Source organism: Helianthus annuus, chromosome 15, assembly GCF_002127325.2.
Source record: "Helianthus annuus cultivar XRQ/B chromosome 15, HanXRQr2.0-SUNRISE, whole genome shotgun sequence".
NCBI classification, from domain to species: Eukaryota; Viridiplantae; Streptophyta; class Magnoliopsida; order Asterales; family Asteraceae; genus Helianthus; species Helianthus annuus.
Window position 1 is genome coordinate 125,716,843 of NC_035447.2, and position 72,089 is coordinate 125,788,931.

At 37.2% G+C, this 72,089-nt stretch overlaps 3 protein-coding genes and 2 long non-coding RNA genes across 13 annotated transcripts; 2 read left to right on the forward strand and 3 right to left on the reverse strand.

The window, feature by feature from the left end:
- The first annotated feature begins 26,974 nt into the window (after window positions 1-26,974).
- On the forward strand, window positions 26,975-39,149 carry LOC110912460 (protein furry homolog-like). The gene is made up of 17 exons (XM_022157169.2): window positions 26,975-27,165; window positions 27,280-27,464; window positions 28,037-28,155; window positions 28,611-28,656; window positions 28,840-28,912; window positions 28,987-29,044; window positions 29,238-29,333; window positions 29,999-30,116; window positions 30,197-30,463; window positions 30,561-31,020; window positions 31,540-31,653; window positions 31,721-32,343; window positions 32,423-32,619; window positions 32,711-32,930; window positions 33,968-34,087; window positions 34,255-35,028; window positions 36,009-39,149. The coding sequence occupies exons 2-17, from the start codon at window positions 27,369-27,371 to the stop codon at window positions 39,060-39,062; spliced, it is 6,435 nt and encodes a 2,144-aa protein (XP_022012861.1). The 5' UTR covers window positions 26,975-27,165; window positions 27,280-27,368; the 3' UTR covers window positions 39,063-39,149.
- On the reverse strand, window positions 39,100-42,800 carry LOC110912461 (amino acid transporter AVT6A). 9 transcript variants are annotated; one of them, XM_035984000.1, is made up of 7 exons: window positions 42,651-42,800; window positions 42,055-42,168; window positions 41,389-41,815; window positions 40,571-40,723; window positions 40,284-40,487; window positions 39,464-39,929; window positions 39,100-39,382 (listed from the first exon to the last, which is right to left on the reverse strand). In XM_035984000.1, exons 3-7 carry the CDS (start codon window positions 41,813-41,815, stop codon window positions 39,244-39,246), a joined length of 1,389 nt encoding a protein of 462 aa, XP_035839893.1. In that variant the 5' UTR covers window positions 42,055-42,168; window positions 42,651-42,800; the 3' UTR covers window positions 39,100-39,243. The 9 variants fall into 9 exon arrangements, with proteins under 9 accessions (XP_035839893.1, XP_035839890.1, XP_035839891.1 ...); XM_035983997.1 differs by having other exon boundaries at window positions 41,389-41,878; XM_035983998.1 differs by having other exon boundaries at window positions 41,389-41,818; window positions 42,651-42,799.
- A 2,025-nt stretch (window positions 42,801-44,825) lies between these two features.
- Window positions 44,826-45,844, reverse strand: LOC118487296 (sporozoite surface protein 2-like). The gene is made up of 2 exons (XM_035984001.1): window positions 45,352-45,844; window positions 44,826-45,027 (listed from the first exon to the last, which is right to left on the reverse strand). Exons 1-2 carry the CDS (start codon window positions 45,839-45,841, stop codon window positions 44,993-44,995), a joined length of 525 nt encoding a protein of 174 aa, XP_035839894.1. The 5' UTR covers window positions 45,842-45,844; the 3' UTR covers window positions 44,826-44,992.
- A 9,138-nt stretch (window positions 45,845-54,982) lies between these two features.
- On the forward strand, window positions 54,983-56,991 carry LOC110910334. The gene is made up of 3 exons (XR_002576026.1): window positions 54,983-55,114; window positions 55,620-55,688; window positions 56,594-56,991. It is a non-coding gene; the product is annotated as an uncharacterized LOC110910334 (long non-coding RNA).
- Window positions 56,992-61,410: 4,419 nt separating this feature from the next.
- Window positions 61,411-63,144, reverse strand: LOC110912462. Its single transcript, XR_002577941.2, has 2 exons — window positions 62,605-63,144; window positions 61,411-62,236 (listed from the first exon to the last, which is right to left on the reverse strand). It is a non-coding gene; the product is annotated as an uncharacterized LOC110912462 (long non-coding RNA).
- Window positions 63,145-72,089: the final 8,945 nt, after the last annotated feature.

Consider the following 72,089-nt stretch of genomic DNA (forward strand, 5'->3'; position numbering starts at 1 on the left):
GACAATATAATTTAGATTCAATTTCATAAATGCTAAAATGTCATACAATGTTCAAATAAACACAACAAGATTCCAACATAGTTTATTCCTAGGTGTGTTTCTAATCCACCCTAACTTGATTCTTGAATTCTTCATCTATCAACCTGCAACATGTATTAAAATAACATCAACAAAAGCATGTTGGCGAGTATACAAGTTTAATACATAGCATAAAGTAGAATAAAAGTTAAATACTCATATCCAACACGAATAACATGATCCACTTTGCCTTTCCCAATAGACTAGCGGGAAGTTAACACGTTCAACTTGTTCAATACGTTCAACTTGTTCAGTACGTTCAACTTGTTCCATACGTTCAACTTATTCAATACGTTCAACTTGTTCAATACGTTCAACTTGTTCAACACGTTCAACTTGTTCAATACGTTCAACTTGTTCAATACGTTCAACTTGTTCAATACGTTCAACTTGCATAGCATATGAGATTAACAAGCAGTGAAATGTTTCGTGTTTAAATGTGGATAGAGTGTAAATATAACAAGTTTCGAGTGTTGTGTAATTTGAATATGGAATACATGTTGCACCCAAAGTGTTTAAAACGAAAATGGGATCGAGTATACTCACCTTGGAGTGCGTTGCGTATTTCTTGGAAAGAGAATATGAGGATTGTTCCAAGTGTCGTTGCACAAGAGAATTACCCTATTAATTTTGAGTATTTTGTTAAATATTGGGAATTTAGGGTTTATTTAAATAACAAGGCATGAAATACTATCAACATTCTTAAAATAATCATATGTTTCATATTGTTATATTTAAAAAATATATGACAAATAAATAATATTACTGATTTTATCAAAATGGTATAAATGTTATTACTAAATTGTTGGACTAAATAAATAGTAATTATGATATATATATATATATATATAAGTAAATAAGATAGTGATTAATAATTGAAATAATAAATCTGAATAATATTGCTAATCTGAATAAAATAGTAAATCTATTTATTATAATAATTCTGATTTTGTAATTCTGAAATAATTCTGATTTAATATCATATATCAGATTATAATAAATAAATCTGTTTTATTAACTATATAAATAAAACTGTTTTATATAATCCATATAATTCTGTTTTTAATAATAGTATTAATAATCTGTTTTGATAATAATAGTTAACAATGATAATAAATAAATCTGATTTAGAATATAATAATATTAATAATAATAATAATAATACTAGTAATAATATAATAATAATAATAATAATAATAATAATAATAATAATAATAATAACAACAACAATTGATATTAATATTAATACAGTAATAAAAGAATCGAACGGTAATAAAAAAAGAAATCGGAGGGCTTTTACCGGTCGTCTTCTCCGGCTAGCTTCGGCGATCGGCGGTGGTTGACGGCGGCGAGGGTGGCGGACGGTGGTTCTCCGGCTCCGGCGACGAAAGGAAATTGCAGCGGGTTGTTAATGAGGAACCGAGGTATGTTCGGAGGTGGTGAGTGTGGTCGAAATGGTTGAGCGAGGAATCGTATTTATAGTTGGTTCGGGTCTTGCGGATTATGGAAAGGCTCACGTAAAAATGGTAACCGAGGTGATTGAGTGAAATTGATGAACGTAAATCGGGAATACAGTTGGCCGGATTTTATGAAGAAGGAAAAGGAAGGTTTGACCGGTAACGCGTTATGTTATGGCGGTTGATTTGAATTTGGTTCGAACGGAATTAGCGCTTAAGTATAATTTGTTTCCTAAAATGAATGGATGTGGCATACCCGGCCGAGTGGTTAGTGAGTCGTTTGTTGAGTGAGAGGTCACCAGTTCGATCCCTGGCACGCGCATAAGATCCCATTTTTTTTATAACAGCTTAAGTCTAACTGGGTTAGCCTCTAACTGAGTTTTCTAACTCAGTTAGTGCTGCCCCTTAATAAAACTAACCTGGTTAGGCTTATTTAACCGGGTTTTCGCTAACGGGGTTAGATTAACTAACAAAAATGCTTAAAAATCAATAAAAATTCAGTTTTTAATATATATTTATTTAATTTTAATTATTAATTTATTTATTTAAAATACTAATAAAATAGTATAAAATCATTTTAACCCAAATTTTGATATTTTTACCGAGTTAACGTACGAATTCCCAATTTTCGTACGGTTTAGGGTAATCTCTTGGCAACGATGAATTTAAGAGCTGAGATTTAGATGGAATTTCACTGTTTTTACGTGCTTAACATAGTTTCAACGTGTTTTAACGTGTAATAACATAACATAGCATATAAACACAAATATGAATAAAATCATGCATTTCCATTATGATTTCAAGTCTCGAGTACAATTTGGGAATAGAATCCAATACGACAAAGGTACAACTTACAAAAATAGAAAGTACAAGCAGATTTGCCAAAAATAGAAAGATTGAAAATACGAGATGTTACAGTCTCCCCTACTTTAGGAGATTTCGTCCTCGAAATCTAAGAGGAAACTTTTGAAAAGATTGTATCTAAAGGTTTATAAAATGAGACTTTGATCATAAGGTTTTTATTGGTTTCATGAATGCATCACATAGCACATTGTCTTTCACATGAATGCCAAATAGTTTTACATAGGATAGCATGATGATACACATAGAGTAACATGTAAAATGAAAGCGTAATAAAGTTAGTTTGTTCACGAGAGAGTATCATTAATTGTTTTAGGTTACGACAATAGTGCGAAATGTGTCTCCTAGCTAGAAATGAACGTAACGCTCAAACGTAAAACACATAGTGATTGAGATAAAAGAGATTTAACGTAAAATATGGATTGTCACGGAACGTAACATACGACACTTCCAAAGTGAATCGAAGACCTTCTCGAATTAAGGAAACGTGCTTTGGCCTAATAGGTATTAGTACTCTCATCGATGGTCCCCAGGTAGGCAACAGGTCCTTAATGGATTTATACGAATGCCAAACCTAGACAGGACGTCCCGACTACCGGTACCTAACCCTTCCAGTTACTACACGTCCTTAATCGATTGGGAAATCGAAACTTTGGCGAGAGCGAAAATCGAGGAGTGGGACTAGTTAAACAAGATGCGAGTATCACCTCTAACTTGATAACATCGTACCCTAACGTGGTTGGTACTTATCAAAAGATAAGGGTCCACCAGAGTATGAAATGGAAAACTCCCATCAAGGTTTGGATATCACTCCTAACTTGAGGGTAGATTTCATGCAAAATCAAAGTATAGCTGAGTGAAATTCATCACCAAGTGTGGGAATCACCCCTATCTTGATGAATCATTTCGATTGTATTGTAAGAGTGTCTTCAAAGCCTCCAAGAGTGTATTGTGTTAGCCTTAGGAAAGGCATGTATATTAAGAGTCCAAAGGAAAGTAGAGGGAAGCAAAGAAGATAGAAGAGAAGTTGTTTTAAGCAACACATAGTGAGAAAGCTCCTAAACTATAGACTAGGCAAGGCATTCCTAATTCCCTATAGTTATGGCTCTGATACCAATCTGGTATCAGAGTACTCCTACAATAGACTAGGGAAAACTAAGGCAATCCTACCTAATTCCCTATAGTTATGGCTCTGATACCAATCTGTCACACCCCAACCGATGGCGGAAACATCGGGATGAGACGAACAAATTGCTCAAAACAACATAACACTAAATGTGACAATATAATTTAGATTCAATTTCATAAATGCTAAAATGTCATACAATGTTCAAATAAACACAACAAGATTCCAACATAGTTTATTCCTAGGTGTGTTTCTAATCCACCCTAACTTGATTCTTGAATTCTTCATCTATCAACCTGCAACATGTATTAAAATAACATCAACAAAAGCATGTTGGCGAGTATACAAGTTTAATACATAGCATAAAGTAGAATAAAAGTTAAATACTCATATCCAACACGAATAACATGATCCACTTTGCCTTTCCCAATAGACTAGCGGGAAGTTAACACGTTCAACTTGTTCAATACGTTCAACTTGTTCAGTACGTTCAACTTGTTCCATACGTTCAACTTATTCAATACGTTCAACTTGTTCAATACGTTCAACTTGTTCAACACGTTCAACTTGTTCAATACGTTCAACTTGTTCAATACGTTCAACTTGTTCAATACGTTCAACTTGCATAGCATATGAGATTAACAAGCAGTGAAATGTTTCGTGTTTAAATGTGGATAGAGTGTAAATATAACAAGTTTCGAGTGTTGTGTAATTTGAATATGGAATACATGTTGCACCCAAAGTGTTTAAAACGAAAATGGGATCGAGTATACTCACCTTGGAGTGCGTTGCGTATTTCTTGGAAAGAGAATATGAGGATTGTTCCAAGTGTCGTTGCACAAGAGAATTACCCTATTAATTTTGAGTATTTTGTTAAATATTGGGAATTTAGGGTTTATTTAAATAACAAGGCATGAAATACTATCAACATTCTTAAAATAATCATATGTTTCATATTGTTATATTTAAAAAATATATGACAAATAAATAATATTACTGATTTTATCAAAATGGTATAAATGTTATTACTAAATTGTTGGACTAAATAAATAGTAATTATGATATATATATATATATATATATATATATATATATATATATATATATATATATAAGTAAATAAGATAGTGATTAATAATTGAAATAATAAATCTGAATAATATTGCTAATCTGAATAAAATAGTAAATCTATTTATTATAATAATTCTGATTTTGTAATTCTGAAATAATTCTGATTTAATATCATATATCAGATTATAATAAATAAATTTGTTTTATTAACTATATAAATAAAACTGTTTTATATAATCCATATAATTCTGTTTTTAATAATAGTATTAATAATCTGTTTTGATAATAATAGTTAACAATGATAATAAATAAATCTGATTTAGAATATAATAATATTAATAATAATAATAATAATACTAGTAATAATAATATAATAATAATAATAATAATAATAATAATAATAATAATAAAAACAATTGATATTAATATTAATACAGTAATAAAAGAATCGAACGGTAATAAAAAAAGAAATCGGAGGGCTTTTACCGGTCGTCTTCTCCGGCTAGCTTCGGCGATCGGCGGTGGTTGACGGCGGCGAGGGTGGCGGACGGTGGTTCTCCGGCTCCGGCGACGAAAGGAAATTGCAGCGGGTTGTTAATGAGGAACCGAGGTATGTTCGAAGGTGGTGAGTGTGGTCGAAATGGTTGAGCGAGGAATCGTATTTATAGTTGGTTCGGGTCTTGCGGATTATGGAAAGGCTCACGTAAAAATGGTAACCGAGGTGATTGAGTGAAATTGATGAACGTAAATCGGGAATACAGTTGGCCGGATTTTATGAAGAAGGAAAAGGAAGGTTTGACCGGTAACGCGTTATGTTATGGCGGTTGATTTGAATTTGGTTCGAACGGAATTAGCGCTTAAGTATAATTTGTTTCCTAAAATGAATGGATGTGGCATACCCGGCCGAGTGGTTAGTGAGTCGTTTGTTGAGTGAGAGGTCACCAGTTCGATCCTTGGCACGCGCATAAGATCCCATTTTTTTTATAACAGCTTTAGTCTAACTGGGTTAGCCTCTAACTGAGTTTTCTAACTCAGTTAGTGTTGCCCCTTAATAAAACTAACCTGGTTAGGCTTATTTAACCGGGTTTTCGCTAACGGGGTTAGATTAACTAACAAAAATGCTTAAAAATCAATAAAAATTCAGTTTTTAATATATATTTATTTAATTTTAATTATTAATTTATTTATTTAAAATACTAATAAAATAGTATAAAATCATTTTAACCCAAATTTTGATATTTTTACCGAGTTAACGTACGAATTCCCAATTTTCGTACGGTTTAGGGTAATCTCTTGGCAACGATGAATTTAAGAGCTGAGATTTAGATGGAATTTCACTGTTTTTACGTGCTTAACATAGTTTCAACGTGTTTTAACGTGTAATAACATAACATAGCATATAAACACAAATATGAATAAAATCATGCATTTCCATTATGATTTCAAGTCTCGAGTACAATTTGGGAATAGAATCCAATACGACAAAGGTACAACTTACAAAAATAGAAAGTACAAGCAGATTTGCCAAAAATAGAAAGATTGAAAATACGAGATGTTACAGTCTCCCCTACTTTAGGAGATTTCGTCCTCGAAATCTAAGAGGAAACTTTTGAAAAGATTGTATCTAAAGGTTTATAAAATGAGACTTTGATCATAAGGTTTTTATTGGTTTTATGAATGCATCACATAGCACATTGTCTTTCACATGAATTGCCAAATAGTTTTACATAGGATAGCATGATGATACACATAGAGTAACATGTAAAATGAAAGCGTAATAAAGTTAGTTTGTTCACGAGAGAGTATCATTAATTGTTTTAGGTTACGACAATAGTGCGAAATGTGTCTCCTAGCTAGAAATGAACGTAACGCTCAAACGTAAAACACATAGTGATTGAGATAAAAGAGATTTAACGTAAAATATGGATTGTCACGGAACGTAACATACGAAACTTCCAAAGTGAATCGAAGACCTTCTCGAATTAAGGAAACGTGCTTTGGCCTAATAGGTATTAGTACTCTCATCGATGGTCCCCAGGTAGGCAACAGGTCCTTAATGGATTTATACGAATGCCAAACCTAGACAGGACGTCCCGACTACCGGTACCTAACCCTTCCAGTTACTACACGTCCTTAATCGATTGGGAAATCGAAACTTTGGCGAGAGCGAAAATCGAGGAGTGGGACTAGTTAAACAAGATGCGAGTATCACCTCTAACTTGATAACATCGTACCCTAACGTGGTTGGTACTTATCAAAAGATAAGGGTCCACCAGAGTATGAAATGGAAAACTCCCATCAAGGTTTGGATATCACTCCTAACTTGAGGGTAGATTTCATGCAAAATCAAAGTATAGCTGAGTGAAATTCATCACCAAGTGTGGGAATCACCCCTATCTTGATGAATCATTTCGATTGTATTGTAAGAGTGTCTTCAAAGCCTCCAAGAATGTATTGTGTTAGCCTTAGGAAAGGCATGTATATTAAGAGTCCAAAGGAAAGTAGAGGGAAGCAAAGAAGATAGAAGAGAAGTTGTTTTAAGCAACACATAGTGAGAAAGCTCCTAAACTATAGACTAGGCAAGGCATTCCTAATTCCCTATAGTTATGGCTCTGATACCAATCTGGTATCAGAGTACTCCTACAATAGACTAGGGAAAACTAAGGCAATCCTACCTAATTCCCTATAGTTATGGCTCTGATACCAATCTGTCACACCCCAACCGATGGCGGAAACATCGGGATGAGACGAACAAATTGCTCAAAACAACATAACACTAAATGTGACAATATAATTTAGATTCAATTTCATAAATGCTAAAATGTCATACAATGTTCAAATAAACACAACAAGATTCCAACATAGTTTATTCCTAGGTGTGTTTCTAATCCACCCTAACTTGATTCTTGAATTCTTCATCTATCAACCTGCAACATGTATTAAAATAACATCAACAAAAGCATGTTGGCGAGTATACAAGTTTAATACATAGCATAAAGTAGAATAAAAGTTAAATACTCATATCCAACACGAATAACATGATCCACTTTGCCTTTCCCAATAGACTAGCGGGAAGTTAACACGTTCAACTTGTTCAATACGTTCAACTTGTTCAGTACGTTCAACTTGTTCCATACGTTCAACTTATTCAATACGTTCAACTTGTTCAATACGTTCAACTTGTTCAACACGTTCAACTTGTTCAATACGTTCAACTTGTTCAATACGTTCAACTTGTTCAATACGTTCAACTTGCATAGCATATGAGATTAACAAGCAGTGAAATGTTTCGTGTTTAAATGTGGATAGAGTGTAAATATAACAAGTTTCGAGTGTTGTGTAATTTGAATATGGAATACATGTTGCACCCAAAGTGTTTAAAACGAAAATGGGATCGAGTATACTCACCTTGGAGTGCGTTGCGTATTTCTTGGAAAGAGAATATGAGGATTGTTCCAAGTGTCGTTGCACAAGAGAATTACCCTATTAATTTTGAGTATTTTGTTAAATATTGGGAATTTAGGGTTTATTTAAATAACAAGGCATGAAATACTATCAACATTCTTAAAATAATCATATGTTTCATATTGTTATATTTAAAAAATATATGACAAATAAATAATATTACTGATTTTATCAAAATGGTATAAATGTTATTACTAAATTGTTGGACTAAATAAATAGTAATTATGATATATATATATATATATATATATATATATATATATATAAGTAAATAAGATAGTGATTAATAATTGAAATAATAAATCTGAATAATATTGCTAATCTGAATAAAATAGTAAATCTATTTATTATAATAATTCTGATTTTGTAATTCTGAAATAATTCTGATTTAATATCATATATCAGATTATAATAAATAAATATGTTTTATTAACTATATAAATAAAACTGTTTTATATAATCCATATAATTCTGTTTTTAATAATAGTATTAATAATCTGTTTTGATAATAATAGTTAACAATGATAATAAATAAATCTGATTTAGAATATAATAATATTAATAATAATAATAATAATACTAGTAATAATATAATAATAATAATAATAATAATAATAATAAAAACAATTGATATTAATATTAATACAGTAATAAAAGAATCGAACGGTAATAAAAAAAGAAATCGGAGGGCTTTTACCGGTCGTCTTCTCCGGCTAGCTTCGGCGATCGGCGGTGGTTGACGGCGGCGAGGGTGGCGGACGGTGGTTCTCCGGCTCCGGCGACGAAAGGAAATTGCAGCGGGTTGTTAATGAGGAACCGAGGTATGTTCGGAGGTGGTGAGTGTGGTCGAAATGGTTGAGCGAGGAATCGTATTTATAGTTGGTTCGGGTCTTGCGGATTATGGAAAGGCTCACGTAAAAATGGTAACCGAGGTGATTGAGTGAAATTGATGAACGTAAATCGGGAATACAGTTGGCCGGATTTTATGAAGAAGGAAAAGGAAGGTTTGACCGGTAACGCGTTATGTTATGGCGGTTGATTTGAATTTGGTTCGAACGGAATTAGCGCTTAAGTATAATTTGTTTCCTAAAATGAATGGATGTGGCATACCCGGCCGAGTGGTTAGTGAGTCGTTTGTTGAGTGAGAGGTCACCAGTTCGATCCCTGGCACGCGCATAAGATCCCATTTTTTTTATAACAGCTTTAGTCTAACTGGGTTAGCCTCTAACTGAGTTTTCTAACTCAGTTAGTGCTGCCCCTTAATAAAACTAACCTGGTTAGGCTTATTTAACCGGGTTTTCGCTAACGGGGTTAGCCTCTAACTGAGTTTATATACTTATTATCATGTTTTATGAGTGGGTTACATATCATCTACATTATAGATTATGCAAGAATCGCAAAATGACATTTCTGTTGACTTTTTCTAAGCACGTTTGACTCGATTTTTGATCTAGTTAGAGTGGGAATCAGAGGGTGCCCTTTTAGGGGTTTAATGCCCACATGATTACCATCATATAACTATCTTTGATTCGATAAACCACCTGACCATTCGTGATTTATCGCAAAGTCAATCGTTAATTACGACGGATTGACTTTTAGGCTAAAACTATGGAAAAATGAAACCATAAAGGGTTAGGCAACTTACAGAAGCTTGGTACACGACTAAGAATGATAGAGGAATGCTTGAGAGCTCCAAGAATGATCAGAAGGCAGGTTTTGAGGTGTGATTCATTTGTGCACAATGCATTGGCTTTTATAGTGAATTTCCAAGCACAAGATCATTACAACTCAACCTACAAGGGAGCATGGATGATCAGCAGGTGGCCCTGGGTGCTAGGGGGCATGTAGAGGGCGCCCATGCTTCAATTAATGCAGCAATGATCGTTCACAAGCTCAAACAATGCATCTGTCCAAAGTTTCTGCATCTGGGTGGTTCACGCGGCCCGCATGAGAGATCAGGCAACTTGTACGCGGGCTGCCTGAATCCTTAAGTCAGAACGCGTAACTGCAGGTGGCTCGCGGCCCGCATCAACTCATGCATAACCTTTACCCGGCCCGCATTAGACTAAATTTTCAAGATTTCTAAATCTTTTGTAATCATTAACCAAATCTTTAGTAATTAATAACCTAAACTTTCGGTTTTGAAGGGGTAACTTTGCGATTTGGCCCTCGATTATTTACCGTTAAGGGCCTCGTGACCTTTACTCGCATTATTAAGTCCCCGGATAGTTTAATTACTATCCGAAAAGCCTTAGCTTTCATTGTTGACACTTTTAACCCCTCTCGTACGAATTTGATCATAACTTTCTCGTTTTAAAACGGAACTTCGCGAAACTTATATAGTATATTCTAGTGAGTATATTTTACTGTTACAAAGCCTCGGGTTCGTCAAAGGGTCACTCAGAGGTATAATTAAACATGTTGACACAGTTAACCCCTGTAGCTTGTAATCTCTCACTTTCTTCCGCGTTTTGCTCCGTACGATCCATGATTTATTCGTTTGAAGGTACGAGCATCGTTTAGGGTTACTATACAGTATATTTACCCTTTGTTGACATTTATAACCCTCGAATTTACATACTTTCAAGGTTTTTCAACTTTAGTCCTTTATTTAATATTTAATGCCACGTGTAAACTCAGGACACGTGTTAACACATTACTGGACACAAAATTTCGAGGTGTTACACTTTCCTAGCAAATAAGCATCCTAAATACCTGTCACATACATTAAAATAAAGTCAATACATTAAAATAAAGTCAATACATAAAATGTAACGTCGTTAAGGCAGGTAGACAGCATTCCACGTGTAAACACAATCAACAAGCATTCATTAAGTCACGTAATACATGCATATTGGTTAGCGTTCAAATAGTTTGAGTAGTGCGATAATTTGTGTTTTGATATAAGCAACGTATGTAACACCCAGAAGTGCTAAAAGCAAAAAGGGATCGAGTATACTCACAGTGATTGATTATGGATTGAAGGGAGCGCTGAGAGTAGGGTTAGCCTGAATAGTTCGATAGCACAACAATGAGTAATGTGGAAATGTAAACAAATGTGGATGGATCGAATAGGCTGGTCGATCGATCGGTAGGTTCGATCGAACGGGCTGTTCGATCGGCTGGTATGTCCGTTTGGACAGTCCTGTTCGATCGGCCGGTAGGCTCGATCGGCTGGGCCATTCGAGTGGATTGTTTCTTCCTCTGGTGTGTTTGTGTTTGAAGATTTGAACTTTTGAAGTTTTCGTTATAGTATATGAGAACACTAAAATGTCCTTACCTTTCAGGTCGATCGATCGAACGGTCCGTTCGATCGGCTGGCTTAACCGATCGGCTGGGAACTTTTGAAGTGATTCTCAACAGGATGTCGCTCGATCGAACAGACTGTTCGATCGGCTGGCATTCCCTGCTGCAAACGAGTTGTACAATTAATCAAGTGTTGAAGCATAGTATCTCATGATCCGAAGAGTAATGTTTACCAATCGAGTGGCATACTCGATCGAACATCACTTCGTCAACAACATTACTTAATAAAGTTTGAAAAGTGTGAGACCATGTGCTAGCCGATCGGCTGGCCCGGTCGATCGGCTGGCATGTCCGATCGGCTGGGCTGTTTGAACAGCCTAGCCGTTCGGCCAGCATTTCTGACCTGGTCGGCCTTTCGTCTAACACTTGGCTGTTTGATTACTTGTTGTCATATCGAGGTAGTTTTGATAACGAGTTGAACTATGATTTCCTCCGTTCCTACTCGTTTCTTCGGCTCGGACAGGAATCACCCAAGTCCGGCCGGTGAACGGTTCGGAACGTCGGTTTAGAGTTTAACCCATCGTCGGTGAACCTTGTACATAGAATCCGAATCTTGAACCTCTTAACTTGTTAGAACGATTAGTTAGCCGGTTCAAGCTCCGTTTCTACCGGTTTTAAGGTGTCGGGTGTAAAAGGTTGAAGAAAGTTGGAAATTATTCCAAAAAATGTTAAGATTCTTACAAATCTTAGTTTGTTTATGTGGAAACGGGTCAGATCTAAGCTATTTATAGTTGAATGAGGCCAAAGTGTGGTGTTCTTCAAGAACACCATGATGACATCACCCAAGATCACTTAGATCTTGGTGATTTCACGGTTAGGAATCAAGTTTTAAAAGATAGAAAGGTGTAGATTCATGCAATGATCAAAAACATACAAGAATTAGAGTGAAAACTTACCGGAGTTGAGAGAAATCTGAGACAAAGTGAAGAAGAAGGCTGGTTCGGTCAGAGCTTTCCAAAAATAGAAAGTGTGACAATGACAGCCCTATTTATAGGCTCCAAAAGAGGAAAGTGGCAGCCGATCGGCCAGGAGCTCTGATCGAATGGGCTGCTCGATCGGCTAGGAAGATGCTAGCCGATCGGCTGGCCTGTTCGACCAGGATGCCTCCTGTTCGATCCGCGACCCACTTTGAGCGTTTGCGACGATTTTTCGATGTTTCGATTTCGATGGACGATGATGCGAATACGATAGAGTTCCTAGTCAAATTACTTTCAGTCCCAATCACTATATGTACATACAAGCATCTACATTTCACGTTTCGATGTCGGTTTCGATTGATTTTGATTGCTTTTCGAGTTTCAATTCGGTTTTCGATTGATTTGCTTGAATACCACCCCAAACATATAAGTAAACACGCACAAGTAACACATAAGGCACACACACACGTATAACAACACCAGAGTTCACATAATTCGAGTCTCGAGCTTGATTGATGAATCGATTAGCTTGATTATTGATTGATTAACTTTATCGCATTGTTACTTCCTACCATTCACATTCGTAAATCGGTGGCATTGATTAAACATTTGATCATTTCAATTAGACAACACTTACTCCACATAATACAAAAAGTAAAAAAGAAAACATTAACAGTCAGAGAAGTCAAAGTTGACTTGGACTTTGACTTTGACTTTGACATTCGAAAACACGGGGTGTTACAACATAGCTTATAAATAGGCTTTGAGGGGTTCGGTGTGCTAAAATAAACTTTTGGATCATTCAGGGACTAAAAGTGTCAAAAAGTGCATAAGTTTGCACTTTCGCGCATAACTTACGTTCTGAATACATCCGGACATCCAAAAATTTATGTAAGCATCATAATATAATGCCTTAGTGTTTGGCATGAGAAAATCCATTCGTCACGCATTTTGGATCGTTTTTCGCGCTTATGCGCATTCCGTCGTAATTAACCGAACATCGCGATCGTACGACCAAACGAACCGACATCCGGCATATTTTTGAGCATGTTTCATGTCCACAATGTTTAAGCATCATTTTAGTGCCTTAAAGATGGCTTAACAGGCCTTAAACATGTCGGAAATGGCCTTAAACCACAACAGGGACCTAAACTGTCATTTTTGAAAGTTGCTTTCTAATCAGGGCATCCAGGCGGCCCGCATAAACCCAGGGTGACCCTTTACGCGGCCCGCGACAACCCTTCAGATCAGCAAAGGTCGTTTTTCCAGCTGCTAACAGCCTTTCAGCCCTCCAAAGGGCAATGCCCTTTGCAAATCTCTGGGGTTGGGGTCACATTATGGTACCACAACATTGCGACACTTGTACGGACGAGATTCGAGCACGTAAATCGATAAACGATCCTAACGGTCTTGCATATCCTATAAATACCCCCCCCATTCTTGTTTAAAACCCACAAATCTGATCAAAGAGCTCTAAGTTGATGCCATTGCTTCATACCTGAGCTCCTGGATCAAGATTAGCTTTCGGGGACCCTTCGTAAGTGTTCTTTCGTTCTTTTATCACTTTTCGAGTCCGAAAGTCAAGCTTTGTTTGACTTTCTGCGTTGACCAGTTTATGGTCAACACAAAGTTCGTTTGAACTTCATAACGTGAGCGTGATCACGATGGTTATAGTCCATAGTGACTACACCTACTGATTACCACGTTATCTAGGCTCAGTGACGAGTCGTAGTTTCGGCCAAAATGCGCATTCTTGCGTATTTTGTAACCAAACTACTCATAGGTATTAAAACCATTTGTTTTGATACCAAACCTGTTTTCTAAACTTAGTTAAGCATGTTCTAACATGCTTAGCTCGTCACTTTTAGTATAGTGCTCATATAGGGTCGTAAGGTAAGCGATCTAAACAATCGTTTATACTTTCGAACCCGACCCATTTGGTCAATCATTAGGATCCGACCAAACGCATTGGGTGACCATAGTTGTATAGGGAATAACCTTCCGAGGTTATACCTTATGGTCACGAGGTTAGGCGTTCCAAACGTGTTTTACGCGAACGACGCGTTAAGGTAGCATAAGCTACCTAAACGGGTCGTAATGGGTCGTAAGCACTTAGGTTAGGTTTCAATTTAGTATGTGGGCTTTGTTAAACCATATTACACGAGTCTCCATACTCGTTTGGTTTACGAACCCTCATCCTATCCAATCCTCCGATTTAGGTCTGGTATATTAACATAATTACCTATATTAGGTGCCGTTTGATATCCGTGATCTCTAGCATTGTTTGGTTATTATACAAGGACTTCAAAGCAATCTCAAGTGAGTACATATACCCCTCTTTTACCGTTTTCCAAACTGTTTTGGGGTGAAACACATGTGCCTACTTGCTACTTTCATGCTTTCATATCATATGCTTGTTATGTTCATTAGTACATTGTAGTACACGATTTCATTACATTCTATGCTATGTATGTCCATTGTGTGCATACTTAGTACATTGTTTTACTTTACATTTCTGCTATGTATATTGACTGATAGCATGCTAGCACATTGATTTACACGACTTTTCTGCTTTGTATGTTAACTATGCATACTTAGTACATTGTTTTCATATAACAAGTTTACATTTGCTATAACATTTGGTTTGTACAAACGGGACTTATATACGTTCATTAACATTAGCTACGCCGCTCGGTAGTAAGTAGTGGTACCATAGGACTTGACAAATCCCATTCCTGACATCCCGGGTTTGTTTGGATGTAAGGAATGACTGAATCCGAAAACATTTCTTTTGATAACCTTGACTTAGGGTTATCCGACTGTCTCAAGGCTTGAATGTATGCGTTAACTTACCACATAAATGTTTGTATCAATGTAACATGCATTTACCTTGCAAAACATAACTTTTTGATATATTCAAAATACTTTGTTTGGTACATTTCTACATTTGTATTATGTGATAATACTTTACTTACAATACATAACATTTGTTACACATTATTTGACTACATTTGGATTTTTTTAACATTTGACTTGGCTTATACGAGGACTTTTTGACAATTGGTTTAAACATGGATTTTATACATTGGTGGTTTGTTTAAATGATTTAAGTAACGAGACGTGTAATATGATACAAGCATGGTGGATACGCCGCTGGTACTTCCTATATATAAGTGTTTGTATGGTATTACATATCGTAGCGTTATTTGAATCATTTCAATTTAGACAAATGACATTTTATACAAATAACATACCTTCCACAAGACATTGTTTTAACAAACAACTTCTTTTTCCCAACTTATTTTACTTGGTTATTTATTTAACCATGTATTATTCTTTTATGTATACATATCATCTGATCTTATCGCTTTTTTTTTAAATGATTTACAAAACAAAAAAATTTACAAGGTTCATGACTGAATTTTATTAAACATTTCTAAATCTTAAGTCATGAATCCTATTTTCGCAAAACCTATGTATCTCACAGGCATTTTTATGCTGACGTACCTATTTTCACATGTGTTTACAGGAGCTTTTGCGTAGGACGATGATCATGACACTAGGGCGGACCTGTGCCTTAGAGACATAAAAATGAAGATAGACTTAGATTAACTATGTTATGCACTCTTGGTTTTCATGTTTAAGACAATGTTACACTCTTGTTGATAAATAAAATATAACTTTGTATGCCATGGTTGTGAAACAATTAATTCTGTTACAACACTCCCCGACGTTTCCGCCACGTTTGATTGTTCCACGTGGTCGGGGTGTGACAAGTGCGCATCTCACGGGCCATTGCACAGCTCGAGGCCCTTCGCTCTGAACACAGCGAAGGCTGCACCTACAAGCAGTTCTTAGACCACAAACCTCGGGAATTTGACGGCACTGGGGGTGCCTTAGCCTTCGTACGCTGGGTTGAGAAAACGGATTCTGTCTTAAGATTGAGCAAATGTGCCCCAGGGCACCAGGTCACGTACATAGCTGGGCTATTTGTAGATGGGGCTCTGTCATGGTGGAACCTTCATGTTCAGACAATGGCCGAGACTGCTGCGAACACTTTGACGTGGGACGAACTGAAAGAACTAATGCGAAAAAGATATTGCTCAAGGGCAGAAGTCCAGAAGTTGGAGACGGAATTATGGAACTTGAAAATGGAAGGTCCAAAGATAGCCGAATATGTGTAGAGATTTGGCGAATTATCACAAGTTGCTTCGCGTTTGGTGGAACCGGAACCTAGGAAGATTGAATGTTTCATAGGGGGATTGGCACCTCAGATTCTAAGCCTGGTAACAACATCTAAACCTTCAACGATCACCGAGGCTATCAACACCAGCGTGGCGCTCACTAAGGAAGCGGTTAGACTAGGAAAATTTTCCACTACGGACGCGAAAAAGGAGACTCCTATAGAGTCATCTGGGGATAATAAGAGAAAGATCGCAAATTTCAAGAAGATTACTCAGACAAGTAACAAGAAAAAGGCCAAAAAGGGAAAGGACTACATGGGTATTCTCCCTAAGTGCGACAATTGTCTACGCTATCATGTCGGGCGATGTAAATATGGGAAATGTGATAACTGTGGCAAGACAGGGCATCCTAAGGAAACTTGTAGGCAAGTTACTGAAAGTAGGAATGGAGGCCAAGATGGAAGCAAGAATCACGGAGGGAACAACGACAGTGACGATTATCCAGGCAGGACAAGTGATAGACAGAAACGTGCTCAAGGTTGTCTTAACTGTGGGAGCAAGAAGCATTTCAGAAAATACTGCCCTAAGAAGAATCAGGCGCGAGGATAAAAGCTCAGTAGCAGAGCTAGGGGAGCACACCAGGAATCCAAGCATGGATATCGGTACGTTCCATATCACTCAACGTTATGCATCTGTGTTGCCAAATACTGTTGCAAATTTTCGGTTTCGCATCTCTAGAGTTCGAGAGTGTACTCGATATGGTATCACGTAAGATAGATACTTGCACTCGATGGAACTAGCTAGGTGCAGCTAGTGGAAGCCAACGCAGTGACTAGAAACGGCAAGATAGAACCCGGAGAGCGTGAATTTACGCTTGATCTACTGCCAGTTGAGTTGGAAAGCTTCGACAAGGTAATTGGGATGGATCAACTTCCGAGTGTTCGAGTGGAGATTGATAACCGCATCACAATGGCAAACGAAGAAATGACCGTGGCTCATGAAGTAGGATACGCCCCTACAAATTACTAATTGCGGGGAGGTACAAAAGTTGTGGCGTAAAGGATGTGTTGTTTTCTTGGCTCATGTCTGGGACAAGGGAGCCGAAGAACGAAAACTCGAAGATATTCCTGTGATAAGGAAATATCCTGGAGTCTTCCCTGAAGACTTGCCAGAATTATCCCCTCCACGACAAGACGAATCTTCGCATCGATTTGATTCCAGGCGTTGCGCCTGTAGTCGATGCACTTTAGCGACTTACACCTTCGGAGATGCAAGAATTGGCAGTGCAACCTTAGAAGTTGATAGAGAAGGAAGATAACAGACCAAAAATTCCGTGTTGGGTAACCCAAATTCTGCTCGCCAAGAAGGAGGACGATGATTTTCAAATAAGCATCAACTACTAGGAGCCGAACAAGCTAACCCACAAGAGTCAGTAACTCTTGCTGAGAATTAATGAATTTCTTATTTTACTAACTGTGAGGATCCGACTACTATTGCATGACTGATCGACGATCGAGTGTCGTTAGCGATGAATTCAGGAAAAAAGTATACCGGGGAAATCGTGGACCAATAACTTTTTTTTTAAAATATACACAAAGATGGTGCTTCCTACACAATGCACAAAACCGAGTTACACAGAATACGAAACCTTGAGGATCTAGAAAACATATGCTTAGGACCCTTGGGAACCCAGGTCCAAACTTGTAAAGGTTGTTACTTAGACACCATATCTGTTAACTCAATCGAACACCATTAACCTGACATATATGCCATTTCAGTTAACAGAACAGAAAGTACTTGAAATTCTTTCGTTAAAATCTTCACTTTTGCTTCTAGCCGAGTAGATGTTTGCATCTCTACTCCCCTTAAAGTAGTTGCATCGCTTTGATTTTCTTCGCTAAGAGCGAACACACATTTGCTTCGATACATGGTCATTACCTCATACTCATTGTTTCATCACCTGGAAACTCACATGTTACGTGTGCACCATCTGCTACGCATACAGTCTCATTTCGAACGCTTCATTGAAATTCGAATATTATGTTGCTAAATCTAACTATTGGTTTGTGATTCGAATGGCCTACATTATTGTAACGGTTGACTCTTTGCTATCAGGTCAACACACCTTCTCGAAAACTTCTTTTGTTTCAAGATACATTCATGGTTTATTTTTGTAACCAAGCTGGGATTTCCCTTGTTGATACATACGTTTATTGGTGAGTTACACTGAAACTAAGTTCAATTGTTTGAACTTATCCATTTCACATGTTTGATTTGAGACGCAATATGATGTATTGGGAGCATCATATTCAAATATTCTTGCAAAAGTCCTTTAATTACGAGTCGTAGTAGATTCGGTTGGTCTACGACTCCACTAAATCGTTTGATTAGTTTCAATACCTTGCGGTGATATCTTCACAAAATTGAGCTTGCGCTAAGTTGGTTACTCACTTCATATACGGATTTAAATTATTTATTTGCTCTAAATCCGTCTCGTTTATCACAATTAAAGCAGCCTCAACACGGTTGTGTGTTAAGGCAAAGTTACATAGATTCATTTCATACCACGGTGTACCTCCTAACAATACTTTCATTATCAATCGAATACCTTGCGGTACTTAATACTTTTCACCTTCAATAAAAAACAATGGCTCTTTGATGTTCCGTATTTAACTAAAAACTTTGTGACATTGTGTAAATCAAATCTTCAGATTGTCTCGGTACACGTTCATTTGATTTCAGGCACAGTAAACTTGTTCAGTCACCATTATTATTGAATCTCGTCATTACGACACCTTGTGGTGTCATTAGCTTGTACTAATCATGGCCAACTGTTTCACACAAAACTACATATACTTTTGTCAACTGGTCATTTAAACATTTCTGATGCAACTACGAATTAAAACAATGGTACACCAGATTCGCTTTTACCTCACTTGGTGTATTTTCGCAATTCGAGAATGTCAGCACACAAATTCTTATCATTTACTCATTCGAAAGTTGACAGGTCATTTTCATCTCCAAGTTGTTGATTTTGAGTTCATGTAGCGAGTGCTATGATTTGTGAAAATTTGCATACTATGACCAATAATTTGAGAATCCTATTGGACAAAACTCCTCTTTTATGGAACCCTTGTAACTAGATTACACCAGACTATGCGTCAATACATCTTGTATCTTGGACAGCAAATCCTGAAACACATACTTTTCAACCGCTGGGTTCTGATATTAGTAAAACATCCTCGGATCCGTGTTGTTATATATTCTTGGACTCACCTGATGTGAATAAGGTTTGTTTCGGTTTAGTGACTATTTGCCTCGGTATTATTTGTATACATATACGCATAATGAAACCCTAAGGAGTTAAGGTAGTACAAATTTCGAGGACGAAATTTTCTTATCGGGGGGAGAATGTGACAACCCTCACAATTACAGGTACTGTACAATTAATTAATTCTAATTATGTGCTTAATGACTGTGCTTGATAATAACTGACACTTTAAACTGCTTACTGATTTATGTTACAAAAATACATGTGCATCACTTTACATACAGTCACTCCATTTATTTCATACAGACCCTTAGTGACAAACCTGATGCACAAAGCACAGTTAGCACAGTGAGCGGATAACTCAGACACATGCTGACAATGCCAGCACATAGACAGACACTACATTGAGGCCAGTATGAGCCAGGGATAGAGTACTACACCAGTATGGAGTGTAGGGAAGTGAGGACCATAAGACTGTGTCACTAGGTGATAGTTTGAGTGCCGGAAAATGTCTAAAACTCATTTTTAGTACAGAATTCTGCATTTTCAGTAACAATTCAGCTTTTAACACACTCGTATTATACAGAGAATTGATTAAATGGTCCTGAACGCTTTCCTAAGTGTTGGAATTAAAATTCGTTACAAAAAGATGCATAAAAGACAATATGCGGTACAACTAAACGCTTTAACGAAATGATACGTAACCGAACAACCAGACATTACCCGGGATACCAAAATATTGTCAGAAATATTATTTTATCATTCTTAATTATTTATGGTCACAAAAATCCCCACACACTATATAAACATGACATACACTCACTATTCTAGAAAATACCCGTAACCTCTTAATTATACCCATTAGCTATCAAAATTTTACAAATTACCCCCCCCCCACAACCGAATTTCAGCCCCATCATTTCAATATCTTTTATTCAGATTTTCTTTTTATTTTCCTTAATTTTGGTTGGCCAAAAGCTTAGCTAATCATGTCCCTAGGATGATTAGGGTGGCCATTGTGAGTTCCCAATGCCTCTATATCATCACCATATTCATCCCCCCTCTCACCTCACACCTCTCTCTCTCATTTTCGGTTCCCCCTAGCTGAATTCACCATCACCACCACTTAAACATCACTAACTTCTTCATACTCAAGCTCCATTCAAGCCTTGAAGGTGATCCATGAAGGTTGCAAGTTGAGAAGCATTCAAGGAAGCTTTGTTCTAATCTTGTCATCATCTTTTCCCACCATCATCTTCACTAAGATTCATCCCTAGCTTTAAGCTAGTAGTAAGTCCTTGATTAAACCTTTGGTCATCTTGTTTCGTAGTTCAAAGTGTAGTATAATGCTATTTACAAGAACATTGAATGGATTAAAACAACAAATGAACATGCTGATTTACATTTTCAGCCGACTTCAACAGGCTGTAACTGGACCTTTATAAATCGAAAAACTGATTTTCTGAAGCCTAAATTGTGTATTTTTGAATAACCGAGCAAATGGCACTGGAATCGTAATTTTTCGAGGTTGTTTACTATTTTTAAAGGACTATTTTTGGACAGCAGCTCAAGCTGTGTTTTTACTGCAGAAAAAGTGTGTTGTATGCGGAGTCATAACTTGAAACCTGAGTAGAATCAACTCATGGAATTTTTACAGTAGATGGTCACCGTTGTCACGGTGATCCTCCAACTGGAATTTCGTCAATCGGACTTACGGTTAATTTTTAGTGAATTATTCCGTAAACTGCAATCAGAAAGTAACAAATCTGATTGCAGTCGGGTAAATGAATTTCTATAAAATATTGGTAACGAACTGGACCCTGATATTTTTATACAATAAAATTTGGATCATATAGGACATTCTGTAAAATTTTGGAATTTTTGGAAAAGGTTAACTATTTTATAAAAATCCTCGAAAACAGTCCAGTTTTGATTTATAAAGCTGAAACAACATAAGTAATGCTATGCATGTCTAAAGGTCGGTTTGATTATTGAGAACGGTCTACGGGGTATATGTAAAAGAAAATGATATGCTATGAAGCATGGACACCTCTATTTACAAAGGAGACTATGGTGAAATTTTCCCGAAAATCCTAACACTTAGTAAATATTTTCGAGACGGGTGTTTACTAGTATATTTAAGATTTCGTTTTCAAAGATAAAACTCGTCATAATATTATCACAAAATACAAAATATCGGAATTTGGTTTATACATAAAAGTGGTTAAATATATACTCTCTAATAAGGACTTAAAAATATATTTCCGACATCCCATCTTTGGGAAGGAAGCACGAAGCTAAAATACTTGAGAAGTATTAATACGGAAATATTGTATAAACAATTATTCCGAAGCTAAATACAATTATTATAACTTGGAATAATACCAGAAACGTAACTCAAAAACGTAAATACAAAGGCAAGGCAAGGCAAGGCAAGGCACGGCCCGTTCGTCTAATAGACCATAGTACATTGTAGGGAGTCGTGTATGCTGAAGAGATTTGGGTTACAAGTACCGAAGACGCAATACTGTGAGTTCATGTCCCCCTTTTCTTTTTAACTGTTTTCAGTTTTATAGACGCTTTTATAAATGGTATGGTTAGCTTAAGGAGGGTTTAGACGCTTAGAGCAAGTAAGTGGTGGGCATGACACTTAAGGCCATTAATCCTCGTTGTAGGACCGAGGGACATTAGTGATAGATCTATTTGGGTGTAGCGAGCCCCACTCCCGAGTCCGCTGAGTGGACCATGAGGTGACTAAGTGCCCGACGCACAAATCCGCTAGATTTGAGTCTTCCTGCATCACTTCACACATATCATTGGCTTTGCAACCCAATGATGACTTCTTTTTCCTTATTGCTACATACCGGGGATTTTCATACATACAGACACATTACAAAGGTTTATACATACTCACTTACACATGAACTCGCTCAACTTTTGTTGATTTTTCAAACTACATGTATTTCAGGGAATTAGTAAATGGATCTGGCAGGCGTTAGAGTTTTTAAGCTGCGTTGTGAATAAAGATGCCATCCAAGTCATTAGGGCTTAGGAGGCGTATCTTAACCCTGGACGAGATACGTGGTCCTAAACTCGGGGTTGTTTTAAAATCTTTTGTTGAGTCTTTTTGAACTCCTTAAAACATGTTATGGTTTGTAACTTGAATTTGGTCTCGTCATTTCAGACAATTGTGTTGTACTGCTTTTAAACTTAAATTAATGGATGTACATCTACTGGTTTTATCATATAGTGTTGTTATGATCATATGCAATGGTATTAAGAAGTCACACCAATAATCACGCTTCCGCAAAAGTCAGGGTGTGACAATAGGAATCTGGAAATAACCTAAAAAACCATCAAGGAAACAGTAAAATTGTTGCCCTGCTAGACGCTCCAACACCTGATTAATGAACGAAAGAGGGAAATGGTCCTTTCTGGTGGCATCATTAAGTCTCCTATAATCAATACAAAACATGTCAATTAGTGACATTCCGAGTAAGGATGAGCTCTCGTCATCATAGTCACCTCTCCCTTCTTAGGGACAACCTGAGTCGGGCTCACCCATGGGAAATCACAAATGGGATAAATCAAACCAACATCCATGTGTTTAAGAACCTCCTTCTTCACTACCTCTAGCAAGTTCGGATTTAGTCATCTCTTAGGCTACACCACAAGCTTATACTCGTCCTCCATGAGTATCCTATGCGTGCAATAAGCAGGGTTGATGCCCTTGATGTCCGAGAGTCACCAAGCAATGGATTTCTTATGTGTCTTCAACACATCAAGCAGCTGAGTCTTCTCCTCCTCCGCCAGTTTAGCAGAAATAATGACGGGTAGACTAGCATCCTCACCTAAGTAGGCGTCCTCTAAATGAGAGGGTAAAACCATAAGCTCTAAGGGTGGTGGCGTTTATAGTGAAGGTTTCCTACTCTCCTCTCGAACCTCACTAATCTCAAACGCCTCAGGAAATAGGGGAGGCTCCTCCTCAATCAAATCTAGATCCTCCTCATGGTCCTCTATGACCAAATCAGCTCCACGGATGTAGTCAAGACATTGATCCATACGAGAAATAAACAAATTTCTGAAGTAAACAGAATCGCATGGACCACTAACGTCATTTTGACTACCCGGATGTCTCATGGATTTGACGACATCAAATGTGACATTCTTGACTCTTACGCAAAGAATGAATTTCTCGTCAAATAAATCAATGATTGCATTTGCAGTACGTAGAAAAGGACGTCCCAAAATGATAGGCACGTTGCCGTCAGCCTCCATATCAAGGATCATAAAATCCACGGGGAAAAAAAATTGGTCAACTTTTACCAACAAGTTTTCCAAAATGCCTCGTGGATATTTGACCAATCGGTCAGCAAGGGATAGCGTCATGCGTGTTGGGGTCAGATCACCTAGGTCTAGCTTCTTATAACGAGAGTTGGGCATCAGATTGATGCTAGCACCTAAATCTGCCAACGTGTGGCTCGAGGTGTCATTACCAAACAAACACGTGATTGTGAAAATTCCCGGATTTGTCAGTTTCTCCAGCAGTTTATTCAGAACCACCACAGAACATCCAAAGTCAAGGAAATATTTGAAAGATCCCCCAATTTATCTTTTCGTTTTAGAAGATCTTTCAAGAACTTAGCAAATTTGGGCATATGCTGGAGGGCCTCGATGAACGGTAGATTGAATTTTACCTATTTGAACATATCGAGGAAGTGTCCATATTCCTTATCATATTTCTGATGCCTTAGGCGGGTAAGATATGGAAAACGGGAGTGATCAATCTCTGGGGTAGGTCTACTCTCAACTGGCTTCTTACCTACGGATTTCTCTACTTGAGACTCACAGTTCGGTGTGGGACTAGCCTAGGTTGCATCACACCATGAGCCTCCATCTCTATCTCCTCGTCAACTGGTTCTTCTTCCTGATCCTCAACCGGTGAGCTAACTAACTCTCATCCCCTACCATTACAAGTTGTGACTACTTTCAGTTGAGCGGCTGGGTTTGTTTGAGTATTACCCGATAATTGGCCTAGGGTCCTTTTGTCTAACCGCTTAATAATGTCACCAACCTAACGCTGAAGATCTAGAAACGCAGACTGTTGATTCTTAAAAAGGAGGTCATCCTTAGCAACTAACTGTATCAACAAGTCCTCAATCTTACTCAAATGGTTTCCATTACCCCCACCTAAGTTATTTCCCGAACTCCTACTAGAAAACTAAGCCTGCCCCTGATTTTGATTTGTATTTGATTGGAAACCGGGGAGGGGTTATCGAAAAATTTCCAATTAAAATTAGGATGATTTCTCCAACCCGAGTTATAAGTATTGCCCAAAGGATTTCTAGGACCTCGGTTCGGAACTCCTACGAAATCTACCTGCTCCTGACTCAGTAAAGGACACTCTAAAGTAGCATGACCCCTTTGACACACATCACATTTATCAACTTTCATTTTCAACTCATTCACATCTCTAGATAATTTCTCAAGTGCAGCAGCCACACTAATGTCCAAGGTGACTTGGTGAATACCTCGCGTAGACGAGGATGGACTAGGTGTAGGAGTGGAATTCCTGTTGGCTGACCGCTGCTCATATTCGGACTGGGCGAAACTCTCGAAAAGGTCATTGAATTCGGTCACATCCTTCTTTCCCATGAGGTGGCCTCCTGCAGAAGTGTCGAAACGACCCTTTGTCTCGTAAGTAAGGCCGTTGTAGAATTTCTCTACAAGGGCTTAGTCAGACAAGCCACGTTGAGAGCATCTGCTAAGAAGATTCTGGAAACGCTCCCAAGCAAGGTACGGGTTCCATCCAGAACGAGTGGATTTGGTCACGAAGTCAGGATGCTTTGGAAGGTGGAAAATATTTCTTAAGGAATCCATCACGAAGGTTTGCTCAAGTGGTGAAAGTCCTAGTAGGATGTGAGTGTCGTCCAACAAGGGAAAATGGGAAAAGCTGAAGGAAAATGGCATCATCATTGGCACCTTGTAGTTTTAAGGTACCATAGATGTGAGTAAGGCGGGCAATGTGTGCAGGAGCATCCTCATCATTACGATCATGAAATTGACATGAATTAGTAATAGCAATCATGATGTATGAGGGTATTTGCCAAGACTTGACGTTATGAACGGGCAGACAGGTGATGGGGGAGTTGACTCATGTGAACCCCTCGGTGGACTTTTGGAGAATGGTACGACGAGCGACCATTGCAGGACGGGTGGGTGATGGACTAAGTGGAGTGGGTGGTATAGATTGTGGAGTAGAGTCAGAAATGGATGAGCTTGTGAACCTCGATTTTGAAATCAGTAAGCTCAGGAAAACAACTAGTGGCGGGCCCTGCGAGCGAATATGTGGCATAAACTCCAGATCAAACTCAAAAGTGTAAGAGTATGGTAGAATATGAAAGAAACAAAACAAAAGCCAAGTAGCACAGATGTGGCAGCTAAGTGTGATCAAAGCTAATAAACGCAATCATCTAAGAGTCCCCGACAACGACGCAAAAAACTTGATGTGCTAAAAGTAGTCTAATAGAATTAACTAAAACTAACCCTAAAATAAACACAAAGTAATACTCTAGACTTTCTAAAGACTAAACAACTGACAGGCAAGTGAATATATCGAAACTAGTAAAGTTAAAGTAAGTCCGAATATCAAACCCACGAGACTCCTATTGAAAACGTGAACTAGACTCGATTATTTATCTACACTACTGATTGATTTGTTTTTATTGTTTAAGGGGTGGGTAGGTGGGGGGGGGGGGGTTTCTACCAATTCTAATGCAAATAATTAAATGATTACCTAGATCAAACTCAAACACGAACTCTAACTACAGATGAAATCATATGATGATAAAAGCACTATCTAGATTAGAATCCTACACATGAATGACAAGTTTTCTATTGGTGCTGGAACTTTTGTGGAGTCGGGATCTTATTATGCTAAATTGTAGAGTGATCAAAAGAATCCTTTCTGGAACCGAGATTATGCAACAAAAAAAATTGATGAACAACTTAGTCTCGCCATCAAACCATAAAGACGCATATCATACTTCACTCTAATAAAAATCATTCATAACAGGTATAACACGATCATTTTGATAATTATCAATTAACTAATATCAAATCACAAAAATGAATAAGATTTATTATAATTATAAAAAAAATATATTTACCATAATTAGAAATAGAGCACCTTAATACAAAATTAAAGCACAGATAATACACAGTTGTAACACAAAATAAAAATATACGATATTTTCTGTAATCTAAAATGGTAGAGCTCTGCTGACGTCATCAATGGTGAAACTGCCTAATTATTTTTTAGCTCTCTAGATCACACAGAAAGCAAGAAGAAGAAGAAGAAGTTGCAGAGACCTTGACAACGACGAAGAAGATTCCTTTTCTAACCAAAACTACGACGTTTCACTTTTAGGTCATTATAAACAACTACTTCAGATTTACAAACAATTGTAGCCTCTTTTTTAACACTCGTTAGCTTAATTGATGCTTATTGTTCTGGAATTGAACAACATTTGATTGTTTTCAGGATCAGTAATTTGATTATGAAGTGGTAACTGCTCAGTTGGAGGTACAAGAAGCTGAGATTTGCATCTGATTTTGGGGGTTTATGTGAAGATGAAGGTAGGGATTGCTGCGAAGTTGATTGTTGATGCGCTTTTGCAGCGGTTTCTTCCGCTTGCGAGGCGTCGAATCGAAACAGCACAAGCACAGGTATGGATAATGGATGATTTGTTCATTGACTCTGTTATTATAGTTCAATTCAATTACATTGTGTTTGATTTTTAGTTATATGATGATAGTTAGGGTTTGTGTAAGATGATTATATTGTAGTTATGTATGCTTGTACACGTAGTTGATATTTGATCAATCATCAGTTGGTGGCATGGTGAATAATGTATTACTCAATGTTATTTAGATCATGCCTTGATTCCGACACCGGTTGTTTGTTGTGTTGAGTACTTGTTTAGGAGGATTTTTGGTGCCGGCTTTGTGGCTGTTTGAGGGGTGGGTTTTGAGGTGGATTTAGGATGTGATGTAGACTGTAGTCAATGTTGAATGTCGTCCCAAGTTTGATTGTGATTCGGCTTTTTGGTTTTTCGGTGGTTTTGAGTGTGTGTATTTAATAGAAGTCTCGAGATAATTGACGTTATGTACGCTACGATGATCGAGTGTCATCGGTGGTTTTTATTTGATTCATGTATGCTATTCTTTATAATCAAAAGTTGGTTTATATGGACCATTTTCTAATGAATTATTCTTTTATCAAATGCGGGAAATTACAGGATGGACAGTACCTTAGGCCATCAGACCCTGCCTATGAGCAAGTATTGGATTCCTTAGCTATGGTGGCACGACACACACCTGTACCTCTTCTTGAAGCACTTCTTCGGTGGAGAGAAACGTGAGCCTGTGAACTCTATTGTTATTGCGCAAACGTGTGTCTTTGATGAATGTTTTTCCAGTTATACATGTATACGATTCATGGGTATTTTTTCCTTATAATTTTCAGTGATTGGTTTCAGAGACATGTGTTGCATGTGACGATTTAATAGTAGATTACATTGCTTGACTGAAAAAGGAAAAAAAATAAGATAACAGAGATATGGAATTTTGTATAAATGATTACAAGGAAAATAAAAGTATTATATGTAGTGTTGTAATAAGGATTTCATTTTGTAAATATAATGGTTTATCTAACACCATTATTAAAGTCACCTTGTCTGCTAGTGAAAGTGCATGCATTTATACTATGTTAAGTCACCAAATTTGCTAAAGAGAGCTCAAATACATTATTATAAATTCTTCATGAGTCCTTTTGTATGTAGTTTGACCATGTGATTTCTCGTTTTTTTTCAGCGAGTCCCCAAAAGGTGCAAATGATGCATCTACATTCCAAAGAAAGGTTTGTATGCCTTCACCCTGAAGGCCACTATGGCTATTTACCTTGTTTAAGAATACCGCAGTTAATGTTTTTGTTATCAATACGTGCTGTTAAAAACAAAAGGACTATGTTACTACCCATTGATCCGTTTATTCTTTCTGCTATCTGTTCTGATCTTTAACTATTATCCCCTGAATGGAGCAGCTTGCAGTGGAGTGTATTTTTTGTTCAGCATGTATCCGCTTTGCTGAGTGTTGTCCACAAGAAGGACTTACAGGTTCAGTATCTGCATAATTAATTTCATTTTCTCTCTAAGCTAAGTCATGATATCCTGAGGGTAACCGTCTGCAGAAAAACTCTGGCTCGGACTTGAAAACTTTGTGTTTGATTGGCTGATAAATGCTGACAGGTAACACCACATTGGATCCAGAATCTTCATCTTTTTAAATATCCAAGTATATTGTGCTGAAAACAATATATATCTTCCTGTTAATAGCCATAAATACATAGGTGCAGGGGATTAAGACATGGGACATAATGAACAATATATTTTTGTTTCAGATCCTCCACCGACTACAAAACTGAAAACTTGTTCATTGCAGGGTTGTAAGTCAGGTTGAATATCCTTCATTGGTCGATTTACGTGGTCTCCTTCTAGACCTAGTTGCACAACTCCTGGGTGCGCTGTCAAGAATCAGGTAAAGCTGTACAAGTTTCTCAATTAGACACAGCTAGAATTAAGCGTCCCTCCCCCGGTTGCGGCGGGGGCTTAAAACCGTGCGAAACAACACCAATGCCACACCACCACCAAGGACCACCGACACTAAGTCGATCTAGGACCCACGCGTTGCAATGAACCTGTCAAATAGGAAAAAGTAGATGTAAAAACATTGAACCACACATGCACGTTGCGCTGTGTTAACTCACAATTTTTTTAACGAAACGTACAAACGTTGAACCACACACGCACGTTGCGCCGTGTTACCTCGCATAATATAGAACGAAATGGAAATTTGCGAAAGATGAAAAATATAGGGGACCAAAGCTGAAAGTAAAAAAGTTGTGAGGTTAAATTGCAAATAATGAAAAGTTTTGGGTTAAAATAAAAAAAAAACAAATTTGTTGGGTTAAAATTACAAAAGAAGAAAAGCTTTTGGGTTAAAAGTAAAAAAATCAATTTTTTAAACCACCCCCCCCAAAAAAAAAAATAAATAAATAAATAAAAATAAAGCATGAGGTATAACACCCTAATGCACAAAAATGTTGCTAATTAATGGTATATAAATAAATAAATTGCTGACTTATAACCCTTAAAAGATCTCATATCCATAGATACACATTTCCATTTGCTATCCTTCAACAGGTTTAGTTCTGTAACTGAGCGGTTTTTCATGGAACTCAATACCCGTCGGATTGATACTAGTGCTGCTCGGAGTGAAACACTCAGTATCATTAACGGAATGCGCTATCTAAAACTTGGGGTACATGCTAAATACAGTTACTTTCTTTCTTTTTTTTTTGAGAGAACAATATAGTAAATTAGTAATACACCTTTTGCCAGGTGAAGACAGAGGGTGGGTTAAACGCGTCAGCTTCCTTTGTAGCAAAAGCCAATCCTCTTAATCGTGCACCTCATAAACGAAAGAGTGAACTTTATCATGCCCTCTGCAATATGCTGTCAAATATTCTAGCACCGCTTGCGGATGGTGGTAAAGGTAACTGGCCTCCACCTGGCGTAGACCCTGCAGTTACCCTCTGGTATGAAGCTGTTGCACGGATAAGAGTCCAACTTATGCATTGGACAGATAAACAGAGCAAACATATAGCTGTAAGTTAATCACTTTATCTTTAAATAACTCTACGTGATTTTCTTATATTAGTTTTTTTATTATAACATTGCTGCTTGTCCTTCATTTGTGTTATAGGTTGCGTATCCTTTGGTGACATTGCTTCTTTGTCTTGGTGATCCTGTGGTTTTTCTCAATAACTTTGGCACTCATATGGAACAACTGTATAAGCATCTTAAGGACAAGAACAACCGGTTCATGGCTCTGGACTGTCTTCACCGTGTTATGAGATTTTATCTGAGTGTTCACGGGAATTCCCAACAAGCAAATCGTGTATGGGATTACCTGGACAGTGTGACAGCTCAGCTTCTGACAATTCTCAGGAAAGGGATGCTTACACAGGACGTACAACATGATAAAGTTGTCGAGTTCTGTGTTACTATGGCTGAACATAACCTTGATTTTTCTATGAACCATGTCATCTTAGAATTGCTGAAACAAGATAGCCCAAGTGAAGCAAAGGTTATTGGTCTTCGTGCGTTACTTGCCATCGCAATGTCTCCCACAAGCCAGCATGTGGGCTTGGAAATCCTTCATGGTGATTAATCAATTCTTTTGCAATTCAAATTCGGTTTTTGAAATTCACCTCTTTTTAAAGAGAGTAAAATGCCATTTTTGTCCCTGAGGTTTGGCCAGCTTTGCAACTATTGTCCAAAGGTTTGTTTTTCCGTATTTGGATCCAAAAGATTTGAAATCTTGCCATTTTCATTAGGCTCGTTAACTCCATTTTTCTCCGTTAAGTCAGGGGTATTTTTGTCTTTTTTGTTAACTTATAGGGTTTTGAATACTTGTACATTATGCTAAATGCTTGTACATAAAATGAAAAATACCGAATTGCCCTTTAAGTTACCAAAAAAGACGAAAATACCCCTGACGTAACGGAGAAAATGGATGTAGTTAACGAGCCGGATGAAAATGGCAAGATTTCAAACCTTTTGGATCCAGATGCGGAAAAACAAACCTTTTGACGAAAGTTGCAAAACTGACCAAACGTCAGGGACGAAAATGGCATTTTACTCTTATAAAGATCTTGTTTTGACTTGTTTTTCTTTGCCAGCTCATAACTTAGGCCACTATGTTCCAAAAGTTAAAGCTGCAATCGAGTCTATTTTGCGATCATGCAATCGGGCTTATAGTCAGGCTCTTCTCACTTCTTCAAAGACAACTATAGGTAACCACAATTTCTCTATGGTTCATTACCTTCATTTCTAAGTTCTAACAAGTGACATCTTATCCAGATGCTGTTACCAAGGACAAGCCACAGGGATATCTATTTCGCTCGGTTTTAAAGTGCATACCTTACTTGATTGAAGAGGTTGGTAGGACTGATAAAATCACCGAGATTATCCCCCAACATGGAATAAGTATCGATCCTGGTGTGCGTGAGGAAGCGGTACAAGTACTGAACCGGATTGTGAGACACCTTCCCCACCGTCGATTTGCGGTTATGAGAGGTATGGCAAATTTTATCCTACAGTTGCCAGATGAGTTCCCTCTTCTCATCCAAACATCACTGGGACGCCTTTTGGAACTCATGCGTTTCTGGAGAGCTTGTCTCTCTGACGATGACGTTGAAAACGATGTTACCAATGCAAAAAACGTGCAGAAAAAACAAGGGTTTAAGAGATCTTCATTTCATCAAGGAGAACCGATAGAATATCATGCTTCGGAGATTGACGCTGTTGGTCTTATCTTCCTTAGTTCTGCCGATAGTCAGATCAGACACACAGCATTAGAGTTACTTGGCTGTGTGCGGGCCCTACGGAATGATATACGAAACCTATCTGTTAATGAAAGATCAGATCTAACAAAAGATGAAGCGGAATCCATATTTATAATCGATGTTTTAGAAGAGAACGGGGTGTGTTGTACTGTTCTACTTCTACTTATGACCTTACCTTAATTACTTCGTTGTATTAAGCTTGCCTTTAATATAACAGGATGACATCGTTCAAAGCTGTTACTGGGATTCCGGGCGTCCTATTGATCTAAGACGAGAATCTGACGTTGTACCTCCTGATGCAACGATACAGTCTATACTTTCTGAAAGCCCTGATAAAAATAGATGGGCTCGGTGTCTTAGTGAGCTTGTGAAATACGGTGCAGTGCTGTGCCCCCAGTCTGTTCAAGAAGCAAAGTAATTCAAATATCCCTACCTTAACTTCTTGCGTTTTCGAACCCTAAGTGGTGAAAATTCATATTCGGATATTTATATTTTATATCGTCAGGTTGGAAGTTATTCAGCGGCTAGCATACGTCACGCCTGTTGAACTAGGGGGAAAGGCGCACCAGTTTCAGGAAGCAGACGGAAAACTAGATCAGTGGCTGATGTATGCTATGTTTGCGTGTTCTTGTCCACCTGGACGGGAAGGAGCTGGTTCAGCAACAACACGGGAGCTGTTGCGTCTTATCTTCCCGTCACTAAAATCTGGTTCTGAACCACATGTTGTGAGTCCTAGACAACTAACTATATACAAACAACAGATGCATGTTTTTATGCTTCATACTTCTGTCAATCTCTCTCTCTCTCTCTCTCTCTCTCTATATATATATATATATATATATATATATATATATATAGAGGCCCGTTAACGTACAAGACTACCTTATCGTGCGATGCGTACGCGAGCCTCTCAACCGCACATCTGATCTAATCTAGGCATTCAATTGAACGCGGTGGCACAACAGTAATTAACTTTGCATAATTACGCACGTTATAATACATAATTACGCATGGGTTGGGTTAAACCCTAATTACGCACGTTATTTGCATAATTACGAATGGGTTGGGTTAACCATAATTACGCACGCTATTTGCATAATTATGCACGTTATTTGGTGGTCTCATACCGTCGCACATTAAGAGCCTTTTGTATTTTAAACTTTCTCTCTCTGTCTCTCTCTCTCTCTCTCTCTCTCTCTCTCTATATATATATATATATATATATATATATATATATATATATATATATATATATATATATATATATATGTATATACATGGGTGTTGAAGTCACTAGGCGCTCCCTAATCGGTCAATTGGGGAGTTGCGAGTACTCGGATATGTTAAATTATAAAGAAGTTAGTTTTTGGGAAATCACATATATGTCAAATATCATAAGTTTACTAATATTTATAACAATATACATGAATATCAATATAAATAAACAAATACATGTTCAAATAGTAAAGTATTTCAAAATTTGATATTCATTATTTGAAAAATTATATTCATCCTTTAATATGATAGACATAGGAATTATGTTTAAGTCAAACTCGACCCGAGTTGACCAACTAGACCCGATTCTGGTCGAGGTTGACCCGTTTGATCCATTCCGAGTAATTAGGCGGAGTTGAAGAGTCGTCTCGGTAACCTACCTTGTAGCGATTACTCGGGAAGTACTCGGCCTTCTAGACCTTGTTTTACAACATTGTGTGTGTGTGTGTGTATATATATATATATATTAATAATTCTTACATTTCAGCATGCAGCAACAATGGCTCTTGGGCACTCACATCTGGAGGTGTGTGAAATGATGTTCAGTGAGCTTGCGTATCTAATGGATGAGATTTCTTTGGAAACAGACGGAAAACCAAAATGGAAGGTATGAGTAACCTTTTCGGTCAACCAATAAGCTTTTGACCCATCCCTTTTAACTAATTTTTATTTGACACCTTTGTGATAAAACCTAAACCATATCAAGCCATTCATAAGTATATGGATTTTCATTCGGTTCCAACTACATAAATATTATGGATTGTGTTGATGCAGAGTCAAAAGCCTCGACGTGAAGAACTCCGAATCCGCATTGCAAATATATATAGAACTGTTGCTGAGAAAATTTGGCCTGGCATGTTGGGACGTAAGCCGGTTTTCCGTCTTCACTATATGAAGTATATCGATGAAACTACAAGATTACTCGCGAATTCACCTCTTGAGAGCTTTCAAGAAATGCAACCTCTTCGCTATTCACTCGCATGTGTACTACGATCACTGGCTCCGGAGTTTGTGGAGTCAAAATCAGAGAAATTCGACCCGAAAACTAGAAAACGATTATTTGATCTTCTTCTCTCGTGGTGTGACGAATCTGGTAGTACATGGAGTCAAGACAGTGCAAGTGATTACCGACGTGAGGTTGAACGTTACAAGTCTAGTCAACACTCTCGATCAAAAGATTCTAATGATAAAATATCATTCGATAAAGAAGTGACTGAACAAGTTGAAGCCATTCAGTGGGCTTCCATGAATGCTATGGCTTCCCTGTTATACGGGCCATGCTTTGATGACAATGCAAGAAAAATGAGCGGTCGGGTTATAGCTTGGATTAATAGTCTCTTCATTGAGCCCACACCCCGTGCTCCATTCGGTTATTCACCCGTAGACCCAAGAACCCCGTCTTACACTAAGTACACAGGAGAAGGTGGTCGAGGAGCCACTGGACGTGATAGGAACCGCGGTGGTCATCTTCGTGTTTCTCTTGCTAAAATGGCTTTAAAGAATCTTCTTCTTACTAATTTAGACTTGTTCCCTGCTTGCATCGATCAGGTCAGACATCTCCTATATTCACAAAGTATTACACCATACGCTTTGTTTAATGACCTATTAATTTAACACATACAACTGTTCACAGAATTATTTTTAGATACTGTCTTTGGAGAAGTGTTTGGACCCATTACGTTCATCTCTAATGAGTCAAACCGGTTAAATAAAAAAAGTTGCTTAAAAGAAAACATGTCAAATGAGTTGAAAGGCTCAATCAAGCCAAGAGTTGTCCAAAGTGTACTTTTAATACATAGAAGCTCCTAAATCAAATTATTGAAAAAACATAATTTTTTTATATATAATTTTTGTATGAGTAAAATGCCGTTTTTGTCCCTGAGGTTTGGCCAGTTTTGCGACTTTCGTCCAAAGGTTTGTTTTTTCGCATCTGGATCCAAAAGGTTTGACATCTTGCCATTTTTATCCGGCTCGTACTCCATCTATTTTTCCCTGTTAAGTCAGGGGCATTTTCGTCTTTTTTGTTAACTTAAAGGGCAATTCGGTCTTTTGAATATTTGTACGTTATACTAAATGTTTGTACATAAAGTAAAAAGATCGAATTGCCCTTTAAGATAACAAAAAAGACGGAAATACCCCTGAATTAACAGAGAAAAACGGATGGAGTTAACGAGCCGGGTGAAAATGGCAAGATTTCAAACCTTTTGGATCCAGATGCGAAAAAACAAACCTATGAACGAAAGTCGCAAAATTCACCAAACCTCAGGGACGAAAATGGCGTTTTACTCTTATTGTAATCATGTTTGACACAAATAAATTATAATTTTTTTACAAGGGGCTTTTGAGATCAACCCAACCTTATATTGATTCCAAATAAGTACCCATTTTTACCTATTACTCAAGCCGTTTGACCCGCCCATTCTCCGACCTCTGTGTCTGAATATTATCCCAGGATGGGAACATCTTTGTCTGAAATTGGAATTCTTGTCTCTTATGGTGTGACTGAAAAGTTCTTTTTGGTGTTTCAGTGCTACTATTCTGATGCCGCTATAGCAGACGGCTACTTCAGTGTATTAGCCGAAGTCTACATGCGCCAAGAGATACCGAAATGTGAAATCCAGAGACTTCTAAGTCTGATCCTATACAAAGTGGTGGACCCATCTAGACAGATTCGCGATGATGCTTTACAAATGCTCGAAACATTATCTGTCCGCGAGTGGGCTGAAGATAAAATCGAGGGGTCGGGAAGTTATCAGGCGGCAGTCGTCGGCAATCTCCCCGACTCTTACCAACAATTCCAGTACAAGTTGTCTTGCAAACTTGCAAAAGATCATCCCGAGTTAAGCCAGCTTCTTTGTGAGGAAATTATGCAACGGCAACTTGATGCTGTTGATATAATCGCTCAACATCAGGTTCTAACATGCATGGCTCCGTGGATCGAGAACCTAAATTTCTGGAAGCTTAAAGACTCGGGGTGGAGTGAGCGGTTATTGAAAAGTCTTTATTATGTGACATGGAGGCACGGTGATCAGTTTCCTGATGAAATCGAGAAGCTCTGGAGTACTATTGCTAGTAAGGCCCGTAATATACGCCCGGTTTTGGATTTTTTAATCACTAAAGGAGTTGAAGATTGTGATTCAAATGCTTCTGCTGAAATAAGTGGCGCCTTTGCTACGTATTTTTCTGTTGCTAAACGAGTAAGCTTGTATCTAGCTCGGATATGTCCTCAAGGGACCATTGACCACTTGGTTTACCAACTGGCTCAACGTATGCTCGAAGATAGCTTGGAACCGGTTAGACCGACAGACAAGGGTGAAGCCAATGGGAATAATGTTTTGGAGTTTTCCCAAAGTTCGGCAGTGGCCCAGATTGCAGCGGTTGATAACCAGCCTCATATGTCACCATTACTGGTCCGGGGATCTCTCGATGGTCCGTTACGGAATACCAGTGGAAGTTTAAGCTGGAGAACGACTAGTGTCGGCGGACGGAGTGCTTCAGGTCCGTTGACCCCGATGGCTCCGAAGGTGAACGTGGTTCCAGTAACCGCTGGGCGGTCCGGTCAACTCATTCCAGCTTTAGTCAACATGTCAGGACCTTTAATGGGGGTTCGAAGTGTGAACGGAAGTATAAGAAGCCGACATATGTCTCGAGACAGTGGGGACTACCAGTACCACTTAGATACTCCAAATTCTGAAATTGACGGTATGCATCCTGCTGGTGGGACCCATGGTGTCAATGCTAAGGAACTTCACTCGGCTCTACAAGGGCATCAACTGCATTCATTAACCCATGCTGATATCGCATTGATTTTACTTGCGGAAATTGCTTATGAGAATGATGAAGATTTCCGGGAGCATTTACCGCTACTTTTTCACGTCACGTTTGTCTCGATGGATAGCTCCGAGGACATCGTTTTGGAACATTGCCAACATTTGCTTGTTAATTTGTTGTATTCTCTTGCGGGGCGCCATTTGGAGCTTTACGACGTTGAAAATAGTGACGGTGAGAATAAGCAACAGGTCGTAAGTTTAATAAAGTATGTCCAGTCGAAACGTGGGAGCATGATGTGGGAAAACGAGGACCCGACTCTGGTCAAATTTGAGCTTCCGAGTGCAGCACTTTTGTCGGCACTCGTACAGAGCATGGTGGATGCTATATTTTTCCAAGGTGACCTTAGAGAGACTTGGGGAGCTGAGGCGCTTAAGTGGGCCATGGAGTGCACATCGAGACATCTCTCGTGCCGGTCCCACCAGATCTACCGTGCATTACGGCCACGCGTGACTAACGATGCTTGCGTCTCGCTTCTCCGATGCCTCCATAGATGTCTAGCAAATCCCATACCTTCTGTTCTCGGGTTTGTTATGGAAATTCTTTTGACATTACAGGTCATGGTGGAAAATATGGAGCCCGAGAAGGTTATTCTCTACCCTCAGCTTTTCTGGGGTTGTGTAGCCATGATGCACACGGATTTCGTTCACGTTTATTGCCAGGTTCTCGAGTTGTTTGCTCGTGTCATTGATCGTTTATCGTTTCGGGATCGGACCACTGAAAACGTCCTTCTCTCGAGCATGCCAAGAGACGAGCTCGATCATGGTGTTCCTGACACCGACTTTTTAAAAACGGAATCAGAAACCACTGGTGGGAAAGTTCCAGCTTTTGAAGGGGTGCAGCCACTTGTACTTAAAGGATTAATGTCAACTGTGAGCCACGGTGTGTCAATCGAGGTTCTCTCACAGATCACCGTCCATTCCTGTGACTCGATATTCGGGGACCCAGAAACGAGACTCTTGATGCACATCATCGGCTTGCTCCCATGGCTCTGTTTACAGCTAAACCAAGACGCTGTTTCCGGGCCTGCTTCGCCCCTGTTACACCAATACCAAAAAGCTTGTAGTGTTTCAACAAACTTAGCGATCTGGTGTCGTGCAAAATCATTAGACGAATTAGCGACAGTTTTCATGGCCTATTCACAGGGGGAAATCAAGACGATAGACAATCTGCTTGCTTCCGTGTCACCATTACTATGCAATGAGTGGCTACCGAAGCACTCGGCACTAGCATTCGGGCATCTGCTTAAGCTTCTAGAACGCGGACCCGTGGAGTATCAACGGGTTATTCTTCTATTGATGAAAGCATTGCTTCAGCATACACCCACGGATGCTGCTCAAAGCCCGCATATGTACGCAATCGTTTCTCAATTGGTTGAAAGCACTCTATGTTGGGAAGCACTTAGCGTACTCGAAGCCCTTTTACAAAGCTGCAGCTCCCTGACCGGGACCCACAACCATGATCCCGCATCGTATGAGAATGGTCTTAGTGGGACCGAAGATAAGGTTCTATTTCCTCAATCGTCTTTCAAGGCTCGCAGTGGACCACTACAACAGGCCATGGGTTTAGGGTTTGGACCAGGTTCAATGCTGGCTACGCCAGCTAGTCTTTCTGAGTCGGGTGTTTCGCCAAGAGAGTTGGCTTTGCAGAATACGCGATTGATCCTCGAGCGCGTGCTTGATAATTGCGCACTTGGGAAAAGAAGAGATCATAAAAGATTGGTACCTTTTGTGACCACCACTGGTAACTCTTAAATCTATTTAGTTTCTGTGAACTGTGTACATTGGTGTATGTAACATGCCCATTTTGAATTTAATTATATATATGATATTTAGAATCAATACATATACAAAACACAAATCAAACAATATGACAACAATCAAACACACGTTCACGCTCTATACAATTCAGACCTCGAGTGAGCGACAAGACCCGTCATTCGGTGCTCGGTCCATTTTTCTTGATCAAAGCCAATGCATCACTATAAACAGCCACCACGTTCGAGAAAACAGCAAGAACGATCATGAAAACACATAAGATCTTGTCCCACTTAGTAGCGATTCCATACCGATTCCTGATATACCAAACAAACGCTTATCATTTATTAAGATTCTCCCTCGAGCACAACTAAACTAAGTACACAATATCAACTTACCCGAGAGTGATAGCAGACGGAAAAATAAAGCCGATACAAACAGCAGCTGTTGCTCCAGTAAACTGAAAAGCATCCCAGATGCTTGGAATGAAATTTGCACCCAGAAAGATGAGACCGATGAGGCTAATCGTGATCGCTGCGAACCTCAAATTATCCGACACTAATGGGCCTTTATGAGGGAAAAGCAGTCCGTCCAAATTCAGTCTTAACGGGAAGAACACGATAGGAAAAACGAGCATCAAATGGGCTGCGTAGCTAACACGAACAGCATCGTTTAGCAACAAGCTATACGGGATTCCAAGATGCGTGTCAAAGTTTGCAAGCACATCATCAAGTGTCCCATCCCCGAATAACAAAAACCCGAAAAGGCTTGTCATAACATAAACAGAGGAACATAGAATAAGCGATGTTCTAACAACTGATTTTATTTTAGTATTGTCTTCAAGTTCGTTATCAATCGAGTGAACTGCAAAATTTGAAACACGAAAATAATCAGGTTTTGGGTTGTAAATATCTAAACCCTTTTATTATAGGGTCAGGTTCGGGTTGACCTATATAATTTGCTAAACTAAACAGGTAGACTTGTCAACCCGTTTACTTAAATACATGGATCCACCAACCCATTTACGTCCCATTTATCCTATTTATTACAACCATCCAACCCGTTTAGCATGTTTATAACTTGATTACAACCCGCCAACATGTCTACCCGTTTGAGTTGCTTCGGTAAATTAAACAAGACAAAAGGACGTGTTCGGGTTCAACCATTCAACCCACCAAACCGACACAATTATCACCCTTACATAAAATAATTAAATACCATTGTAGTGGCAAATGTAAGCCGTGACAAGAACAGGGACAACAGTGAAGAGATTAAATGCGGATGTCAAATCCACAATATCAGGAAACAATTTAGGCATCATAATGCTTCCAGCTATCAATTTGTAGATCGTAATTGCAGCCGTTATCACAAGGAACACGACTGCAAGTGCTACTGATAACGCAGACGTATAGCTCAAAGAATCTGCATAAAATACACAGCGATCTTCACATACAATACAAAAACTTTGATCCCGAGAACTTTCCAACTAACGGAAAAATACTAACCAATGCGCTTTAGGCTCGCCAACGGGGCAAATATCCCGAGTGTAGTAACAAGAAGAACGAAGAACCGACCATTCCACCAGTGCTCACCAAACCACCCTTGTAAAACACCAGCATGATGAACACCATCTGAAGTTGTTCCAGAAAGCACATCACCTAAAACACACGATTCAAACCAAAACCATAATCAAAATCGAAACTGAAATCAAACTTTACAACGAATTAGGCGTGTAAACGAATTGAACATTCAGTGAAGTGTTCAACGGAAGTTCATTTATGTAATAAACGAACATACACACACAAAAAAAAAAAAAAAAAAATTTGTTCATTTGGTTAAATGAACGAACACATGTTCGTTCGTTCATTATGTTTGTTCGTTTAAGTTCCGTTAGTTTACATTTGTTTAAGTTCGTTTAAGTTCCGTTAGTTTACATTTGTTTAAGTTCGTTTAGTTTCCGTTAGTTTACATTTGTTTAAGTTCGTTTATGTTCCGTTAGTCTACATTTGTTTAAGTTCGTTATTTCTTTTATATATTCGCATAAATCTTTTAGGCCCATTACAATTTAGTCTAATTTTATAAAATATCACCCATTACAATTTATTCTAGTTTTATTATGCTTTTAGACCCAACAAATTTATGTTCGTGAACCGTTCATTTATACTGATAACGAACACGTTCCTTTTCTTAACGAACGAACACGAACAAGAAAACTTTGTTTCGTTTGTTCCGTTAAAGTTAAACGAACGAACGAACATGGGCATGCCCAGTTCGTGTCCTTTGGTTTGTTTCCGGCCTACAACGAATGGAAACCGAATCATACCGATGATAATCATGTAGACAACAAGCACACCAATGTTATTAACCAACACACAAACTTGCAGCAATATTCTACCAACTCTCCCAAAAGCATCATCCATAGCACCTCCATAAGAAACCGACCTCCCGGCTCTACTGAACCGGATCAACAGATCGATCGAAACATCGGTCAAGTACGCCATGAATATGATCAAAGCAATCCCAGGTATAAGCCCCAATATTTTCATGGTGGCGGGTAAAGCCATGATTCCAGCACCCACAATTGTGGTTGATAGATTAAACACTGCACCGGTAAAAGAAGCTCCATTGAACTCCTCAAAACCGGCTTCTTCACCTTTTATGGTGGGCAGCAATGGCGATTTCTCGTCAACTGTTTGGTTGTTGTTTCTTGATCTCGTTTCTTTCGCAGCTTTTCGACTTCCAATCGTCATCTTCTGATGAGTTTTTTTGAAACAGTCAAAAGCATAGAACTGAACCCAAAATACTCAAATTAACTGCAAAATTGAATGAGTGAATTGCATTTTCTGTACTTTAAGTTTATATCAAATTGCAGGTGGTGTCCTTAATTACGTCCGATGTCCTTTAACGTTAAAAACTAACTAACGGGGTTTGGTCTAAAGAATAAAATGTGTATGGATATGTAAACATAAAGGACATCTAGGGTAATTACCTTGGTTAAATACACTGCCCTACAATTTGGTATAGGCTGTTTGGCAACTTCCGAATGGATAAGTGCTGAACCAGTAAGAGGTCTGAATCACTAATTGCTGAACCAGTAAGAGGTCTGAACCATTAAGAGTCAGTATAATATGCTTAACCGTTCAGAGGCAAATCTCTGACCAATTCAGATCAGAGGTCTTAACATTCAGACTCTGTATAATTCTTAACCATTCAGAGGCAAATGTCTGAACCATTCAGACATTTGCTTGCGAAACAAACAGTCTGAACCAACCAGTAAGAGCCTCTTAATTAAGAGGTAAACAAACAACCGTTAAATGACAGGAAAATGCAATTCAATCAGATTGAATCCAAAATACTCAAAATTAACTGCAGAATTAAACCCAAATTAACTGCAAAATTGAACCCAAAATACTCAAATTAATCAAACCCAAAATAATCAAATAAACTGCATAATTGAACCCAAAATACTTAACTTAACGACAGAAATGAACCAAAATTAACTGCAGAATTAAACCCAAAACACTCAACTGCAAAACAGATTAAACCCCAAAATTGAAAATGATGATAAGAAAAGTGAAAAGGCACCTGAAACCGAAGAGTCAAAGAAGTTGAAAGTGTTATGATAAAAATCGAATTTTGGGAGGTGAGGTGAGGATATGTCTGTAATTGAGATATCAAGTGGGTTGTTTATTATGTAGGGACGGACGATGCAGTAATTACGAAAACGTGAGGAATTAAGACATCCATCGGTGTCGCTATCGGTTTTTGTCGTGAGGGTATGTGACGTGACGACTGTCAATTTGGTGTGAATTTTGAAGCGGGAAATAAACTACAACAGACATGTAAAACTAAAAAGGAGTTGGATAAGGATTCCTTAATATTCGTCGGAAATCCTGAATGCATATAGGAAATTTTTACTCGCATCTTTTGAAAATTTTCAACCGCCCCCAGCAAAAAATGATGAATTTATAAAATATAAAAATTTTAAAGACTGATTATTATTAATATATAAACAAGACTTTGAATATCCATTATGTCATTACGTGATTTTAAATACCCAGTACCCACTACGTGATTTTGAATACTCGGTAAATGACTACGTGATTACACAATCAACATAAATCATTACGCATTCAATGTAAATTCATTACGTGATCACACATTCAATATGATTTGTTATAACTAATGTTAATACAATTATGTTTATAGTGTAATTACACATTTCATAATAAGAACTTGATTGTTTATGCTTTATTACGTGGTTAAATCTCTAATATATGACATTATGTTGTATTATAGGTTGGTTTGGCTAATGTTTTATATATACTTTATCCTTAACACGTGATTATACCTGAAATATTAGGTATTCCATATGAAATATTATGTATTACATGTTTTATTTTACGTAATTACGTAATCACTCAGTAAGATTTCACATAAATACTATAATGAAATCACGTAATCACGAAATGAGTATTTAAAATCATCTAGTCACGTAATAATACATAGTCAACTATTGTTACGTAATTACGTAATCTTTTACTGAGGTTTCACATAAAATACTATAATGAAATCAATTAATCACGTAATGTTTATTCAAAATAACGTAGTCACTTACTGGGTATTCAAAATAACGTAATGAGTACTCAAAATCCTGCAAATTCTTTTAAGAAAAGTATAGCAATAGACTGCTCGAATTAAATAGAATAGAATGCTCGTTAATACGGTGTAATTTTTATAAAAAAATTAATAATGTATGAAAAAGTTATAGCCGTTTGAAAATCAAGAGGATATGGGTTTATGAGTTAACAATATAGGAATTTCCTATTTTACCATTTTCCCCACTTGTTTCCCTTGTTGTTAGTTAGACTACAAGGTATGGTGATGGACCATCCTTGGAGGATGGTCCGCCACGTAGGCGCCACGTCACATTCCTCTCTAAGATGGTCCATCCTCCAAAACTAGAAGGCATGGTAGGATGATCCTAGTCATAGTCCTCCACCACTTTTTATGTTTTTTTTATTTTTTTTAGTATTCTATTTTTTTTAACATTTAACAAATATACTAATAAAATATTTTCATTAATATTAAACCCACATTACATAAATATAAAAAGAACATAAACTTAAAAAAAAAACAAAGACTTAATAAAAATAAACATAAAGTTAAATAATTTGATGTTTTATCATGATGTCGTGTTGTAATTTTTTCAACATCGAACGTTTCGGCTCGGGTTCGTCCTCGACATTCATCGTCATTATTTCCCATTCCTTGAGCCGAATTTTTTCATCGGAAATTCGGATTTTCTCATTCGCCAATCGGACCTTCTCTTTTAACTTTTCTTCCGATGCACGACTTTTTTCTTCGATGCCCCGCTCCTTCGTCTTCGTTTTTTGGGCCGTGACGTCGTTGTACATTTTTAGGTGTTCCATAAACTCAACCATGTTCGGGTCCACCTTTTCCTTTTCTTTTCCCTTGGCCCGCTCCTTCTTTGTTTTGTCTCGGCCCGTTGGACGCTCGGGTTCACGTACGTTATACTCGTCTTCGTCATAGTCGGCGTCATCATTTAAGTTTATGTGACACCTCGCGTCCGATCCACCGGCGCTTAAACTACCCGTTTCCGATGTTTTTTGGCGTTTCGCCATCGCCACCTCGTTCGGAATAGGCGCCCATTTTGGGTTGTCTTTTACAACCATCCACGCGCGAACGTGAGGAAAGTTGGAACCATTCTTTTGCTTATACTTTTCCAATGCCATTTTGAACACATCCTCGTCGTTCCACCCGCTACGACGGTCACTTGTATATAATTTGTTATACTCCTCGCAAAACCGATTAATGGCCGAGTTCAATTTTCGCCACTTCGAGGAAACCGAGTCGAGATCTCTATACGGGCCTTGGTCCATCAAGGCGAGAAACTTGGCCAATACCTAGGACCAAAACCCCTCACCCGCTTGGTTATTACCTATAAAAAAACAAACAAACAAAATTAAAAAAACAAAACAAACAAAATTAAAAAATAAACTTACTGTTAAGAAAAAAAAATAAAAACTTTAAAACTGTTAACAAACAAAATAATAAACTTAAAAACTAATAAACCTAAAAAAAATAAACTTAAAAACTAAAATATAAACCCACTGTTAACAAAAAAAAAATAAACTTTTAAAAATTTAAACTTTAAAAATTTAAACTTTAAAAAATGTAAACTTTAAAAAATGTAAACTTTAAAAAATGTAAACTTTAAAAAGATGTAAACTTTAAAAAATGTAAACTTTAAAAAATTACGAACCTTTTACCGGGTTGTCGGAAGTGCCAATGAAAGCCTTGGCTAAGACTTCTTCTTCGATTGGGGTCCACTTAGTCGCCTTCGGTTTCGACGTTTGATCACCCACCACTTGTTTGCCTTTGTTTCGTTTTCCTTTCCCTTTAGGCGGTTGGGTTTCGGGCACAATCTCCACATCGTCTTCGGGTTCGGATTGGGTCGGGATCGGTTGAGGTTGAACGGGTGGTGTGGGGATCGGTTGAGGTTGAACGGGTGGGAAGTTCCAAGCACCCCGCATCATCATTTGTTGAAGGGCTTGATTTTGGGAGATTTGAGTGAATTGGTTTGGCGAGTGTTGGAATGAAGCAAACGCGTTCGATGAATATTGTGAGAATTGGTTCGGTTCTAGCGTTGGATAATATCCCGGAACCGAAAAAACATTTGGTTGGGTCGGATTGTTGGGAGTATTCGGGTTGTTCGAAGTGTTCGGGTTCTCCGGGTTGTTGAACGGATCCATGAAAATTATATGGAAGAAGGTTTAGAGAATAATGGAAGGAGTATAAAAATTATGTGAGAAAGAGGTGAATTTTTGAGGTTAATTTGGTGATTGAAAGTGAAAATGGAAGTTAAATTTATATATTTTATAAATATAGCCGTTTGTAATTATTCAAATTATGGAAAAAAATTTTTTTTTAATTTAACGGTCATAAAGTAAAAGGGGCCCACTTTTTTGCATCGTCGCAAACGGCTAGAATGGGACGGAGAGGACGGGACGGGATGGGGGCGGCACGGTGTTTGGACCGTCGCCGACCCGCGACGGGCCGGGGCCGACCCCCATACCGTGTAGCCTTATGCGAATTTTATATTTCAAAACCACTTAATCTCAACCATTAGTCTTGCAAATCAAGGACCAAACTTTTCTCCTACATTTCGTATGATTTTTTCTTTTTGTAGAATAACCTCTCTCATATTCTTTTACCCTATATTATCTTCCTTGGAGTTATTATAATTTTTTGGTTATCTTCCTTGGAGTTTTTATAGTTTTTTTAGTACTAAATAAGCAAATTATATTAAAACAGAATATCCTAATTACTAACTTTATAATCGATATCATTGACGGATTTTACGTCCATCTCAAAATTAGCAAATCATTGACGGATTTTACGTCCATCTCAAAATTAGCAAGTCTTAAATAATTTCACTATTTATACCCATCATTTTTATTCAAAACCACAAAATTATTATCTACCCTCACCAATTATACACAAACAATTTCCACAATATCTGAATGGCCCGATCTACCGGTATTCATGTGTACAATGTGGTGCTTCTCACACTCCTTATAATCACAGGTATGAACATAATATATACACTTTACATGTTCATGGTTATAATTTGTCTTGTAAAAATTAAATCAAAATTCAACATATTAAATGTTTATTCACTAATGCTCATATTTATAAACACTTGATCAATACAGTTCAAATGATGGCATTGGCAAACGCTGAGTGCACGACGTTGTTAGCGTTTTCGCCAAAGTTTTGCGATGGTGATACATATGTCTCGGATGATTGTTGGGGAGCATGTCGGGATAGATTTACTGTAGATCTAGTTAAGGCAAATTGTGATTACATGTCGACATTTCCTGGTCAGAATAAAAGTGTCTGTAAATGTTGGTATCTATGTTAAGTAATGGTTTTTGTTATGAGATGTTATAACATTTGAAATTATTCAATATGGATTGATTACTTTGGTTGTTGGTTATTGTTTTTTTTAACGAAGTTTGCGACCAATTCACATTCAGTGAATATGATATTTTAATATTTTTCATGAATGTATGTATATCTAATATAACTTATAATAAAAAAATTCAATAAATGCGACATAGTATTTTCTCCTTCAACCTCAAAAATTGAACGTATGTTTTATTTTAATGTTTTTTAATAAATAGATATCACTTATCATTTTATCTTTATTCCAATAAATGATTCCAAATAATTCCTCCCGATTTTATTATTACATATAAATCTCTTCTTCAATTTTAAACGATATCTATATCTATAGTGGAGAGTTCAAATGAGAAGAAATTTTTTATAAGAAAGAAGAATTTTTAACCAATAAGAATGCTTTATTTTTCTTCATTTAATATTGACGCCAACCCGCGCGTTGCAGCGGGAAGTTTTGATGCGTATATGCCAAAATTTTTACATTTTATACACTTACCACGGGTGTGTAAATAGCGTTGGTGGTTCTTTTTCGTATACATTAGGTTAGAATATATGTGTCATAAATGTGGTATACATAACTTTTGGATGACGACGATTAAAAATATGCGATTAAACATATATGCATCAAAACATGTGGTTAGAATATCGGGGGTGGGGCACGGTGTATAGAGGTGACGCACCAGAGGGACACCGTCACCCTACCCCCATTGCAACTGTTGATTCCACCGGAAAAGAATAGTCGGCGTGAGTTCACGCCATTATCGGCCACCCCTCTCTCCCTAGCCGATCTACGCATGTTATCTATTGAGAATACCAACGGCGGTTGCCCGTTCCATTTAGAGTGGTGTGGTGCCCAATCGAGGGGAAACCACCACCGTCCTCACCACCGGTCATCGGCAGACTCTGCCATCGTTATCAATTACTACCGGAACTGTCACAACTCTTCCTTTGTCAAACCACCATAGAAACCTTCGAAGGAAACCACAAAACTCTGTCTAGGATTTGTAAAAAAAATTAGATGATACAATGAAACCTAAATTTAATATTTCCTATATTATAAACATTTTAATAACAATAACAGAAATACCAACCCAAGAATAACCTTCCTTCATCTCTAAAAAAACACAAATGCTTCTCTCTTTAAACTTTGCTATACAATCGCATATAATATACATAATACATGTTCTTTGTGTCTAATGATTACATATCTTTGTACATTATATACGCCAATTGAAATTCATCGTTTTCGTTTGATTGTAAGCACATGCAAATTTGAAATTGTATCTGTAATCAATCACTATAAATTGCATATGACAAACAGATCTTGATGTCACGATTCAAGAAGAAAAAATACAGACAAACATATAAAACGCGTATGACAAAGTAAAAAAGTTAAACTCTTACAAATGTTTACCCAATATCCCTATGTATTTGCAGATAAAAAGAATAATCACAAACATGGAAAAAAAGATTGTTTGGCGTACGAAGTCAATAAAAAAAGCTATTCAAGAAGAATTTCTAAATGACAAAGTTAAATCATGAAAAAAAATGTTTAGCTTTGATGATGCGAACGTAAATGAATGGTCGTTTGGTTTTGATTTAAGAATGAAGATCGAAGAAAGGGATTTGGTTTGAAATAGAGAAGTGGAAGTGGTTCAATTAAAACATAGACGATGTGGCTATTTTATTTATGAATATATGATTATATGTCATGAAACGATGCGATGAATCAACACACCAATGTTTTCGAACGGAACGTCGATTCAGTTATAACTTTGAAGAGCAAGTTACCTTTTTGTATAATTATACATAAATGAATGAATCGGTGTCTATTATGGGTGATTTGGTGCCTTTCGAATGAAGCAATGTGATGTGCAGTTGACACAACCTAAGTAATATTTAAGGGGTGTGTATATTGGGATATGTTGGTTTGGGTTATGTGTTTATTAAGGAAAAAATATGAGTTAACAGTGTGATGTAAAAAGACACAACTTTTGAGTTATCCTAAGTAATGTATTATTTTATATTTCAATTTATTATGAAGACACTTGATCATATTTAACTTTCAATTAATCAACTAGATTATTCAATGGGTGTGTATATTGGGACATGTTGGTTTGGAAGGTAATATTTAAGGGATGTGTATATTGGGGACATATTGGTTTAGGTTATGTGTTTATTAAGGCAAAGGCATTAGTAAAGGGTGTGATGTAAAGAGACACAACTTTTGACTTACCATAAGGCACCCCAAGTTACTTTTTGTAGGGTTATGTAATATATAATACAGTTTATATATTTATTCTTTAACCATTTAATTACTTAACTCAATCTAAGTCCAATCTACAATCTTTTTTTTATTAACCCAACTATCCAAGCTCAAACCCAACCCAAAGATTTTGAACTAAATAAAATAATCCAAACCAACCCACCCATTCGGCTTCCAAAATCCAAATCCCGCCCCAAAAAAAAAGCCCAACGACAGTAGAATCGACTCACAACCGGACGATTTTTTTGGCCAGAAAATTCCAAATTCCTGCCGTTCCGACCATAATTATACCAGAATTCCGACTTAGGACGGGTATCCTTTCTTTATCGATTGTTTTCTGTTGTTTTATATGGTAATTAGGAGGAATTATAGATATATAAGGGTTTGATCTTTTTATGTTTTTTTGTTGTTCACTTCTTATAGACTTGTAGTTAATGATTTTGTTATTTTATTTAAATAACTAATCAACATTTAAAACTAGAGCTTGAATGTTTAAAGATTAAAATTGAAAAGTTCAAGGTCGAGCTCATTTTAAGCTACTTGGCTCTTCGAAAGTAAAGGACTTGGCTCTCCAAAAGTAAACTAAAGAAAATCATCTATAAAAGTAATTACTGAACGGTTTATGTATTAAATTAAAATTAAAATTACATTTGGTTTCAAACTTTTGAAAAATTGGATATGATCCTAATTGTTTATCGATCACGATTCATCAGTGATCTAGACTTGTTTTCGTCAACTTCAAGTAATTGGTAATTTGGCAGCATGATGAATCATTTAGTGAAATGGAATACGCATTTTTTTTACCAACCATTGTATCAAGAGTGAGCGAGTGTTATAAATAATGGTAAGATGATATTCCTTAAATAATTTTTTTCTTAATATGAAACTAGGATACTCTCCCTTAAAATGTGAAACTCTACAACGATTAAATAATGGTAAAAAGTGTGTATTATTATATAATAAGGCATTTAATTTTGGGAGATACAAGGCTAAGTAGTATGAGTATAAAGGAGTACATGATACAACCGGAAGAGTACAACAAAATTACAAAGAAGAAGTAAGCTAAAATTACAAAGGATGAGTAAAGTAGCGAATGGTCTATAAGTATGAGGTTTGAGTCTTGCATCTGAAGTAAGTTTTAGTCTCTCTATGGCTTGGTATTTATAAGTGGCAAAATGTCTTCCCTTGTTCTTAAGCAGACCCGTGACCTTTCTAGGAGAAGAAGCGCGGCAGAGTCCTTTCTTTTGTTCCAGAGCTCTATTCTTCTTTTCCATACAATTTCGAGTAATTCTTTGACCTTCCTCCTGTTGAAAGTGACTTGTCTAAGATTGTCTCCTTGTATCACATTAATTGGCTTTGTCTTCACCTTTTTGTCATTGACCTTTGAGTCAGAGGCTTACCTCGATATTCATGCCTTATAGTTGTTACCTTTGCTCAGGAGGATATGCCTCCTCCTTACTCGTTTCTGGAAAGACCTTGCTGGGTTTAGGCATGTTGCTCCGCTGAAAAGGGGATGTCCCCCCTTGTTTGATGTTATCTTACTAATTTTTTGTCTCCTATTATTATGGGAGGGGAAGTGGGTTTTTACCCATCACCGTCATCATCCCCCCAATGCGGGCCGCTCCTGGAGTGGAGATGTTCAAGAGTGGGCCGGACTTCTCCTGCATTGCCTTTTTCTTAGGTGTGGTTCGCTCTTTGAAGTGGAAAAGTACAAGAGTGGGCCGGACTCATCCTTTTTTTGAACGACCAACTAAATCACCGGATAAGCATCCTGGGATGCTCTCAATCGAGCAAATGCATCCCCTCCTCCATAACGGTCAGAGTTGGATGCATACCTGAGCCACCAAGCCACCAGTTTCGGGAAAAACCCGCCGCCCAAAGGCTCACTGCGGTAAAACCCGGTCGGCTCGGTTTCGAACTGGCGAAACTTCATTGCCACCACCAATGTCCTTCAAAGTGATGCTAGTCGGAGTTGAACTTGAGACCTAAATGAGAGAAACCAAGTGACTAACCACTAGACCAACTTGTCATGACGGGTCGGACTCATCCTACCTACTCTTCTCTTAGGTGTACAAAGCCTCAGGCATTTATCATGACCTAGCCGCCTGTGTAGTTGCATCCTTTCCCATCAATCAAATCCATTGCGTAGGCGGTTTAGGAGAATCCATAACTCCTCATTATCATCACTTAAAACCGCATTTTTTCGTTTACAAAACCACAGAAACTTCCTTACTTTACTTTTTTTTCTCTCATCAAATCTGATTATGTTATTCATCAAGGTTAGGTTAGTGATTCTCTTTTTTTTCTTTGCATTTATGATTCTGGTATGGGTGAGAAGAATGATATGCATTTGCACTATTCAAACTGAACCATCAATCCTTTGATGATCATTGTGCAGACTACCGTATTAGCCCGAAGTATGGTGCTGTCGGTCGACGATAAGGTTGTGAAAGATCCTCCGGATTGCTATATTGCTTTATATACTATTTACTTTGAATTTTTGAACTTGTGGTTGCCAATAATCGATTTCCAACTCGTTCGACGTATTGGAGTGCCACCCGATTGAACATGCTATCCGATCAGGTGACATCCTACTGAGGACTTATTACTGAAGTACCTAACCGATCGGTTAAGCCGGCCGATCGAACGGTCGTTCGATCGATCGACCTGAAAGGTAAGGACACTTCAATGTTCTCAAATACTACAACGAAAACTTCAAAAGGTCAAGCCATCATACACAAACACATCCTACTCAAAGGAAGAAACAAGCCACTCGAACAGCCCAACCGATCGAACCTACCGGCCGACCGAACAGGCTGTCCGAACGGACTGCCAAACCGAACGAACAACCCGTCCGATCGAACCTACCGTTCGATCGACCAGGCTGTTCGACCCATCAACACTTGTATTCGTTTATCCGTTACTCATCGTTATACTATCGAACTATTCAGGCTAACCCTACTCTCAAGCGCTCCCTTCAATCCATCAATCGCTGTGAGTATACTCGAACCCTTTTTGTTTTAGCACTTTTGGGTGTTACATACGTTACTTATCTAAATCACAATCGAACACACTACTCAAATATTTAAACGCTAACCGTTCTGCATGTATTACGTGACTAAATGAATGCTTGTTATGTTTACACGTGGAATGCTGTCTACCTGCCTTAACGACGATAGTACTATAGTTTGGACTCAGCACCCGTTCACACGGGGGTTGTTAAGGACAATTACTTGCATGGATTACGGTGGTAATCATGTATTGCGAACTCCCTCGGGCAGTCAACCCGCAGCCATTGGTATCGATAGTTCCATGTCGATAATTAACATGCTTCGTTTTCCTCTGTGTACGTGCTGGTTATGCGTAAACTATTTCGAACTCTATATGCTATATCAAACTTGTATGCTCACCTTTACATTTTATGTATTGACTTTATTTTAACGTATGTGACAGGCATTTAGGATGCTTATCTGCTAGGAAGGCGAGCTTAGAATAAGCGTCTAGAGCATAGTTGTCTGTAGATCTTGCAGATCGAGTCTCTAGAAGCATTTGAACAATATTTATATTTGAATCTGGGTTGTGGGAACAGAACATTTGACTAGTTGTTATCTGTAATAATTTGTCTTACTATTTGGGATACGGTATGGGACGTATTAATTAAACTAAATAGTAATGATAGTTGTTGTGGAAACTTCTGGACAATCTGTTTCGCTCATTGCCATGCCCCAATAATTCCGTCATCGGTTGGGGTGTGACAACTAAAGGTTGCCTTCGGTTCGGAAAGGGTTCGGTTATTGTGAATGGCTCCCCTTCGGGTGGGTTCCCTTTTAAACGGGTTATGTCATGGGACCCTTATTCCCGTTCCTCTTTATTATGATCATGGAAGTTTTGGATATGTTGATGAAGAGGGTGACAAGCGTGGGATTATTTCATGGGTTTAAGCTTCCAAACGGAGGTCCCATGCTCAGCCACCTTTGCTACGCCGATGGTGTGCTTTCCATAGGCGAGTGGTCGGAGCATAATGTTATTAATCTCTTCTGATTCTTCCAATGGTTAAATCTTGTATCGGGGTTAGAGGTTAACCACTGGAAGTGTCAGTTATTCAGTGTAGGTGCAGAGGAGGAAGAGGCAGCCTGGTTCGCTCAAGGTTTGAACTGTGGGGCTGGTAAGTTACCATTTACGTTTCTCGGGATCCCCATTGAGGCGAACATGAAACATGTGACGACTTGGCCGCCTATAGTTGACATGTTAATGAAAAATCTCTCTACTTGGAAAGCTAGTACTCTTTCTTTTGCTAGGCGAGTGACGTTGGCAAAAAACATTTTGGGGAGCCTCCCTTTCTATTACTCATCGCTTTTTTCAGCTAATAAAACGATCATAAAGAAGCTCGAAAGGATTAGGCGGGACTTTGTGTGGGGTAAGTCAAGCTCGGGGTACAAGATAAGGTGGGTTCAGTGGAAAATTTTGATTATGCCTAAGGTGATGGGTGGTGTTGGGCGATATAGGGATGAACCGAATCACTTGTGGGCTTTGGTGGTGCCGTTTATACACAAGACAAGGTATGATAATAAACTTATCCCGCTTAAATAATCCATCACAGGTACATGGAAGAATATAGGAATTGTGGATAGAGAGTTGTTGAAAATTGAAATTATGATTCAAGACAAGTTAAAGATTTCAATGGGGGATGGGGAAATACAAGGTTTTGGAAGGATGTGTGGCTCACTCAAGAACCGCTCAAAGATATGTATCCAGATTTGTTTCGCTGGGCAAAAAATAAAAATGGGAGCATAGCCTCACATAGGGTGGGTCAGGGGATGAGGTTCGTTGGGGCTGGTATGGGATAGAGATCCCTACACATCAGGCGAACGAGAGCATATTGGTGCACTTATGGATCTTTTACAACAATTCAGATTCAATGGCAACAAGGATGAATAGAGGTGGGAGAATAATTTCGGGGATAAGTCGTATGTGAAAGGCCTTAGAGCTGAGATTGTTGCTACAGGTTCGGCTCAGGATAATGATGTTGGTCTGTTCTGATGGAACTCTTGGGCCCTTTCAAAGTGTAATTTCCTCCTTTGGAGGGCACTCATAAGGAAGATTTCTTCAAAAAAGGCCATCGTCTCGTGTGACATTACCCTCTCGAATTCCTGTTGCCCTATATGTGGTCTATGCGAGGAACGCACGGAACATATTTTTACCAGATGCCTCATGGTCAGGAGTGTCTAATGGAATATTTGTGTTTGGATGTAGATCGACTTTCCAGCTAATGTGAATTCTCTTAAGGAGATTATGGATTATCTCATGCGATGTCTTGGAAGCAAGAGATGGAAAAGATTGGTCTATATAGTTTCTATGGCAACCATTTGGAGGATTTGGCACGCAAGGAACCTCAAGGTTTTCAAAGTGTAACACCCCTAAATTATTAAACTATATATGTCATTATACATGTATAAGTTATAATAATTATAAAAAAATAATGAGAATCGAAACTAGGAATAAATAACCTAGTTAAAATCTTAATAGAAAAGATGGGAAATCAAAGAATTCTAACCATTTTATAACTTGGAAACTAGAGGGACCAATTGTGCCAATTTGGAAAGATGTTTTGTTAAAATCATGGATAAACATCAGGATACACACTTTGTGTGTGTATCATGTTCGATCAAAACCCCTAGGAAGGACCCAAGCTCCCACAAACCCTAATTCACTCAATTATACTTCAAATCTTGAGAGAAATTCAATTAGGATTCAATCCTAAGCTAAAGTCTTGACAATAACCTTAGGAGATCAAAAGGTATGCTTAATTTTGATCCTTGTTAAAACTATGAAATTGTTGTAGAGTCTTATGAATGAAATTCTTGAAAGAATTAGTGAAATTATGATTTAGTTATGATGAATACAAGTCTAGTAATGAGTATTAGACTGTAAATTTATCAATTCATGACATAACCTATGAGTTTCAATGTTTGTCACATAAGGGTATATGGGTTTTGTGAAGGATACATATAGTCTTGTGATATTGGATGTTAAATTGATGCTTATGATGCAAATTCTAGTATGATTATAGTGTTATTGATATATGAATCGAATTACTATTCTTAAACATGGTTAAAGTTAATAATCATGAACATGATAGTGTTAGAATACAAATTATGCACACTAGATGTTTGATAAAATGCTTGAATGAATTGGAATACTTGAAAAATATGAAATAATCGTTTAATTGATTAACCAAGAGAATGAAATATCGAATATTGAACTATGAGTTCTAAACAATATATTGGAATCAAATTATATAGGTGATTTGGGTGGATCATCAAGTGGGCAAGGCGGAACGGATACCCGTTTAAAAGAAAAGCTTTAAAAAGGTACGTGGTTATACGCTTCGTAAAGTCTTGTTTTATTTATGCTACTTAGTTGAAGAATAATGATCTAGTCATAAAGATTGTTTATTACTAAGCGAAGGTATTCGTAAGTAATAATCGGATGCATAAAATTTGAAGATTTGATAATGAATAAATGATGAAAGTGGTGGATTCCACTTAAAAGTTTAAACGGGTCAAATGGACTCGAATACTACATGTTTGATTCAAAAAGGGCAATGGATTTCACTAGTGAAATCAAACGGGTCAAAATCACCAAAGTATTGAACTTTGGTAAGTTAAAGTGATAAATATCGCTAATCAAGTTAAACAAGACAATTAGGACATATGTACCTTGTTATCAACACTTGAGTTTTTAGTATAATGGGTCGTAACGTGGAAATATGTTGAAATGTAGTTCTTATAGGAGTTTCGAGCTTATAAGTACATGTTATGCATCATTAGTGTAAACGGGTCGAATAAATTAGGAAAGTTCCTAAAAACCAAGTGTTTAAAGTAAGAAAAATTGTTTAATCATATGTTGGATTTTTATTCCGTGTTATAGATGGTCTGATTACGGTCGCGTAGAAAGAAACGTGACGCAAATCAGACTAGAAACGAACAAGTTATGGCGTTTTTCGTAAAAGGGCTCATGGCTGGGAAAATGCAGGATTCAAAACAAACTCGCTGGAAAAACACCTTCGTCGCATCACGTGACAGAGACCCAGATAACTGTCGCGACACGCGACGGCTCTCGCGGCCCGCGAAAGCTAGAAGGTGCTCTGTCGCGGCCCGCGACAGCCTCCTAGATGTTGAATTTTTTTTTTGTTTTCGCCTGTTTTGACCATTAGAACATGTTTAATCATCTTATAACTTACATAACTAATGTTTTGGATGGTTTTTGGTCATAGGTAACAATAACAACTTGCGGATGAAGATCAAGCTATATAGTAATACCGAACACGCGCGCAAAGAAGCTTCCGCAATTGAAACTACTTCTTTTCTCACAAAATGTTTTGGAAACGTTAGTGAATGTCATTGTAAAGTTTTGAAACTTATATAAAAGTCGTTAATTCGATCTTTTACTATTAAAGAGAATTATAAATGTATCATTTATTATATAAATGATAAAGTAAGCATGAAGGGTCTTACACAAAGGGAAATTTCATCCTATCCGAAAGTATGTGGAACTAAGGAAGATGCGGTTTTATGGGTTTCTAATAAAGCTAAGATCCCACCCCTAGTATGGGATAAATGGGTAGATGTCGATGTATTAGACTTGCTTTAGAGTGACCTTTTGTTTTTCTTCTTTTTTCGTTGTTCTTTTATTTTATAGATTTTTGTTGGCGCACACGCTCTTTCTTTCTCTTTATACATATAGTTGTTGACATTGTTATTAAAAAAATTAATTTTAAAATATAACCCAGATATCCTTTTCAGACTTGTATTTGTTGATTTTGATTTTATAAAAGAATTTAAGGAAAATACGCCACATGCTTTTATAAAACAACATAGATGTTTCAAGTGTTATTCATAAGGCCACATTCCATGACTAATATATAATTTGTGTTAAGACTATTGCGCGTGAGGGGGGGGGGGGGGTGCAAAAAAGCACGGGGAGAATAGGCTTGAAAGTGATGTTTAAAAAAATTAAACAATAACCAATCAAAATAAAGCTAAATAACAACCAACCACATCGCGCCACATAACCTCACATTTTGCCCCCACGCTGATGGAAATCTCCACATCACTCCCACCAAGCCACTGCACGGGGGGTGTTATGGCGTGGAGGAAGGCTTCATGCCATTTTGCCGCTCCCACACCGTTCGGGCTAAAAGTTTAGGGTATCGATCTGTCCAAACTTTTTTATTTTCCACTTGTTAGGAAATGGTTTTTTAATTTATTTTTGGACGGAGAAAATAATTAATTTAAATTTTAATAATACCTAAATTGATATTTGACAATGTTAATCAAATAATATTCCTTACTAGAGATAAGATCACACGACATGATGAGCACCCCTAAACGATTTATTTCCCTCTTCTAAATCAAACATAATGCATCACCGTCCATAGACCCTTTCAATGCCTTTTGAGATCTATTTTAGTCTATGTATTCTTTCAAGGATTTCTAAATGTATCAAGTTTTAATATTATTTATTGTAATTAAGTGTATAAAGAAATTAATTCAATTATCTTTTTGCTTAAAATGAGAGTTAGTTTTGTATAACAAGTTTAATAAGAAAGTCGAAGTCAAAATTAATAAAATTAAGATGAGATTTAGTTTTGTTATAACAAGTTAAATAAGAAAGTCGAAGTCAAAATTAATAAAATACGTATTTGATATATTCTTTGATCTAAATACAGTATCAAACAAATTGTTTTAATATAATTTCACCCGGTATATATTCTATGGGTGATGATGAAATAGGAAGTTTGTTTTCGATAGAAAGTATAGGCAGCAATAATAAAGTGACACATGGCAAAGATAAAAAAAAACATAAGAGGGCCATTTTAATCAAACACAAATTAATCATATAACCTAGATCTAAGAAAACCCAAATCAGTTCATCCTACCTCCACCTTCACACCACCATCACCACTCCACCACCCACCCCTCCACCATCGGAAGCGGCACAACCACCACTTGCCGTTGTACCTCCATACAACCACCACCAACCTCCACTTGAGCTTCTCCTTCTATGTAATAATTGTTACTGATTTGGTTCGAATTCGAATATAAGCTCGATTTCAATCTTCGATCACCGCGAGTTAACTCAAATGGAACCACCGAGTTTCGATCTTAGAAAGGTGAAGCCGTCGTCAAAGTCGTCGTCGCCGTCGGACCCAGTGCCAGAAGTTTATGTGAGAACGATGATGTTGCGTTTTAACTCCTAAACCACCGTTGCCGCCGTCGTCTCTTTTCGGGGATATCTGTTCTTTTCTAGAAAGTTAAAAGGAAGATATTGTCGATACCATGACTATCTGCAAAGAGGGTTTATGCATTTCATTTTTTTTAAGAAATAGGTACATATGGAATTTTTGAACAATTGTGATTTTTTTCATGTAGCAAAAATAAAATTCCAGTTTGTTACTGTTAGTGCTTTTCATCTGGTTCCATTTTAATTTGTGGGTTTATGTTTCGTAAAACGCAACAATTATTTTAACTATATAATGTAAAACGCAATAATGATTTCGTAAAACGCAACAATGATTTTAATTTGTGGGTTTATGCTATTGCGTTTTAGAAAAAAAAGACATTTTATGTGTTTTTTGGTCTATTGCGTTTTAGAAAAACACATTTTTGAAGTGTTTTTAGTCCATTGCGTTTTAGGTAAAACACATTTTTATGTGTTTTCAGTCCATTGCGTTTTAGAAAGAACACTTTCTTTTGTGTTTTTAGGCCATTGCGTTTTAGAAATAAGACTTTCTTTTGTGTTTTTAGACCATTGCGTTTTAGAAATAAGATATTTTTTTTTTGTGTTTTCTGACCATTGCGTTTTATAAATAAGACATTTTTTTGTGTTTTTGGTGCATTGCGTTTTAGAAAAAAAAAGTCATTTTTTTACGTTTTTTTTCCATTGCGTTTTACGCAAAGTGTTTTCTGACCATTGCGTTTTAGAAATAAGACATTTTTTTTGTGTTTTTGGTGCATTGCGTTTTAGAAAAAAAAAAAGTCATTTTTTTATGTTTTTTTTCCATTGCGTCTTACGCAACTGGGTTTTCGAAATTTTTTTCGAAATATAGCAATAGTATACTCGTTTTAAAGATAAAAAAACGCTCGTTTTTTTGTGCATTTTTTATAAATAAATAATATCGTATGAAAGAGTTATTAAATTTAAAAAAATGGAGGGGAATTAGAGGAGAGAGAAACTATTGCCCTGGAGTGACTAGATTGCCCTTACACAAACCCACACGTCTCTTTTTTTCCTTCAATTTAACTCATTTAATCGTAGCCCTAGATTAAATCAATTGATGGTCAAGATTACTTCCTAGCCTTCCTAGCAAAAAAAAAAAAAAAAAAAAAAAAAAAAAAAAAAAAACTATCTATTATATCCTAACCCTCTGTTTTATATATCTTACTAGCCTAAGATCCCGCGAATTTCGCGGGTGGCTTAACACAAACATATAATATCTACTGGCATTGAAGCCCATGTAGATCATCACTTTTGTTCTAGGCCTTTCCAAGCTTAGGCTTCACGTCTAAGGGTTGAAACAGGTCCCAAACAAACAATACACGACTCTAACCGGTACAAACCCAAAACCGAACAGAGTGATCACTTCCCTCTCCAAAAATAGGTTACATACCGGCGGACCTTTAATAGATCAACGAAAGGTCATGGTTTTCATCTTTTGATTTGACATCAAGTTTATATAAACTTCTATATCTAAATTGTTATTTAAATTCATATTAGTTCATATAAAACTTTACTTACATATGTGTAAACTCAAACATGTCTTTTTAAGAAACAAATTAGAGCAATTTTTAATGTATCAGTTTTGACCCGTGACCCATGAACCAGCCTGTTCATTTTGGGTTGAAAGATTACAGAAAACTCCCCATAGTGGAACGACTGATCTAGCATCCAACTGGCAAGATATACAGTTGTTGCAGCTATCTATTTCGTCGAACGTCATAATGTTGTCAAGTGCACAATTTTCGAAGTAATTATATGCTTTCTATGCTTTCAAAAGCTCAAAGAATTATGTTAAAATGCTAGATTAAATTTATATTTTTTAAATTTATATAAATATTTATTTTTAAAGTAAACAATGGAAAATGATTAAAAGACACTTTTGAGGACGATATGCCAACTTATCCCAGATGAGATGTGTGAATGATAACTAACTATGAAACCTATTTAAGATGAGGCTTATTATGTAAAAAAATATAAAAAAATTAAAATAATGAGGGTGGCATTTGTAAATTCGTGTGTAGCTTTTAAAATAATCTGTATATAATTACATGAGTATACGTTTTGTATGAGTAGCTTTTAAAACAATCTGTATATAATTACATGAGTATATCTTTCGTATAAAAATTACAAAAGGTATGACTTGGCTTATTAGTGTAATATGTGTTTTGGTGAATGATTTGCAAATTTGGGTAACAATTTCAAAGGTAGAAAAACAATTTTTGGTTTTAGCCAAAAGACAGGCTATGAGAATAAGAAGGTAAGTGGAATTATAGGATTTGGACTAAAATACACTTTGCATGCATGCCTAATTTCAAGCACAGTTCTTGATTAAAAAGACTTAACCGAACCCAATTAACCTAAACCGAATGGTTATGGTTTTTTGATAACCAAAGTGTTCGGTTATGGTTACGTTTTTAGGCAATAACCAAACCGAACCGACCCATGCTCACCCCTAACACTGACACCACCATGGCACCATCTTAGACTAAGCACTTGCTGGCGTTGTTTAAACAAAAAAAAGTGCATTTTGTGAAAGCTTGTTGGTGTTATACAAACTTCCAAACCACATGTTAACAATTTTAATCACTGATTTATCCAAAACCAAATATGTTAGTGCCACTTCTTTCTAAAGAAATTTGAACAATTACCAATTCCAGAGTTGAAATTCAATGAGGCATTTTCTCAAACATCTTATGGGCATTATAAGAATTTTGTGATAATATGCAAGTTTTAACTTCTCTTTAGGCAATGATTGTGAAAACAAATTGGCTAAGATGCAGAACAACTACTACAACTATCTACCTTCTTTAATTTACACACAGTCACATTCATATTCATAATCAAGCTTCATCAAGAGCTACACTAATTTTGAAAATGTATTCATATTATGCAGTTTATCCAAGAGTTGTTCAAATTAAATAAGATATGAAGATTAACTTGACTAACCTTACGCAACTTGAGTTTAAGATCCACCATGTGACTTGATGACTCTGATCCATCCGTGAAGGTTTTCCATCATTAGGGCAAGAATCGTTAATTAAACCTCATTTCGACTTTGCATCTTTGAGCGATGTGAAGAATATCATGGGTACAATTAGTATTTACATGAGATCAGATCAAGCTTAGATTTGGAAACCAAGAAATCGAAACCCAAACAGCAATCATCAACGGGTGGTTTCAAGAACGGATTTCCTCATCGCTGAGACAAAACCGAACCCATCCAGAACAAATAGATCCGTTTTGATGTATAAGTTGAACCGTCTATGACAAATCCATACTTTTTCTCCATTTGATCTAGCACTCCCTGCAATAACCCCTCCATTTTTCTTTCAAGCAAATCCACCTACAAGTTGAAAACTTACAATTATAACTGTACTGCATAAACGACTATTACTTTGCAAAATGTCTGAATCACACAGATCTATCATTTTTCTTCTTCAAACCAGCTTCTTCCAATATCAAACAGTTGTTTTGATGTTTCGGTCATCATCAATTCCATTTTTAGAACTTAATTAAAATTATAAAAGCGAAACATGTCTAAGAGTTAGAAACAAAAAACCAATTTGGAAAATGATTTCTCCTTTTCAAAGCATCACCACATTTGCATCTCCTGTTGACAGTTCCCAATCATCACATTCTGACCAAAATATGAAAAATAGAAAACAAAGAGTTATAAAATAAAGCATCAATTTATTTATTACTTATCATAATTTGTCATTAACCAAGTAAATGCTAGCAAAGTTAGCTTATTCCATCAAGTCACAAAAATAGATTCAAACAACAGTAGTTTCAGTATCAATTTAACATAAGAACATTCAATAGCTTAAAAAATAAACAAAATGCCTCATCAAATATGTTTTCCACTTCAAAGTAAATTCTCTAACATTAAACTTTTCATCTATTCCGAAAGTAAAATCGCATTGATATACCAATAGAACGCATCGAATAAGATATAAACTGGAAAGAATAGTCAGCAATTTTTGAAAATAAACCCCAAATACGAACCTGATTGAAAATTTTAAAGGGCTTGAGGAACCATTACTCTGTTTTGCTGAAGTTTCTTTCCATCTTTGATCTGAAATTATCAAAACTCGATCCACCATCAGCGTCTTGTAGGATAGACATTAAAGATTTAGAAGAAAACTAACATGTTGCTTGATTCCAATTGCGATTTAAGGTTTTTTTGAAACTGAAAAGACAAAAGTGGTATAGATTGAAGGAGAGGAACCAATACAGATTTGGAAAGAAGCAGGGTATTAGGTTTTTTCACGGCTGAAAGGAGAAGCAACGATTGATTAAATAATAAATATCATGTGACGAACAGAGGAAAGAGATAGCGATGATGGATTGATTAAGAAGAAAAAACGATTGTAAGAAAATCTCAAAAGTGAAGATTTAAGAGTTTGAAATTTGAATATGCAGTTTGAATGAAAGATACTTATGGAAACAACGACTGTAAGAAAAAATAGATGAGAAAAAGAAGCGTGTGAGGGAAAAGAGAATAAAACCTCCATTCGTGAATTGCCGCTCAAATGGAGAAGTGGAGAAACAATCAGATGCCATGTGGCAATAAATGGTTTAAGAATATGCCATGTGGCCTAAGATTGTTTTGTTTTATTATAAGGTATAGATTTAGCAAAGTTGGTGCTATTTTGGTTTTTACCCTCAACTTTGCATAATATCAATTTTACACTCTCTTAGTGCTATTTTGCTTTTTTTACCCTCAACTTTGCATAATCTCAATTTTACCCCTCTTAGTGCTATTTTGCTTTTACCCTCAATTTTGCATAATCTCAACTCGAGTTGGTCTACGTTCGTTAACTTAAAAAAAGTTTAAATTGTTGTATGATTATTTATAGGGTTTCCTGTTTATCATCGGGGTTTTCCGTGCGTTGCAGCCGTGAAGTGCGAGTGCTTTTATATATATATATACACACACACAATGTATATACGATTGTTTTAACGTTTTTAGGTTTGATTAATGTTCTGGGCCCATATTATCGACTCCACTGCAACGTACGGTTCCCACTAGTATGATATTAGAAATGTCATTAAACCCGGACGTCATGAAAGGCCCAAATTGGTTGAATCGAGAACCGAACCTTTACATGTTCGCTTCACACGGGTTGGACTGCTAATCAGTGAACTTGTCTGTTTTTTTCTTTTTCTTGTTTTTAACTTTGGGATTGAACTAGCAAGTCACAGGAATGGTTGAACCGGAATTTTCAAATTGGGTTGGGACTAGGTCAGGTTCAGATAGGGCCGAATCAATTTGATTCAAATTATAGAGGCTGAAATGAAAGAGATTTCTTACATTTGAGCAATGTGAGACTAGAGAACCATTTTGCGAAAAGGAAATAAGATAAAAACTTTCAGTTTGAGTAATTTGGGACAATAAATGAGTTACAGTTGAGGTCGATTTAAAAAATTAGTATAAACGTGAGTCCCTAGCCGATCTTGAAATGGTATATAATTAAAAAATTGGGACCTATGGTACAAAGTAAATGGTGATTACCAACTCATCTACCCTCTCAACAATGTAATTATATATTGTTATTTGAATATTTGATATAAACTAGTAGAATTAAGCACCCCGCGTTGCGACGGGGGCCTAAAACTATGCCAAATAACATCAATGTCACACCGTTGGTAGTGACTAGCGACCACTAATACTGAAGTTGTGGTGTGTTAATGCGAAGAAATAAGACTGAAACATATAACATATTAAAAATAACTATGTCTATTTAGGACCCCACGTGTTGCGACAAACTTATTAAATGGAAAAAACAGACGTAAAAACGTTGAACCACACACACACGTTGCGGCGTGTTAACTCGCAAAATAATGTAGAAAAAAATAACTAAGTTGATGTAGGATCCGCCCGCTGCGGCGAACTTGCCAAAGGGGGAAAATAGACACGTTGCGACATACCTGTCAAATGTGAAAAAAATAGAAAAAAACATTGAACCACACACGCACGTTGCGACATATTAACTCGCAAATTTTAGAACGAAACGAAAAACTTGCGAAAGATAAAAAGTATAGGGGGACCAAAGTGGTAAATAAAGAAACTTTGGGTTAAATTAAAAAGATGAAAAGTTTTGGTTTAAAAGTAAACAAACTAAAAGGGTTAAAATACAAAAGATGAAAATCTTTGGATTGAAAGTGAAAAATTACAATTTTTTTTTGAAAAACACCATATGCTTTTAGTACAACAACACCATGTAAGAATATGTTGCTAATTTATATTATGAAAATTTGTAATTATTGACTTTATAATTATAGACTTATAGTGTTATTTTATAGCTAGGGTGTTTGTTATGGAGAAACGCCTCAAAGCGTTACCCACCACCACATTGGAGAACCCCCACCAGCTCACCTTCCCATCTCTTTCTCCACCCATCCAGGCGTTACTTGGCTAACGCCATCCCCATGACACCCATGTAACGCTTCACTGGCGCCGATTAAACCCCTAAATCTGCTTAGGTGTTGTAACTTCAGACAAATCACGTCTCTTGAACGTTTCTTCACAAAAGCCTTATAGTGTAATTTTACATGTTATTTTAATATTGACTTTACTGACTCTCTTTTATATTGTAAATACTGACTATATAACAGTAAAAAAAACTTATATATTGTTATATTTTTAAACTTTTTTTTCTATCTATATTATTTTGATTATACTGTAATTTTTCAACCACTAAAATATTTTTAAGTAATCATGTTTCGAGACGACTGTTTCTCCCCTCCATTTTACCAGCGACAAGTTTCGGCTACACTAACGACTTTATATTTTTTAAAACTAACACCAAATACAACTCCTACATTCGTCTCCACCTCATAGTCGCCCATTCCAATATATGGAGCTCTCTTGCCCCGCTATGCCACCATAAATAAATTTGACAACAACCATGTCGCGTTCCGAATCTGTTCCAGTCTCAAACACCAAGGCATGTCACGCGTCTCCATTATCTATGTCTCGTATTAACAATGTCAATTGTTGTTAGGAAACTTTATTTGAAAGTATTGAAGAAAATAACATTCAACTTGATCTATGAATAAGATAAAAGTCCTGAAGATCACAACAATAAGAAGAAGATCGGATATGACAACTGAAAGCTGCAACATCTACTCCAAAGTATCATAAGTTGATCAAGAGCTGAAGAAGATTATCAGAGAAGGTCTTTCTGATGGATCTGATCATCAGCTTCTGACGATTCTGATCATCAGATTTTCTGATGATTTGTTCACCAGAATTTCTGATGAAGTGGTTTATCAGAAATTCTGATGAATACCCCAATTGTCTAAAAATCAGCTCTATCCTGCCACAATAACCGAAGCAAGTTGACATTATTGGATATCATGATGACAAAGGCCACTTGATAATTGGATTCAATGAATATGTCAAGAAACTACTTTTTGCAAGAAATAATATATGAATAAACAAATGTCTATTCATGTATTCAGCCGTCTATAAATAGAAGGCTCGTTAAGTAGAGAACAATGAGTTAAGCTTAACATTCAATACATACTACAAACTCCATTGTCCTTTCACCCTCAGAATTCAAGTATTCATTTGTAATAGATAATAATCTTACAATCACCTTGTAAACCATTTTGTTTCAAAGTGATATAAACTTGAAAATTGTCACACCCCGAAATATCAGAGCATGGCGTGACTGGACCGGTATCTTCATTGCACAGCGGAAGCAAAAAGCTAAGACTTCTAAACAATGAACGCCGCTAAGTACTCGAATTCCCATGGGTTCTCCTATTCCAACCGTTCCATATTTTTGAAAATGCAACCTGAGAAAGAACATGCGAAAAGTCAACATAAAGTTGAGCGAGTTCATAGTTTGTTTTGAAAAGATTTATAATAAATCTTTTTGATAACCGGTTTTAAAGTTTTTGAGAAAATATACTAAAATTATTTTCTTGGCATGATATATGAAAAACTGTGAGTCTAGCCCACAATAGTCTTTGTGCATTGCACGAGAGAGAGTGGGCCGAGCCCAAACGAACTTTTGTAAGCAGAATCAGCGCTTCCTCTTACTTAGGTATAACTTGAAAACCGTTACTAAAGTTTGTAAATCCATGTACTTGTGAGTTTACATCAAATGAATCTTAAAAACATTTGAAAGTTTAGTTTATAGGTAGGTATGTAATGCGTCTATGAACATGTTGATCATTAATGTGTAGCTAAGACATTAATATGTGTGCCGACATAGGAAGCACTCAACCCGGTAGACGATTTAAGTGTCGATTCACTTCGACAGGGACACAAAAGCACTCTAAGTGGCCGCACATGGACCGTGAGTGGGGCTCGCCCGTACCCGATAGATCTACCCCTTGTTCCGTGGTCCTTAAAAGGATTAATGGTGCCTAAGTTAGCGCCTATTCGCACGTGATCCAAGAGTTCATTCCATAGCTTAATCATACCCTAGTTAATATGTATTTCAAAAGAAAAAGGGGGACATAAACCCATTGGGTTGTCTCGTTGTTCGTACGCAGAACAACCCAGTCCCGTTGTAGTAACTAGGACATTCCTGTCACTAGTCATGAAAATCATGCACGTTTGTGAAAATACTCGTTTGTTTTGTAAAACCGGTATGTTTAGTATAAACCTTTCGTAAACCTTTCGAGTTCGTTGAAATCCATTTGCAACATGGTTTATAAATATGTGTTTTCGTTCATCAATATAGTGTTTGCTTTTGCGAAAACTTGCATGTCTTTCCACCCCCGAAAACATTTATAAAAAAAATGTAAAACAGTAAAAAGTGGGGGTTATGAACTCACCTTGACATTCCTGTGCAAAGCTAGCTTAGTGTGTTTCTGAAGTATCGTTCCAAGACGTGAATTAGCTAGCGTGCATCTATAGTATTCCTAACAGGGAATAACTTATCAGTTTCTAGTTTAAACGTAGCTAAACTACGCGTCCGAGCTCTACCGAGTCGTTAACAAAACGACTCTACGAGGGAATGTGTTAATATTTTGGTTTGAAATAACCAAACTATTGTTAGTTGATCCTGTTTATGACCGGGATGAAACTAAGTCTCGAAAACGACTTAGTTTTCGAATGGTTTATAATACATATATATGTTTAAATATAAATATACTTAGGGCGTAGTGTTAGTTGTCGCGACTAAAAATACGTAGAGGGGTAGCGGTACGCGTCGTGTTCGGTTTAGACGTTTGTAATGAATAATTTTTATAAAAATATTCGAAGTCTCGACACTAGAAATAAATATAGATAATTATATTTATTATGTTATATATTTTCCGAACAATAGACTTTTGAAATACGATTTCCTAATATTTGACATTAGGAATAAATATAAAACATTATGTTTATTTTATAAAATATTTCCGAATTTTGGGCATTTAAACTAAATAAGATAAGGTTCGAGTGTTAGTGATTTATAATAAACGCAGGTAACATGTATTTCATATGGTTTTCGTAAACTAGTAAATGTCGCCAAAATAAGTAACACACTTCATATTTTATCTTATAAGAAAAACTCGAATTTTTGATAAGTGTCATTTTTAGAATAAAAATACGTTTCTAGATTCGGATTTTTACGAAAATCGGACAGAGTTTCCTCTGTTTTTGGACGATCCCGACAACTAAGTGCCGATTTATTTCCAAAAATTCAATCAACAATGTGAACAATATGTATAAAAATGTCCGTCAAATATGTCAAAAATGAAAGTAATTCACTAAATGCATTCGGTTCGAGCTCGGTCGCGTAAAAATATAAGATCTATAACTATATATATTGAGATTTCGTGTCGTTTAAACTTTATCGCGCTTACGTTGACTGAGTTTTGACCCGACAATTGACGTTTGACTGACGTTGACCAAGTGTTGACCGGCTGCCGTTGACTGAGTTGACTGAGTTTGACCGAGTCAAACCGAGTTGAACCAGTTCTTGACCCGAACACCAAACAAATCTGAGTAGAGACCAATGTGAATCGTGAACCGGACTAGACCGAGCCGAGACTGAACCAATTCTGGAACAAAACCCGAACAATTCAAAACCAAACATTCAGACGAATCTGGATTCATTATAATCCGAGTCAAAAAAAAAATATATATATATATATAATCGTCACCGCCATCATCGTCATCGCCGGTGCTTGAATCTGATCCCCGGCTCCGTCACCGCCATAATCGTCTTCAGCATCGGAAAAGAAAAATAAAAAAAATCAATTCTCTTTCGATTCACGCTTGACATATGAGAAATTTCAAATGGAAGAGAGTAGGAGGGTTTACTGGTGACTTTCGTCTTAATAAAATGGCACCACCGCCGTCTCCTCCACTGCCGCCGCCGTGAGCGGCGGCGCCGCTCCAAATCTCTATCGCTCTCTCTCTCCTTCTCTCCAGTCTCTCTCTCTCTATCTCGCCTCTTCTGATCTTCGTCGCCACACCACCACCGGACAGTGGTGGTGGTGGTTCGTTTTGTCGATCGAGGGGGTGGAGGGGTCTGATTGTGGGTTTTGAGTGTGTATGCTTTGTAGATGAGGTTGTTTTGTATGTGTATTTGCTATAGAACCAAGATGTAGAGGGTAGAGATCAAAGTTCTGTGTTGTTTTTAGATTAGGGTTTTCAAGAACAAGGAGTGAAGGAGAAGATGGAAACTAATCAGGTTATGTGTGTGTAGGTTTGGTTCAGTATTTTCAAGATGAGGTATTAGGCTATAACTAGTCTTTTATAGGTAGGGTTAAGTATTGTTTCAAGTGGGCTTGGGCTTGGGCCCAGGCCCACAAGCCCAATCTCGTGTTTAAGTGGCTCGTAATTCCTACGAGACCCGTTATCAAAACCTGAACTCTTCGTAACGTCGTAATTTATAATTTTGGGTTAAATGTTCGTGAACTGGTATTGGGAGACGTTTGCGCGCCCGTTCGTTGATTACGGTATTAATCACGAAAATTGCGTTGTTGTTTTTTTAGTCCGTTTTTCGATTCGGTTTCAACTGCGAAAATTAAAATTTGATTACGGAGCTAAATATATCGTAATATATTAATATCGAGACATAACTCGAGTCTGTTGCTTTCGTTTCGTCGTTGATTGTCGGTGCGCCATTGTTTCCACGTCTTTCGTTCACGTTTGCGTTTTGTGCCGTTCGAAAGCATGAGGTTTTCGAAAAATGAAATACATAACTTTAAATTATACGTATAAACTTCGTATTTGTCGGCGTTGTCAGTATTTTGTACGGCATCAGTTCGTTGCCGCGTAGTATTCAGCAGATTCCCCGTAAATCACCATACGCGCACTGTATAGTCGAATAAATGTTCCTAGGCATCCCAAGAGCCTAATTAAGTTAATTCGTGCCTTAAAAACTACTTATTATCGCCTTAAACATTTGTTAATCGCGTAATTAGAAGCCGTTAATTACCGGTTGTCACATTCTCCCCCTGTTGCAGAAATTTCGTCCCCGAAATTTAGACTATGTTATCTCCTTAGAGTTATGGCATTCCTAGGTAAGTCCGAATAATACCAAAGTGAATGACTGTGTAATCGAACCAAAACTTGTTCAGATTACGTGATTGCAAGAACATTTTGCATCAATAAGAACCCAACGAGTTAACAGAGTTTGTTCTAGAAATTGATGTCAAGTGAACGCGATGTCGTGATACTATCACCACTGTGACTAGGTTTACTGGGTTCAACAAAAGAGGAAATTCAACCAATAGAATTCCAAATGAACATTCAAAATATACAAATCAATTTTTGAAACAGTAGAATTTACTACCAACGGAAACTAGTGTTGGTTGTCGTATGATTGAAACTTGAATCAACAAGCTCAGATGGATAGTATCATGAAATGATTTGTCAACTGTTGAACCAATAAATGAATAAGATAAAATCAACGTGTTAACATTGTTGAGTTGCAAGGATACACCGAAATGAAATACAACCGAACATGGTGTATCATCGTCTTAATACATAGTTGCATTAAGACTACTTAAATGATGTGTCAAACGAAAAGCATGTACAGTTTCGCATGAGGTGGCTGATCGTGATTAGCGCAAGCTTCAAGTTTATACCGACGCTACAAGGTGTCGTAGTGAATAAAACAATTCAATAATAGCGGTGATCAAACAAGTATCACCTGTGTTTCGCATGAAACGCTCGATTATGATTAGCCCAAGCTACAAGTTTATACCGATACCACAAGGTGTCGTAGTGATTGAAATATTTCAATAACAACGGTGATCAAACAAGTTCACCGTGGTTGAATTCAACTGAAGGTTCAACGAAGTAAATCTGAATGTTTGTTTCAAACAAACCTCATAGGATTTTCAATTGAAAATGAAACAGAGGAATAACGTTTTTTTCGATCGAAGAATGAAAGCAATGAATATCACAAGATGTCTGATCGATATTGAAAGAATCGTTAAGAGGTACATCGAAATATGACATGAATTTGTGTACCATCATCTTAACACACGATTGTGTTAAGATTGATTTAATATGATAAACCAACAAAGTGGATTTAATATAAACAAACAAATAAATAAATAATTAAATCCGTACATGATGTGTGCAAACGATATTAGCGCAAGCTTCAAACTTGTGAAATACGCCACCACAAGGTGATCGTGATCAAAGAAACGATTCAATGAAGTCGAAGACCAAACAAGCATGTTATGGTTCAAAGCAAATGAAGCGCTTATTGGGATTATTTCGAATATGATGGCCTCAATCCATCATATGGAATCTTGAATCGAATATATATTAAGAGCAAGTTCAATCAATTGAACTTGGTTGAAACACAATCCAACAATGAATTCATGTATCAATAAGAAAGTTTCGACGTGGTTACAACAAGAAAACCATGTATACCACTCAAAAGAGAATGAGTTTTCCAAGAAATCCGTCGACTCGATATCAAAGAGTCAACGCTTTGCAATAATGCGGGTCATCTAGGTCACAATGCAAAGATCAAGTATAGCGGAACAATATTTGGACTTTGATAAAGCATCAATTTGGGGTGAAACCACATGCGCAACAAACAATCATGTGCATCAGATAAATTTGTCAATAAATGAAACGAATGAGTGTTCGCTATCATGAAATCAACCTTTCACGATGCAATGACCCTTAGGTGGAGTAGAGATGCAAAAATCTACTCACTATATGCAAAACTTCAGAATTTCAATAAAAGAAATTTGAGGACTTTACCTGGAAGTTCACGTGATCATTGGTTGTTATGTGACATTACCATAGAATGTTGTACGTAGCATAATCGCCATGAATGAAGTAGGGGGGATGCGAAGACATGTGACTTCTTTTGCAGCGCCAACCATTGTAAGTCTCTTCAGACTAAGTATCGACTGTGGTGAAATCTTGTCTTAACGTACCTTAGCATGACTCGTGTCATTTGCAGGATCACGTGGCAAAGTACCGCATTTTTGTTGTTGTTTCTCCCGCTGACGGGATTAGCATCGTTGTTATCGTGCCGTATCATGTTTTCCAGAGGCCTTGC

Coding starts and splice junctions, on each gene's coding strand:
- LOC110912461 (XM_035984000.1), bottom strand. CDS start 41,815: ATGACGATTGGAAGTCGAAAAGCTGCGAAAGAAACGAGATCAAGAAAC. Junction 39,930..40,283: donor TTACATTTGCCACTACAATG/GTATTTAATTAT, acceptor CAAATTTTGCAG/TTCACTCGATTGATAACGAA. Junction 39,383..39,463: donor CCGTCTGCTATCACTCTCGG/GTAAGTTGATAT, acceptor TTGGTATATCAG/GAATCGGTATGGAATCGCTA.
- LOC110912460 (XM_022157169.2), top strand. CDS start 27,369: ATGAAGGTAGGGATTGCTGCGAAGTTGATTGTTGATGCGCTTTTGCAG. Junction 28,156..28,610: donor CTTCTTCGGTGGAGAGAAAC/GTGAGCCTGTGA, acceptor GTTTTTTTTCAG/CGAGTCCCCAAAAGGTGCAA. Junction 31,654..31,720: donor TTCTTCAAAGACAACTATAG/GTAACCACAATT, acceptor CATCTTATCCAG/ATGCTGTTACCAAGGACAAG.
- LOC118487296 (XM_035984001.1), bottom strand. CDS start 45,841: ATGGATCCGTTCAACAACCCGGAGAACCCGAACACTTCGAACAACCCG. Junction 45,028..45,351: donor TTCCGACAACCCGGTAAAAG/GTTCGTAATTTT, acceptor GTTTTTTTATAG/GTAATAACCAAGCGGGTGAG.